We start from the raw sequence: 72089 nt of genomic DNA on the forward strand, positions 1-72089 counted from the left end.
TAATGTTTAATTTGTGATGAGCATCAGCAATATTGTGATGGATGTCGATCAATTCATAAAACAGAAAACATGAACTGAATAATAGATTTGAAAAGTAGATGTAAAATGATAATAATAATAATAATAACACAGATCCTCTAGTCATGAATAATGCAATCATTGTTGTCCATTAACTTTTGATCCTTAAAATAAATTAATATATCCTACAACCAGAATGTATGGCAGTGCGTACACATCAGTGAATCGTATCTTGTAGAAATGTTGACATAGAACTATAGAACTTGTTGATGCAAACTTGGTTGGAAAAGCTTTGCCAAGAAAAAGCTAGTGTCTAGAATAATGACATTGTATGTAGAAACCAGCCATGATCACTTAGTTAATCATTTCAGCCACATTACATTGGAGGTCAACCCATACATGTACTGTATACAATCATTAGAGAGATGACTGAAGTCCAGAAGGTAACTCTTAATTTGAATATAATTTAAACCAACTCTGTGATGAAGTATCCCAAGACAACACTGAGAACCATATTATTGAGTTTAAGATAACATTGAGACTAATTCCTATCTTCAAAGGGGTATACTCATGTATTTTGTCATGGAGGAGAGGAATAATTGAATGCACAGTAATTGGAGGGGTACAGGCCCAAAACAACTCAATCTCATATTCTTCTTGGTGTTCCACAGCAATAACCCCCCCCCCCCCCCCCTCCCCCCTCAAATAAACATTTTGAAAATGTGTATTCACCATGTCTCTGTTGGAATAGAAAAGAAACCGACCCACATAAAGGTGCTGCAATGCAAAGAAAAGCGCTGAATTTCTTTGCTCTCTCTTTGTGCCATTTGAAATGGAAAGCTTTGAATACCAATTGCTTGAACTGGACATATGTGAATCCCTTTTAATCCCACTAATCCTGTCCCCAAGTGTTTCTTTGTCTGTCGGGCAACCACATAGATCTAAGTGAAAGTGTTTCTAATCCAGGCAATGTGGAGAACCGTCTTAGTGAGAGAGCCAGGGGAAGAGGGAACTGCTACGAGGCACAGGGAGGTGAAAGGAAGGTGTCATGGTGGTTGTGGGGCTGTGGAATGGTGGTGGTGGTGGGGCTTGCCTACTCTCAACTACCCCAGGGGAGGGAAGCACCAATCAGCAGAATGAGTGAGGCCCCTTCCGCCAGTGAACAGGGCCCACACTACTTACCCTGCACCAAGGGCCAGGACATTTGCAGAAATTGAGGATTTAGAAAAAAATCCCCCTTATTCAGTGGTAAAGTCCCAGCAGGTTAGCTAAAATGTGCCTCAATTCATTTCTTAAGACCCTCCTCTTTTTCATTATTTACCCCGTACCACACTTTCTCTCTTCCCCGCGGTCTTGCCAGTTCTTCCCAAAACAGACCTGATACCATGTTGTTGGTCAACTTGGAATGGTGACAGAGAATATAATCCCTCCAAGAGTCTGTTTTTTGGACATAACAAGGCTGTTTGAAAAAGCACCATTGTGTGTAGACATATGTTTAACCTGTTCATACAGTTCACACAAGATACTTGAATGTTGTTGAAAAAGTAGTTGAGCTATTTGAAAGTAAATCTGCTAAAAAACAATTGTAAATATAAATAGATACTTGTATTGTGTCCTCATATCATAACAACATACAATGTACCAAACATTAGGAACACCTTCCTAATATTGAGTTGCGCCCCCTTTGTCCTCAGAACAGACTCAATTCGTCAGGGCATGGACTCTACAAGGTGTTTGAATACCTTCCACATAAAGGCTGGCTCATGTTGACACAAATTACTTGTTCTAAATTCATGACAGGCACACATAAAAGTAAACTTTTTCCTGTACATTACATGATTTTGTATACAGTGCATTTCAATCCAACCCAGACTTGCAGGGCAGTTCAGCTTCCTTGACCATGCAGGGCTGACAATGTGGTCCATCAAGAGGTTTATGTCTGTCCACACTTAAACAAGTACAGTCAATTCAGGAAACTGTTGAGTGTGAAAAAACCCAGCAGCATTGCAGTTCTTAATTAACACATTGAAACTAGTGCGCCTGGCACCTACTACCATACCCCATTTAAAAGCACTTACATTTTTGTCATGCTCATTCACCCTCTGAATGGCACACATACACAATCCATGTCTCAATTGTCAAGGCTTAAAAATACTTCTTTAACCTGTCTCCTCCCATTCATATACACTGATTGAAGTGGATTTAACAAGTGACATCAATAAGGGATCATAGCTTTCACCTGGATTCACCTGGTAAGTCTATGTCATTGAAAGAGAAGGTGTTCCTCATATTTTGTACACTCGGTGTACAACACATACACCACATTTGATTTCCAGTGTTGAGGGAGTTTAGATGCTCAGTGTCATCAAAGTCATCATGACCAGAATTGGGATTGACTGTACCTGTTTTAGTGTGTACAGACATAAACTGAGTTGGATTGAAGTGCACTGTATACAAAATCATGTACTGTACAGGAAAAAGTATATTTTTGTGTGTGCCTGTCACGAATTTAGAAGAAGTAATTTGTGTCTATTTCACAATAATCTGTGATAGTAGAGTCCCACAGCGGTCAAACGGAAATGGTTTCAATCAAATCAAATCAAATCAAATGTATGTATATAGCCCTTCGTACATCAGCTGATATCTCACAGTGCTGTACAGAAACCCAGCCTAAAACCCCAAACAGCAAGCAATGCAGGTGTAGAAGCACGGTGGCTAGGAAAAACTCCCTAGAAAGGCCAAAACCTAGGAAGAAACCTAGAGAGGAACCAGGCTATGTGGGGTGGCCAGTCCTCTTCTGGCTGTGCCGGGTGGAGATTATAACAGAACATGGCCAAGATGTTCAAATGTTCATAAATGACAAGCATGGTCCAATAATAATAAGGCAGAACAGTTGAAACTGGAGCAGCAGCACGGTCAGGTGGACTGGGGACAGCAAGGAGTCATCATGTCAGGTAGTCCTGGGGCATGGTCCTAGGGCTCAGGTCCTCCGAGAGAGAGAGAAAGAAAGAGAGAATTAGAGAGAGCATATGTGGGGTTTCAATCGTTTTTCCACCATTCATTTTTCCCATAGGTGATTTAGAAACACTTCAAATAAAGTCTGTGTTTCGTGCAGGCTCACCCTGGTGTTGGAGCCTGAAGACCAGCACAATCCTCCAGCACGATGGCCAACACTGAACAGCCCTGGATTACACCTTTGTGATATTCTATAATAACTGATTCACTGGTTACACAGTGGGTACAGTGAGTAACACAATGGTGCAGTGAGTAACACAATGGTGCAGTGAGTAACATCATGGTGCAGTGAGTAACACCTTGGTGCAGCGAGTAACACAATAGTGCAGTAACACAATGGTGCTGTGAGCAACATCATGGTGCAGTGAGTAACAGCATGGTGCAGTGAGTAACACAATGGTGCAGTGAGTAACATCATGGTGCAGTGAGTAACAGCATGGTGCAGTGAGTAACACAATGGTGCAGTGAGTAACATAATGGTGCAGTGAGTAACATCATGGTGCAGTGAATAACACCAAGGTGCAGTGAGTAACACAATAGTGCAGTAACACAATGCTGCATTAAGTAACATCATGGTGCAGTGAGTAAGACCATGGTGTAGTGAGTAACATCATGGTGCAGTGAGTAACACAATGGTGCAGTGAGTAACATCATGGTGCAGTGAGTAACACAATGGTGCAGTGAGTAACACAATAGTGCAGTAACACAATGGTGCATTAAGTAACATCATGGTGCAGTAACACAATGGTGCAGTGAGTAACACCATGGTGCAGTGAGTAACATCATGGTGCAGTAACACAATGGTGCAGCGAGTGACACCATGGTGCAAAGAGATCTTCTGTTGAATCTGACAATTCATCTTAATGGTTGTACAGTCGTCTCAAATAAAACTGTGAAGGACCTCGGCGTTACTCTGGACCCTGATCTCTCTTTTGAAGAACATATCCAGACAATTTCCAGGACAGCTTTTTTCCATCTACGTAACATTGCAAAAATCAGAAACTTTCTGTCCAAAAATGATGCAGAAAAATTAATCCATGCTTTTGTAACTTCTAGGTTAGACTACTGCAATGCTCTACTTTCCGGCTACCCGGATAAAGCACTAAATAAACTTCAGTTAGTGCTAAATACAGCTGCTAGAATCCTGACTAGAACCCAAAAAATTGATCATATTACTCCAGTGCTAGCTTCCCTACACTGGCTTCCTGTCAAAGCAAGGGCTGATTTCAAGGATTTACTGCTAACCTACAAAGCATTACATGGGCTTGCTCCTACCTATCTCTCTGATTTGGTCCTGCCGTACATACCTACACGTACGCTATGGTCACAAGACGCAGGCCTCCTAATTGTCCCTAGAATTTCTAAGCAAACAGCTGGAGGCAGGGCTTTCTCCTATAGAGCTCAATTTTTATGGAACGGTCTGCCTACCCATGTCAGAGACGCAAACTCGGTCTCAACCTTTAAGTCTTTACTGAAGACTCATCTCTTCAGTGGGTCATATGATTGAGTGTAGTCTGGCCCAGGAGTGGGAAGGTGAACGGAAAGGCTCTGGAGCAACGAACCGCCCTTGCTGTCTCTGCCTGGCCGGTTCCCCTCTTTCCACTGGGATTCTCTGCCTCTAACCCTATTACAGGGGCTGAGTCACTGGCTTACTGGAGCTCTCTCATGCCGTCCCTGGAAGGGGTGCGTCACCTGAGTGGGTTGATTCACTGATGTGGTCATCCTGTCTGGGTTGGCGCCCCCGCTTGGGTTGTGCCATGGCGGAGATCTTTGTGGGCCATACTCGGCCTTGTCTCAGGATGGTAAAGTTGGTGGTTGAAGATATCCCTCTAGTGGTGTGGGGGCTGTGCTTTGGCAAAGTGGGTGGGGTTATATCCTTCCTGTTTGGCCCTGTCCGGGGGTGTCCTGTGTGAATTTAAGTGTGCTTTCTCTAATTCTCTCTTTCTCTCTTTCTTTCTCTCTCTCGGAGGACCTGAGCCCTAGGACCATGCCCCAGGACTACCGGACATGATGACTCCTTGCTGTCCCCAGTCCACCTGGCCATGCTGCTGCTCTGTTTCAACTGTTCTGCCTTATTATTATTCGACCATACTGGTCATTTATGAACATTTGAACATCTTGGCCATGTTCTGTTATAATCTCCACCCGGCACAGCCAGAAGAGGACTGGCCACCCCACATAGCCTGGTTCCTCTCTAGGTTTCTTCCTAGGTTTTGGCCTTTCTAGGGAGTTTTTCCTAGCCACCGTGCTTCTACACCTGCATTGCTTGCTGTTTGGGGTTTTAGGCTGTGTTTCTGTACAGCACTTTGAGATATCAGCTGATTTACGAAGGGCTATATAAATACATTTGATTTGAGTAACATCCTGGTGCAGTGACTAACATCCTGGTGCAGTGAGTAACATCATGGTGCAGTGAGTAACACCATGGTGCAGTGAGTAACATCCTGATGCAGTGAGTAACATCATGGTGCAGTAACACAATGGTGCAGCGAGTAGCATCATGGTGCAGTAACACAATGGTGCAGTGAGTAACATCATGGTGCAGTATCACAATGGTGCATTAAGTAACAGCATGGTGCAGTAACACAATGGTGCAGCGAGTAACATCATGGTGCAGTAACACAATGGTGCATTAAGTAAAATCATGGTGCAGTAACACAATGGTGCATTAAGTAACATTATGGTGCAGTAACACAATGGTGCAGCGAGTAACATCATGGTGCAGTAACACAATTTGCATTAAGTAACATCATGGTGCAGTAACACAATGGTGCAGTGAGTAACATCATGGTGCAGTAACACAATGGTGCAGCGAGGAACATCATGGTGCAGTGACACAATGGTGCGTTAAGTAACCTCATGGTGCAGTAACACAATGGTGCAGTGAGTAACATCATGGTGCAGCGAGTAACACCATGTTGCAGTGAGTAACATCCTGATGCAGTGAGTAACATCATGGTGCAGTAACACAATGGTGCAGCGAGTAGCATCATGGTGCAGTAACACAATGGTGCAGTGAGTAACATCATGGTGCAGTATCACAATGGTGCATTAAGTAACAGCATGGTGCAGTAACACAATGGTGCAGCGAGTAACATCATGGTGCAGTAACACAATGGTGCATTAAGTAAAATCATGGTGCAGTAACACAATGGTGCATTAAGTAACATTATGGTGCAGTAACACAATGGTGCAGCGAGTAACATCATGGTGCAGTAACACAATGGTGCAGTGAGTAACATCATGGTGCAGCGAGTAACACCATGTTGCAGTGAGTAACATCATGGTGCAGTAACACAATGGTGCAGTGAGTAACACCATGGTGCAGTGAGTAAGACCATGATGCAGTGAGTAACATCATGGTGCAGTAACACAATTTGCATTAAGTAACATCATGGTGCAGTAACACAATGGTGCAGCGAGTAACACCATGGTGCAGTGAGTAACATCATGGTGCAGTAACACAATGGTGCAGCGAGTGACACCATGGTGCAGTGAGTAACATCCTGGTGCAGTGAGTAACATCCTGGTGCAGTGAGTAACATCATGGTGCAGTGAGTAACACCATGGTGCAGTGAGTAACATCCTGATGCAGTGAGTAACATCATGGTGCAGTAACTCAATGGTGCAGTGAGTAACATCATGGTGCAGTAACACAATGGTGCAGCGAGGAACATCATGGTGCAGTGACACAATGGTGCATTAAGTAACCTCATGGTGCAGTAACACAATGGTGCAGTGAGTAACATCATGGTGCAGCGAGTAACACCATGTTGCAGTGAGTAACATCATGGTGGAAGTAACACAATGGTGCAGCGAGGAACATCATGGTGCAGTGACACAATGGTGCGTTAAGTAACCTCATGGTGCAGTAACACAATGGTGCAGTGAGTAACATCATGGTGCAGCGAGTAACACCATGTTGCAGTGAGTAACATCATGGTGGAAGTAACACAATGGTGCAGCGATGAACATCATAGTGCAGTGACACAATGGTGCGTTAAGTAACATCATGGTGCAGTAACACAATGGTGCAGTGAGTAACACAATGGTGCAGCGAGTAACATCCTGGTGCAGTGAGTAACATCATGGTGCAGTGAGTAACATCATGGTTCAGCGAGTAACACCATGTTGCAGTGAGTAACACCATGTTGCAGTGAGTAACATCCTGGTGCAGTGAGTAACACCATGGTGCAGTGAGTGACACCATGGTGCAGCGAGTTACACTATGGTGCAGTGACAAAAATATGTTTCTTTGAGTCTTTGCGATTCTTTGGGCCGTACTGTTGTTTAACATTATCTTGTGCAGTAACACAATGGTGCAGTGAGTAACATCATGGTGCAGTGAGTAACACCATGGTGCAGTGAGTAACACCATGTTGCAGTGAGTAACACCATGTTGCAGTGAGTAACATCCTGGTGCAGTGAGTAACGCCATGGTGCAGTGAGTAACATCATGGTGCAGTAACACAATGGTGCAGCGAGGAACATCATGGTGCAGTGACACAATGGTGCAGCGAGTAACATCCTGGTGCAGTAACACAATGGTGCAGCGAGTAACATCCTGGTGCAGTGAGTAACACCATGTTGCAGTGAGTAACATCCTGGTGCAGTGAGTAACACCATGGTGCAGTGAGTAACATCATGGTGCAGTAACACAATGGTGCAGTGAGTAACATCATGGTGCAGCGAGTTACACTATGGTGCAGTGAGTAACACCATGTTGCAGTGAGTAACACCATGGTGCAGCAAGGACCACCATGGTGCAGCGAGTTACACTATGGTGCAGTGAGTAACATCATGGTGCAGTAACACAATGGTGCAGTGAGTAACATCATGTTGCAGTGAGTAACATCATGGTGCAGCAAGGACCACCATGGTGCAGTGAGTAACATCATGGTGCAGCAAGGACCACCATGGTGCAGCGAGTGACACCATGGTGCAGCGAGTGACACCATGGTGCAGCAAGTTACACTATGGTGCAGTGACAAAAATATGTTTCTTTGAGTCTTTGCGATTCTTTGGGCCGTACTGTTGTTGTACATCCAAAAAAATACTTTAATTATCTTGTGTTCATTAAGTTTTGCTATTAGGTTTCATCAGTCAGAACAGACACCTGATCATCAGCTTTTAATGAAAGTCTTTGTAAACAGTTTTTGCATACATTTTGTAACCATTGGAATATGAGTATATTCAGATTGAGACAGTAACTGCATTCTGAACTTATAATACACACATGGCCAGGATTTGGGTTGCGTTCAGGAGTGTGCAACGTACCGAACATTGCAGATAGAAATTCCACGAATACTATATCTGAACGGCCTAACTTTGTAACATTCCTGAACAGACCCTTGGTCCCCTGGTCTCAGCACATGCAACATAAGTAATTGAAAAGGACTATTTCAGCAGAAACACAATATATACTGAACCAAAATATAAACGCAACATGTAAAGTGTTGGTCCCATGTTTTCTGAGCTGAAATAAAAGATGCCAGAAATGCTCCATATGCACAAAAAGTGTATTTCTCTCACATTTTGTGCACAAATTTGTTTACATCTCTGTTAGTGAGCATTTCTCCTTTGCCAAGGTAATCCATCCACCTGACAGGTGTGGCAAATCAAGAAGCTGATTAAACAGCATGCAGGGGACAATAAAAGGCCACTCTATAATGTGCAGTTTTGTCACACAACAATGCTACAGATGTCTCAAGTTTTAAGGGAGCGTGCAATTGACATGCTGACTGCAGGAATGTCCACCAGAGCTGTTGCCAGAGAATTTTATGTTAATTTCTCTACCATAAGCAACCTTCCAACGTTGTTTTAGAGAATTTGGCAGTACGTCCGACCAGCCACAAAACCACAGACCATGTGTAACCATGCCAGCCCCGAACCTCCACATCCAGGTTCTTCACCTGCGGGATCGTCTGACACCAGCCACCCTGACAGATGATGAAATTGTGGGTTTGCCCACCTAAAGAATTTCTGCACAAACTGGCAGAAACCGTCTCAGGGAAGATAATCTGTGTGCTCTTCGTCCTCAACAGGGTCTTGACCTGACTGCAGTTCGACTTCGTAACTGACTTCAGTGGGAAAATGCTCACCTTCGATGACCACTAGCACAATTCATGGAAGCTGAAAATATCCCAGTTCTTCCATGGTCTGCATAGTCACCATGTCACCTATTGAACACGTTTTTGGATGCTCTGGATCGATGTTTACGATAGCATGTTCCAGTTCCCACAAATATCCAGAACTTCGCACAGCCATTAAAGAGGCATGGGACAACATTCCACAATCAACAGCCTGATCAACTCTATGTGAATGAGATGTGTCAGGTTGCATGAGGCAAATAGTGGTCACACCAGATAAGGACTGGTTTGCTAATCCACGGTCCTACTTTTTTTGAAAGGTATCTGTGACCAACAGATGCATATCTGAATTCCCATTCATGTGAAATCCATAGATTAAGTCCTAACTTATTTATTTTTATTGACTGATTTCCTTATATGAACTGTAACTCAGTAAAATCTTTGAAATTGTTGCATGTTGCGTTTATATTTTTGTTGAGTGTAATTAGCAGCACAACAAACCACAGCTTTCAGCCGCTCCAGGGTGGCCAGCACAGCCCAGTAATGGCCCAATAACCCACCAGGGCCCAACAGTAGTAAAGTGTGAATTAGCAATAGTCAGCATGTTGGGCTCCCGAGTGGCGCAGCAGTCTAAGGCACGGCATCTCAGTGCGAGAGGCGACACCACAGTCCCTGGTTTGAATCAAGGCTGTATTACATCCGGCCGTGATTGGGAGTCTCATAGGGCGGCACGCAATTGGCACAGCGTTGTCCGGGGTAGGCTGTCATTCTAATTAAGAATTTGTTCTTAACTGACTTGCCTAGTTAAATAAAAAAATGTAAAGCTAGTGGCAGTCAGACAGAAGGAGTTCCCTGGTTTGATGAGAAACAACGTGCCACTATAAGTCTGAGAGAGGAATCAAGGTCAGAGGTCGTCTTGGAGGCCGTCAATGTTGTGCTGAATGTTGAAGGAGTTGGTTTGATAATGTTGTTGCACAAGACAAAAGGAATTTAATCACCATACATTTCAGTTTTCGTCTGTTAATAAGAAAGTTGCCATTTAGATATTATACTTCAAGGAGTTACCGCTCTTTTCTCTAGACTAGAGCCTTAGTAAAGTTGAGTCCATTGGGCTACTCTCCACTGTAAAACTATGAAACATGTAACACATTTATAATCTTAACATCAGTGTTTAAAACTTAAACATTAGGCATTTTGATTTGCCAAGTGTTCTCATGTTAAACACGGGCATTTAAAATGCAAGATTAAACATGATAGTCAGCTTTTTCCAGTCAGTTTCCAACCAGGAGAACACCTACAGGGCTTTCAGATAGTATACAGTACATACCCCTTGACTTATTCCACAATTTGTTGTGTTAAAGCCTGAATTCAATTTTATTTTTACTCTGACCCATCTACACACAATACCCCATAATGACAAGTGAAAATATTTGTCAAAACTTTGGCAAATTTATTGAAAATGAAATACATAAATATCTCATTTATAAAAGTATTCACACCCCAGTCAATACTTTGTAGAAGCACCTTTGGCAGCGATTACAGCTGTGGGTCTGACATTACTCATCCATCTATTTATATATTCTTAATTCCATTCCTTTACTTAGATTTGTATTTATTGTGTATATGTTGTGGAATTGTTAGATATTACTTGTTAGATATTACTGCACTGTCAGAGCTAGAAACACAAGCATTTCGCTACACCCGCAATAAAATCTGCTAAACATGTGTATGTGACCAATAAAATTTGATTTGAGATTTGATTTGATCTCTCACATTCACTCGAAAGGCTTGATGGGAAATTGCCAAATACAGCTTTACACCCTACAGTGTTAAAAACAACATCTCCAGTGTTTAGTGTTTAAAACTTAAACACTTTGTGCTGAATAAACGTGTTCATGTGTTTAAAAAGTGTTGCAACAAATAAACATGCTCTGGTGTTTACAGTCTAAACACTGTGACATGTTTTCATCAAAACTCGAAATGCCTTAACGTGTTTAAAGTGTTACAGAAAAGTGCTTAGTTATGTGTTCAGATGCTAAACACTTGGTTTTACAGTGTACAAATGGAGGATCTTAATATGAGTCAGATTGCTACAGCAAGAAAATAATCCTGCAGCAACAATCCTGCAGCAACAGGAAATGGGAATTATACGATGTGGATTATAATGAATATACATTTTTGTAGGGGTTGATAAGGGAAAATCATGTCTGAAATTGTGGAAAAAAAGTGGAAGTGGAAATTACAAACTTCAGAAGTTTAAAATCTTTCCCATTGCAGGAAAGTTCTCCAGCAGCAGTGTGGTCAAATTAAGATCCTATGTCTGTACATAAAAATGCAGAGAAAACATAACAAAATAAATGGAATGTATTACTTAAAAGACTTTGCCAATCCAGATATCACGAGGTTTGCTGAGTGAAATAAGATATATCAACCACACTTTATGTTCCTTGATTCTGTATTCTGTTAACTGACAAGTAGACAAACCTTCAAATTAGAAATATTTCACTAACTTATTTAGGGTTCTAATTTGGGTTCTAATTAATATTTGAAGGGTTGTTTTGTTCAGAGAACACATTCACATTAATTAGGCACAACAAAAAACAAAAATGTCACCGCTAAATATGTACCTTCATGTTCTTTGTTGAATTAAAATGTTCAGAAACAAAAATCACTCTTAAGCTGTTTGAGGCATTCCGTGTTATTTAGTTCACAAAGCTATAACTCATTTTTTCAATCAAAACTCCCTACCCATTACCACTGTTTAAAGCCGTTGCAATATTGAAGCAAGCACTTGATCTAGTTGAAAACACTTTGAACTATCAAGCAAGTCATGTCTTGATGTATAGGACTGCATTTTAAGCTCTGAAAAATTATCTTGTAAATGCATTGAGGACGCATATAGTATGTCAACTGTTTTTTCATCTCAATCTTTTCCATCCATTGACAGGATGGGAATTCATATAAAAAATGTAAGCTATGACCTGTTGATTTTGGAAGGATACGATGATAGTGGCATTACGGGTAGAGATGTGAGGTCAATGGTATTAGGAGGAAGATGCACTGTTTTCAAACACCCTCAAAACCTCCCTTAAAGTGGCTGAGTGCTTGTATGCCTGCTCTCAAGCAGCCAGATGGCCCACATGCCCTGGTTTAGCATTAGCATGGCTCTGTTTGTCTGGCAGGTAGAACGCAAGTACCACCGTTAGCATGCTCACTAGAGACTTGGACAACATTGCTGTGGAGGCCCCTCAATGCCTTCTTTTAACCGTCCCTTTCACTGAGGACAATTGTTAATCTCCCATGGCCTCTTTTCAGGCTCAGTTTCAGCCTGGCAGACCCTATTCTGCTTTTTATGCTACTTTGTGTCTGGTTCGCCCCCTTCCTATGGGTGCACATGACCAGCAAATTAAGGTTTGCATTGGGGCTCCCCAAGAAGGGAGTAGGAGAGAACAGATTAATATGTAAACTTGGCAGATAAGCTGAACAGAGGAGAGCTGCATTGTGATAGAGAGGGGTTACATGTAAGGAGAATAGGGACTGGCCTTGCTTTTACCCACTAACAGGGGCTGGTGAAAAGCCCACTGGTCATTGTCTGAGCAATCTGAGAGGGGTTGTTTAATTAATTACACATTCGTACATATCGGCAAAGTGTGAGGTAAGGATTTGAAAATGCAGATGTGTGTGGAGAATAGGGAGGGGTTCTCGTCCCCACCCATAATAATGAACAGCATGGTGGCCCTGCTTGTTCCTCGTCAGCAATAAAATGACCAGGTCCTACAGAATTCTCCTTGTACCGTCTTGATGAACACCTAGCACCATGTGTTGCCTATACTCCTGCCACAGAGCGTAAGGTTCAATAGGTCTGAAGACAGCCCAGATAAGTTTACTAGTTTACTAATAACACATTGGGTAAACATAGTCTTTTTCAGCTAAGAGATCCCCATCAGGAATGGTCTAAAGTTTACAGCTGGACAAGAACTTCTTCCTCCCTGTCATCATTAATATCTGTCTCAGACCACTAGAACACCCATTGTCGACAGTCTGGGAGGGGACACACTTTACAACAGTTGTTCACTGAGGAATGTTTTCTTTAATAACTTTTTGTCATTCTTGTGCAAAATAATGTCACAATTCAGATTTGACCAAATAGGAAATGTCAGTGTTGTCAAATAGAGAGTACACGGTGACCCTTTGAATAATAAACCCCTTTAGGACATGGTTTCCCTCTGAGGAAGTTCACTAAACTTTAAGAGCAGTTTATGCAAACATTCACCATTCTTTTCCAGAATGGGTAAGTATTTTGTGGCCATGAAGATTATGTCAAAAACAAATGAACAAGTTACCCCTGTCACGCCCTGGCCTTAGTATTCTGTGTTTCCTGTCTTTGTGTTTACTGCACCAGATAGCTCTGTTTCGGGTTTTCACATTTCTTGTTTTGTAGTTGTGTTCATGTTTGAGTTTTCCTATTAAAACCATGGACACTTACCACGCCGCATATTGGTCCTCCGATCCTTCTCGCCTCTCTTCTTCAGACGAAGAGGAGGAAAACCGTGACAGAATCACCCACCAACCAAGGACCAAGCAGCGTGGTAACGGGCAGCAGCAGCAGCGGCCGAAGAATCAAGACTCTTGGACATGTTTGGAAATCCTCGACGGGAAAGGACCCTGGGCAAAACCAGGAAAATATCGCCGCCCCAAAGAAGAGCTGGAGGCAGCAAAGACGGAGAGGCGCTGGTATGAGGAGGCAGCACGGCGGCGCGGATGGAAGCCCGAGAGTCAGCCCCAAAAATGTATTGGTGGGGGGCACAGGGAGAGTGGGGGGTCACTCCTGAACTAACGGGATGTTAGCCTTGGGGTTCACTCCTGAACTAATGGGATGTTAGCCCTGGGGGTCACTCCTGAACAAACGGGATGTTGGTGGCTCCTCACCCTTTGCCCTCATGTCTTTTTCTTTCTTTTTATTGCACTGTTAGAGGAATTAAATTCCTTTATGTTTTAATTAACCAATTCAATTAAACACTCTGCCCACTCCTAAGAATTTGTAAGACACTTATTTTCATAAAATGGACAGAGACCAGTCTCAATATCAATCTGTAGCATTTATTCTCGAGAGTACTGAACATGATACAATTTACAACTGGTCATAAACTGAAAATTACGTCATTAGGTTTCAAACTTTCCTGTCCCTCCTCCACTCCAGTACAATGGCAGTATAGTTCTCAAGCCTTCCTACATCGATCCCCACCAGTATAGATAATTTATGACCAGGCCAAGGCCTCTCTGTGTAGATAAGCATTTTAGCCAGTCTGACGATAAGTTTATTCATTTCTACCAAGGAACAGACAGTCTTTGTTCTAATTCTTGATTATAATTAATTAATTAATATAATTACACACATTATATTCAGATTAAAAGAAAATTCATACATCTATACAGTAACATAATAGTATTCTGATTAGTCAGTCCTGATTGAAATGTATACATAATTAGTCATTACTGATAAAAAATCCCTTAACATGCACCCAATCACAAGACTCACAGGCGGGATGTCTCGACCAACCACAACACTCACAGGCAAGATGTATCGAACAACCACAAGACTCACAGGTGGGATGTCTAGACCAATCACAAGACTCACAGTAGCAAGAGAAAGGGCTGTGGCAGAACAAGAAAATAAATGCAAAGCCTTCCTGTAAACACTGAAAGTCAAATCTCATGGTACAGCACATAAAAGGGAAATTGTCTTAAAACTGTCTCAATAACGAAGAATTCATGAGTGCTAGTTTCCCTTCTATGGATAGTTATAGTGTGAACGTGTCGTCTAGTCAGGATGATACCCCTAAAGCTGATAGAGATTTTGGGGAAAGTTATGGGATGTGTCTTAAAAAGAGCATGTGACCTTTGCCTCCTGCCTGTCAATCATTCATATTAAGAGGATGGGTGGGTACCCTCCTCACTAACCTGATGAGTATTAGCTGGCCTCATGTAGTCAGTAGAACTATTAAAGCCTCACATGAAACAGAGCACAGCTCTCATTCTCCCCGCTGGGAGCCTGGACCAGGCCCATCACTGAGACAACACACCTCGTTAGCACGCTCTTGGCCGCTACTCCTCTAGGTACCAGTGTGGCCTCCAGCTCACTTCACAGGGCCCAGTTCAAATGTCAACTACTATTGAGGTAATTAAGACACGAGTAACAATAATCATTTGGTGGGTGCCTATATTTGTCCTATTTCACACATGTACAAGTATGTAGTAATTGGAAATATGTTTTTGCATATCCCACTCTACCAGAGACACCCTCAGAAAGTGGGGTCACAGCCATTATCAACAGCAACACTGGAGCAATTAGGGCTAAGTGCCTTGCTCAAGGGCACACTGATAGATTTTCCACCTTGTCAAAATAGGGATTCAAACTAGCAACCTTTGTGTTACTGACCCAAAGCTCTAACTGCTAGACTGCCTGCCGCACAGACAGGAGGTGGTCCCAACTTGAGCCAGCATGTCTGTAGCAGAGAGATAGATTAGATGCTTTAGACCAATCACAGGGACTCCTCACACCAATCACTAAGTTGTAGTTGGATTAAAAAAAATATATACATATATTACATTTACATATATTATCTATAGAAAATAAGCTATTATCTTGTGCTAGATAGAATACAACAATTGGGAAGAGATTACATTTGTAAATACATGCCGCACTATCCCAAATGTTCTATGGGCTATTTCCAACATAATTCGTTTCTCTATTTTATTTGCCATTAAATTGCATTATTTTAGTACAGTACTTCCTTATAATTTCCATACCATTTCAGTACACTCTTTAGATTCTCAAATTCATCTGCCACAGAGTGAGACATTCCTGGCAGGAGTAAATAGTTTGAATAGGCTTCTGGATACCCAGACTCCTTTTCAGATGGTCCACATAAAATATAGTACATCAATAAGACAGAGGCAAATTCAGCCACATTCATTCATGGTTGTGGTTGTTTGAATCTTAGCCCATAAATGAATAGCTAATAGGCCTGTGATAGGAGCTGCAGCAATTTTGGGTATTAGTTTCATCATTTGTCGCCGGTACTTGTCAAAGCAGAATTGTCCTCTCCGTGTAAGGAGAATTTTTCAAAGAAACATATCATTTGCATATATAAATGATCACTCTGAGAGTATCTTTAAAGTGAGTGAGTGTGTGTGTGCTTGAGCAGGTGTGTGTGTGTGTGTGTGTCGGGGGGGGGGGGGGGGGTGTCCATGTCCCAAAATTATGGCGCATACGGGTTAGAAGAGAAAATGAGGAATAGCCCAGATCTTTCTTTTCAGTGACGGTGTGGGCAATGAGAGAAGGAGAATGATTTGGGGATATTATGAGCTATTGTAGCCTGCCCAGGCAATGGAAAGGAGTATGGGACATGTCTGCCTGAGCCTGTGTTTTTGTGCTCCTCCTGGGCCTCTCTGTTTTGTCAGCACATCAGCTTATGGACAAAGTTAATTGTGTTGGTTGTGAGGACACCTGTCACACTAGCCTCATCTCCATACTAATGTGGACAGAATGCTTTGCCGATGGCTGGGAATCTTGTGCATCTATTCAACATCTGACTCCTAAAGATATATACAGTGCCTTCAGACTTTTCCACATTTTGTTGTGTAACAGCCTGAATTTAAAATGGATTAATTTGAGATTGTGTGTCACTGGCCTACACACAATACCCCATAATGTCAAAGTGGAATTACGTTTAATTTCACAAACTAATAAAATATGAAAAGCTGAAATGTCTTGAGTCAACAAGTATTCAACTTTGTTAGGGCAAGCCTAAATGAGTTCAGGAGTAAAAATGTGCTTAACAAGTCACATAACAAGTTGTATGGATTCACTGTGGGCAATAATAGTATTTAACATGATTTTTAACTTACTACCTCATATCTGTACCCCACACATACAATTATATGTAAGATCCCTCAGTCGAGCAGTGAATTTCAAACACAGATTCAACCACAAAGACCAGGGAGGTGATCCAAAGCCTCGTAAAGAAGGGCACCTATTAGTAGATGGATTCAAATAAAAAAAACAGACATTGAATATCCCTTTGAGCATGTTGAAGTTATTAATTACACTTTGGACGGTGTATCAATACAACCAGTCACTACAAAGATACAGTAAAAATAATGTCTTATTTACACACACTACCATTCAAAATGTTGAGGTCACATAGAAATGTCCTTGTTTTTGAAAGAAAAGCACAATTTGTGTCCATTAAAGTAACATCAAATTGAGCAGAAATACAGTGTAGACATTGTTAACGTTGTAAATGACTATTGTAGCTGGAAACAGCATTTTTTTTTTGTGGAAGATCTGATACAACGCTGTGTACTAACACAGCATGCCATTGGAACACAGAAGTGAAGGTTGCTAATAATGGGCCTCCGTACGCATATGTAGCTATTCCATAACAAATCTGCCGTTTCCAGCTACAATGGTCATTTACACCATTAACAATATCTACACTGTGTTTCTGATATTTTAATGGACCCAAAATGTTATTTCTTTCAAAAACAAGGACATTTCTAAGTGAGTAGAGTCCACCTGTGGTAAATTCAATTGATTGGACATGATTTGGAAAGGAACACACCTGTCTATTTAAGGTCCCACAGTTGAGAGTGCATGTCAGAGCAAAAACCAAGAAATTGTCCGTAGAGCTCCGAGACAGGATTTTGTAGAGGCACATATCTGGGGAAGGGTACCAAAACATTTCTGCAGTGTTGAAGATCCCCAAGTACACAGTGGCATCCATCCTTCTTAAATGTAAGAAGTTTGGAACCACCAAGTCTCTTCCTAGAGCTGGCCGCCTGAACAAACATGATAAACAAGATTCTCTGGTCTGATGAAACCAAGATTGGAAACCTGGCACCAACCCTACGGTGAAGCAAAGATAATCGGAGCAAAGGACAGAGAGATCCTTGATGAAAACCTGTCCCTGAGTGGCCCAGCCAGAGCCCGGACTTGAAACCAATCGAATATCTCTGGAGAGACCTGAAAATAGCTGTGCAGCAAAGCTCCCCATCCAACCTGACAAAGCTTGAGAGGATTTTAGAGAATGGGAAAAACTCCCCTAATACAGGTGAGCCAAGCTTGTAACGTCATACCCAAGAAGACTGGCTGTGATCGCTGCCAAAGGTACTTCAACAAACTACTGAGTAAAGGGTCTGAATACTTTTGTAAATGTGATATTTCACTTTTTATTTTGAATACATTTGCTAAAATAAAATAAAAAACATTTTTGCTTTGTCAATGGGGAATTATGTGTATATTACTATGTGTATATAATTATGTGTATACTGATGAGGGGGAAAAAACAATTTAATAAACGTTGGAATAAGGCTGTAATGTAATGAAATGTGGAAAAAGTCAAGGGGTCTGAATACTTTCCCGACGGCACTGTATATGCCATACAGGCTACACACTTTTTCTTCTGTGGGCATTGCATATACTCAATTGTTAATCCCCATGTTGCGTATCAAAGTACTGTAGTGGAGGTAGGAGGTATATACAATATCACTTTTTTTTATTTTTGTATTTTTATTGAATATCAGAAGCATACAATATATGTGCAGTGAAGCCGCTCAAAAACCACACCACACCAGTCATCCAACAGACTCCCATTCAGAGCGACGCACAGAAGCATCCAGGGTCAATGCCTTGCTCAAGGGCACGTTGACAGATCCACCAGGCCAAAAAATGTAAACCCAAACCCTCCAAGATCCCCCCCCCCCCCCCCCCCACAGTTCCCCAATAGCTGTCCCTCAACCATTCGAGACCCCTCCCACAGTCCACCCCCCAGAATAAAAAATGTAACCAAAAAATACACATAATTCCATTCCCCACCCACAATGCACCAACAACCAAGAAAATGAACTAAAGAGAAAAAAGAAAAAGACAGAAGAAAACAGCAAACAATGCAAAAAAATATATACAGTTGAAGTTGGAAGTTTACATACACTTATGTTGGAGCCATTAAGACTTGTTTATCAACCACTCCACAAATTTCTTGTTGACAAACTATAATTTTGGCAAGTCGGTTAGGACATCAACCTTGTGGGTGACACAAGTAATTTTTCAAACAATTGTTTACAGACAGATTATTTCACCTATAATTCACTGCATCACAATTCCAGTTGGTCAGAAGTTTACATACACTAAATTGACTGTGCCTTTAAATAGCTTGGAAAAATCCAGAAAATTATGTCATGGCTTTAGAAGCTTCTGATAGGCTAATTGACATCATTTGAATCAATTGGAGGGTGCACCTATGGATGTATTTCATAGCCTACCTTCATACCAAATCATGGGAAAATCAAAAGAAATCAGCCAAGACCTCAGAAAACAAATTGTAGACCTCCACCAAGTCTGGTTCATCCTTCGGAACAATTTCCAAACGCCTGAAGGTACCATGTTAATCTGTATAAACAATAGTACGCAAGTATAAACACCATGTGACCACGCAGCCGTCATACTGCTCAGGAAGGAGACGCATTCTGTCTCCTAGAGATGAACACACTTTGGTGCGAAAAGTGCAACTCAATCCCAGAACAACAGCAAAGGACCTTCTGAAGATGCTGGAGGAATCAGGTACAAAGTATCTATATCCACAGTAAAACGAGCCCTATATCGACATAACCTGAAAGGCCGCTCAGCAAGGAAGAAGCCACTGCTCCAAAACCGCCATAATAAAGACAGACTACGGTTTGCATATGGGGACAAAGATCATACTTTTTGGAGAAATGTCCTCTGGTCTGATGAAACAAAAATAGACCTGTTTGGCCATAATGACCATTGTTATGTTGCGAGGAAAAAGTGGGAGGCTTGCAAGCTGAAGAACACTATCCAAACCATGAAGCATGGGGGTGGCAGCATCATGTTGTGGGGGTGCTTTGCTGCAGGAGGGACTGGTGTACTTCACAAAATAGATGGCATCATGAGGCAGGAACATTATATGGATATATTGAAGCAACATCTCAAAACATCAGTCAGGAAGTTGAAGCTTGGTTGCAAATGGGTCTTCCAAATGGACAATTACCCCAAGCATACTTCCAAAGTTGTAACAAAATGCCTTAAGAACAACAAAGTCAAGGTATTGGAATCAGCCATCACAAAGCCCTGACCTCAATCCTATAGAAAATGTGTGGGCAGAACTGAAAAACCGTGTGCGAGCAAGGAGGCCTACAAACCTGATTCAGTTACAACAGCTCTGTCAGGAGGAATGGGCCAAAATTCACCCATCTTATTGTGGGAAGCTTGTGGAAGGCTACCAGAAACATTTGACCCAAGTTAAACAATTTGAGAGGCAATGCTACCAAATACTAATTGAGTGTATGTAAACTTCTGTCCCACTGGGAATGTGATGAAAGAAATAAAAGCTGAAATAAATAATTCTCTCTACAATTATTCTGACATTTCACATCCTTAAAATAAATTGGTAACCTAAGACAGGTTTTGAATGAGAGTATATGCACGTGTACAAACACCTGCACGGCACCAGCCTCAGGCATACCAGCATTAGTTGTGAAAACACTGCCCCTCCGTGTCATTCAAATGTAATTTTTATTATGTTTTATTTAGACTTCATTTTTTTTCTTTAATCTTTGACCATCATTCTATCTCCCCCACCGCAACTCCACTCCCATTTGTCTCCAATTCCACATCCCAACCCTCAGCTCCCCTCAGCCTATCCCATCTATCTCTGGTGCCCACCCTCTTCGGATTTCAACTCAACAGATATCTTTCAACTATTCTGTGATGTTTAACGTACAATTTCAATCTATCTCATCGAATAGAATCCACAGATTGCGAGTTGAAGATAAATACTTTTACTAAGAGTATTAGTATATTAGTAATTGACTGACCCGGTCTCTACAGATCTCCTAACAGTACTATTTCTAGGGTCAATTTTAGATCAATGCTATGCATTTTCAGCCATTCCTGAACCTGACACCACACAAATCACTGGACATTCTCCAAACACACGACAGGGCCAACATCCCCGTTATTTGCAAGAGGAAGAGACGCCGGTACAGAAGACACAGAGCGGGATGCCTCGTGAGGACCCGCAGAAGGTGTGTGGGAAAGCTGTCGTTGAAGTCAATATTACTCGCCAACGTGCAATCACTGGACAATAAATTATACAAGGTACGACTTTGGCCGGAGACTTTAACGCAGGGAAAATTAAACCAGTTCTACCAAATATCTATCAACATTTTAAATGTGCAACCAGAGGGAAAAACATTCTAGATAATCTGTACTCCACACACAGAGACGCGTACAAAGCTCTCCCTCGCCCTCCATTTAGTAAATCCGACCACAACTCTATCCTCCTGATTCCTGCTTACAAGCAAAAATGAAAGCAGGAAGCACCAGTGACTCGGCCTATAAAAAAGTGGTCAGATGAGCAGATGCTAAACTACAGAACTGTTTTGCTGTCACAGACTGGAACATGTTCCGGGATTCCTCCGATGGCATTGCGGAGTACACCACATCAGTCACTGGCTTCATCAAAAAGTGCATCGAGGACATCGTCCCCACAGTGACTGTACGTACATACTCCAACCAGAAGCCATGGATTACAGGCAACATTCGCACTGAGCTAAAGGGTAGAGCTACCGCTTTCAAGGTGCGGAACTCTATCCGGAAGCTTACAAGAAATCCTGCTATGCCCTGCGACCAACCATCAAACAGCCAAAGCGTCAATACAGGGCTAAGATTGAATCATACTACACCGGCTCCGACGCTCGACTTATGTGCCTGGGCTTGCAAACCATTACAGACTACAAAGGGAAGCACAGCCGCGAGCTGCCCAATGACACGAGCCTACCAGACAAGCTAAATCACTTCTATGCTCGCATCGAGGCAAACAACACTGAGGCATGCATGAGAGCATCAGCTGTTCCGGATGACTGTGTGATCACGCTCTCCTTAGCCAACGTGTGTAAGACCTTTAAACAGGTCAACAAGGCTGTGGGGCTAGACAAGTTACCCGGACGTGTGCTCCAGACATGTGCTGACCAACTGGCAGGTGTCTTCACTGACATTTTCAACATGTCCCTGATTGAGTCTGTAATACCAACATGTTTCAAACAGACCACCATAGTCCCTGTGCCCAAGAACACAAAGGCAACCTTCCCAAATGACTACAGACCCGTAGCACTCACGTCCACAGCCATGAAGTGCTTTGAAAGGCTGGTAATGGCTCACATCAACACCACTATCCCAGAAACCCTAGACCCACTCTAATTTGCATACCGCCTAAACAGATCCACAGATGATGCAATCTCTATTGCACTCCACACTGCCCTTTCCCATCGGGACAAAAGGAACACTTATGTGAGAATGCTATTAATTGATTACAGCTTAGCATTCAACACTATAGTACCCTCAAAGCTCATCACTAAGTTAAGGACCCTGGGACTAAACACCTCCCTCTGCAACTGGATCCTGGACTTCCTGACGGGCACCACCCAGGTGGTGAGGGTAGGTAGCAACACATCTGCCATGCTGATCCTCAACACTGGAGCCCCCCAGGGGTGCGTGCTCAGTCCCATCCTGTACTCCCTGTTCACCCACGACTGCATGGCCAGGCACAACTCAAACACCATCATTAAGTTTGCAGATGACACAACAGTGGTAGGCCTGATCACCGACAATGACGAGACAGCCTGTAGGGAGGAGGTCAGAGACATGGCCGGGTGGTGCCAGAATAACAACCTATCCCTCAACATAACCAAGACTAAGGAGATGATTGTGGACTACAGGAAAAGGAGGACCGAGCACGCCCCGATTCTCATCGACGGGGCTGTAGTGGAGCAGGTTGAGAGCTTCAAGTTCCTTGGTGTCCACATCACTAACAAACTAGAATGGTCCAAACACACCAAGACAGTCGTGAAGAGGGCACGACAAAGCCTATTCCCCCTCAGGAAACTAAAAAGATTTGGCATGGATCCTGAGATCCTCAAAAGGATTTATACAGCTGCACCATCGAGAGCATTTAACTGGTTGCATTACTGCCTGGTATGGCATCCCTGCCTGCATTACTGCCTGGTACGACAGTTACATTACTGCCTGGTACGGCATCACTGCCTGGTATGGCATCACTGCCTGTTACGGCCTTGTGCTCGGCCTCTGACCACAAGGCACTACATATTGTAGTGCGTACTGCCCAGTACATCACTAGGGCTAAGGTTCCTGCCACCCAGGACCTCTACACCAGGCGGTGTCAGAGGAAGGCCCTAACAATTGTCAAAGACCCCAGTCACCCCAGTCATAAACTGTTCTCTCTACTATCACATGGCAAGCGGTACCGGAGTGCCAAGTCTAGGACAAAAAGGCTTCTCAACAGTTTTTACGCCCAAGCTATAAGACTCCTGAACAGGTAAATGGCTACCGGGACTATCTGCATTGTGTGACCCCCCCCCCAACCCCACTGATCCAGGGACATCTATTCTTACCCTAATCCTCACCATAACCATGAATTACCAAATGATGGGGATGACCCTGGATAAGGGATCAGGGCACCACTCGTGGTCATGGAAACCCTAGTTAGCCTAATCATCCTCAGTCTAATCTCAGTATTAGGCTAACCAAGGAAGCACCTCACTCCCCAAATTCCTTTAATAGATGGCCTGACGTACGTCTCTCTGGACAGGGCACCTAGCTGTGTGGACCACACTGGGTTGCCAGAGGAAGGAGGGGGTAGTGGTTGAGTAGAGGCATATGGCCACAGCCCTGTCCCCTACTGACTGCTTGTCTCTGGGTAAGCCTCCGCTCTGCCTTAGCCCGTCCCTCTCCCAGATACACTCACTCCCGGACCGCGTCAACGCCTGGAAGATTGCAGCAGAGACATCCCTCTCCATCTGCACCTAAAGACATGCATGCCCCGACAATGAGGTGACTGAGTCACCGCCAGAACAGAAGCAGAGGGGCTGATGCGGAAGGAAGGATGCTGTGTGTGGGTTGGGAGGGTGGGACACATTAACAAGCTGTAATCTCAACTGCCTTATCCATAATGCATTGTCTGGGCCAACTTACATGGTGTTATATGGTGTTACATGGTATGTTACCTGGTGTTACCTGGTGTTACATGATGTTGGACCATTTGTGAAGAGAAGATAATCCATCATATTACTTTATTAGCTTTTCTCCCTCTCCCTCTCCTTCTCCCTCTCCTTCTCCCTTTCCTTCTCCCTTTCCCTCTCCTTCTCCCTCTCCTCCCTCTCCTCCCATTCCCTCTCCTCCTTCTCCCTCCCTCCCTCCCTCCCTCCCTCCCTCCCTCCCTCCCTCCCTCCCTCCCTCCCTCCCTCCCTCCCTCACTCTTCCCCTTCTCCCCCCACTCCTTCTCTTTTTCTCTTCTCCCTCTCCATTCCTCTCTCTCCTTCTCCCTCCCCCTCTCCTCCCTCTCTCTCCCTGTTCTTTTTTGTTTGTTTGCCTCTTTTATCATGGTTATTGTGCCAATCGTTACTGGCCCCTTAAAAACTACAAACAGCTTAATTGCTGGGCTGTAAAAAATGTGCATGTTTGTGACAGCCAAGAGTTTGGGATTAGTGTTAAAATGTGGCATCAAGCACATTTACACTATTTCCCCCTGAATATATTCCCAACTGAATAACAAGAACCTGGACCTGTTTCAGGTTAAGGATCTGTTAAGGTCGAACATGGCTTTGCCACCTTGTGATACGTGCCTGGACTACTGAACAGTCTCATTTTCAGACCAGTCTTCAAAACAACAACAGAAAACAACAAACACTAATCATGAATACTGTCATGATGAATACTGTATGATGAAATCCATAGCTGAAAAAGGCTGAATTTCTGTGTTGAGGACTGACCAAATAAATAGCTGAGGATCATTTGTTTATAACAGTAAGTATATTGACAAAGGAAACCCCTACTGGTTCAAAATGTAATTCAAGGAAATTGTTTTCTCTGTTCAGATAGCATTTTGAGAATGTTGAATTGGAGCATAATCTACATAATCTGCAGAAGAAAGACTGAAATTGAAGTTAAAGTTGTTAATTTGAGTAAATCAATTAACTGAATTAAAGAATTCGGATCTCATTAGCAATAACTAACAAAGCTGAAAAAGCCACATTTATAAAAAAATGATGTAATCATTTTTTTACGTAGTTAATGTGGCACTTTATAGAGGTACTGTTTATATTTTTAAGCAACATATCAAACACAAATGTTTTGAAAACATTAGAAGCATTTTTCAACTCCTGAAATAAAAATGTGTATTTTATTCTTATAGTGCAAATTAAGAAAATAAAGAGCACAGAATCTATTATCAGTGAACATGTGTTTGTATTTCTAATTTTCTATAAATTACACTTTTAAAGAGAACAAAAAATCGGATCATTTTTCATGACAAAGATGGTTTGCAACATTTCCAGTCTTGATGCACTTGTCAAAGAAATGTAAAAATATGAAAATGTTGTGTTTTTCCTATTGGTTGCTACAGTCACACACTACAGTGTACAGCCCCTGCCTCACCTCTACAGCATGTCTCTGCTAATGCTCCCAGTCAGAAATACTAATCCTGGTAATCACTGCAGATGAGAGGGATAGATGGGATGGTGAAGGAGCGCTGCTGCCATGTGTGTGATGGGAGGGCAGGGAGGGAGAGGAAGATCAACAGTGTCCTAAACCTATCAAAGTGCCAGTTTGTTTAATTGTTGGCACATCAACCGTGCAGACGAGAGCATCCACCTTCCTCCCTAACGCACTCATTACCATCACCCCAACTCTGTCCATAATACATCAGACTCCTCAACACCCTGACAACGAAACAGCAAACTGCCCTAAAAAAGTAGATTAAAATTGTAATCATATACGTGGGTTTTTTAGCATGCACACCATACTGTACCATTAGTTTCACAAATAAGTAATAATTTGCTAATGACAACATTATGTTGAGTCAGTTTAGGGGCAATTCAAGTGAGTGATATTTACATATGCCTAATGAATCACAGTGTGTGGCAGCTTGAGGAAGTCTAATGAATATTCATCCAGGCATTCTCAACCGCCGCCGCAGTTTATAAACTGATTTATGGTTGATTTGCCCTTTTAAAAAATGAACATGTGCGCATCTCCCACAAGGAGGGAATGAACAATAAAGGCTGATTATAAAAATGTTTTAGTGGTAAACTGCCGGTGAGGAGAGCAGAGGCTTATTTTTATAGACTTCCCCAGCTTTCATAAAGAGCACGCCTTTGCGTCTTTGTGAAAAGTAAGGGACCAATCTGCCCACCTCCTTTCGGACTCAAGATGGCAATGGTGCCAATGGTATGGCAATGATTTGCCCTGTAATTTCCATGCTTGGCAGTTAGGTTGTAACCCCTCAGGTGGAGATTCAATAGGCAATCAGTACATCACACAACCTCCATGGTTTATCATGCTAATACAACTGTCAGTTTAGCAGGTGCTACGCCACATGATAAAGAGCCAGGCAAGAAAATACAATAGGCTGTAGGATGTTCATAAATATAATTTTATGGTTATGTTATTTGTGTGGGCAAAATGCATTTACTGCACTTTAAAACTCTAAATGTCAAACAATGTGATCATAAGAGCACACCCGGCCATTCGGTTTCTGTTTATGATACAACACTTTTTTCTTCCCAGTGCTTACAGTAGACAAAAGGCACTTTCGATTTGTTTCACGAAGTTCACAAATTTAGCATGATAGAGTGCTGAGTGTTACTTTGGTCCTGTTTACTGTAGCAGGTGATCCAATAAAGTCAAACATTTGCTGTGTATGACTGTGGTTACATTTCTCATTGGTAAAGTCCATTGGCGATTAGCAGGATCCCTTGAGAAAGGCAGCAGCCGAAATGTCAGGGCTGGCTAAATATTGAATACAATAAATGTAAAACACTTTGCAAGAACAAAGTTGTATATTTTTCGTGTTCACCCTATCTCCACATTAAAGTTTCATTGACCAAACCATACAATTAGAATTCTTGACTTATTCTATGTAACAAACCCTCATTGTATTAATCCATATGTCCTCTTTTTGTCTTGGCGTGAATAAACCATGGATTAAAACACAGCAGTAATCAACCTTAACAATAAGATTGTAGTTATTAAGCAGCTATATGTGGAATAAGGCAACCACATGATAGTGAGGGAACCCATCAGCATTGGAATTTAAGACATGCCTATACAACTAATTCTAGTTGATGATGTTGGGAACTAGTTTTGAGTGAGGTATGTTGGCACCATTTGTGTTTTGCACTTTTATGGAGTATTTTCAGAGTATGGAGCTTCTGCTTTTGGATGATAGGACACCTTTAGTTCTGTGACATTCTCATCATGGAACATGTCTGCCCCCTTGTGTTGCTTTTTCCTGAATTATTTGTACAGCTTTGTCCAATAGATGGCACTGCTGCTTGATATCTAAAGACAATGAACCAGCTAGCTAGACTGTGATGACTCAAGCTTTTTTTCCCCTTTATTTAACTAGGCAAGTCAGTTAAGAACAAATTATTTTTCACAATGACAGCCTACCAGGGAACAGTGGGATAACTGCCTTGTTCAGGGGCAGAACAACAGATGTTTACCTTGTCAACTCAATGTTCTACACTGCACAGAGGGAGTTGCTATCTGGTAGAGGACCAGCTCTTTCCTGACTTCCTTCCTCTACAGTGGCTGCAAATGGCCTTCATCAGACTGCATTACACCAGAGGGGGAGCCCCTAAATAGTCTTTATATACAATGCAGGTAAAGTATGATGCTCTGTGTAGCTGAGGGTTATGCTGCTGCAAATAGCTGTCTATGTTGAGTAGACATGAGGTTATGGGTAATTACACATATCCTTTATATGGATTAGATGTGTTAATAAACTCAAATGAATTGTGGGTAAGCCCCATCACCCTAGAAGTATTATTTTAGATGAATCAGTAATCTCCATGTAAGTTTGCTTGCAAATCGTTTAAGTGCATGCTGTATAGGTGTAATTATGTGACTACAGTATGCTTTGCCTTCCTACACTGTAATTACCCCGCACCTCTCCAAAAACCTGGATATGTAAGTATGTGTGTCTTTCGGAGTGTTGGGTTAAAAGTGGAAGTAAAATTTCGGTTGGACCTTATGTGCAATTGACCAATAAAGTTATTTAAATCTTAATCTTATTTACTGTAGGCCTACCCACATGTAACAAACATGTAGTTATTTTTGAGAGGTCAGAGAGGCGGACCAGCAGCCATTCTAACCAAATGGACAATACATTCCATTCCATTCTAATCCATTTCATTAAATTCTATTCAATTCCATTCCATTTCATTCTATTCCATTCTATTCTATTCATGGCAATGCATAGGATTGTGGAAATACATTTCTCCCATAACAAGACTAGGGTATGTAGGCCAACGTCTACATTTTTATTGTGAATCTGAGTCAGGATTTAGGTCAGAATTATGACTTATCTCATTCCAATGTAATAATTTTTTCTAGGGCTCGCTGTCTCGTAAAAAAATGACACTCCCTCTTTGTGCTCACTGACGCGCCTCCATTGTGCACAGTAGGTGGGACCATGCATTTCAGTGCGCTATTCGTCACCAACACGATCCAGAGAACGTAGCATAATGGCGCTTTGCTCAGACACCCCCTATGTTTTGTGAGATGTAACTGCGTCCGAAGGCTGTGAGAGATAAGTGGAAAGTCCCTAACACTGGGAATCCCCTTTGTCTGCCTGGGCTTTTCCGCAGTCTGCATGAAATACATTAAGTTGGAGGACGTGATCTATGCTTTGACATAAAGAGTAAACATACCAACATATAATTGATTGTGAAGAAGGCTGAATGGCGCTGTTTGGACTGCTGCGGTTACCCTGATTGAAGTGGCAGAAGACTACCAGGAGCATCCTTAGGGCTTTGTTGGTGGTCTTATTGTACAGGTAATATGCATTCATATTCTATATGTTTCTCTATCAATAATTGGAACTCACTTTCGTTTTAGCGTTTGAAATCTATATACTATACGTCGTTGCATTGTTGTGTTTCTGGGGAGACAGACCGAGGTTGCGCACGTCGGTGGGCGCCATTGTTTACGAAGACGTCACCCTCAAGCAATTAAATATGGAATTAATAGTTCATGTTACATTTTAACTATGTTTATGACAATACTCGCGATGCAATGTTACAATGTTTCAAACGTTGCTGTCAGAGGAATGGACTAAGTAATTTGAACGTCAGTCAGCAGGCTCCTGTTACTGTCTTTTGTGTCAACTGCAGCGCTCATGATTCCCCGTGCTCTGACCAAAGTCTGCCAATATCGAAAGAGCTACACTCTCCTTATTACATAGATATTTAGAGGTTATTCTACAATTACATTATGCGCCTTCAAGGTAGGCTATACTGTAATTGATGAAGGATGCTTGAATAGTTTTGTCACTGTACACGGTGCATAAAATATACAGTGTATACATCTTATTTTATCACATTGTAGTTGGGCACCTCTTCAATAAGATCATAAGAGCCTATTGTTATGTTATAAGTAATGCCTGACTGACAAGTTCCTGTTTCAATGGTCCTCCAATTTGACAAATGGAAAGAACTGTAAGGGTTTTAAGTAGTTCCATTCTTATGCATCAATCATTGCCAGTATTATCGAAGCATTACTTTTCTGTGATGGTGGTTGTGAGTGGGCCTTATTATTATTTTTAACTAGCCTCTGCCTACAGCTGTCCTTTGGCTTAGGGTCTGAAAAATCACCATCAGCTTGTAGAGGGTGCCTCTGTCCCATTGGGGCAACAGAGGTTGTGGGGGAATTCTAACTTGGAAAAGAACACAAAAGCTGTCTTGTTTGTCTTTAGTCATGACCCCCACTTTGTCTAGTATTAGAAGTGGGCCATATAGTCCAGAGATCAGAACCACATGCTGCCAATGAAACCAACCAACAACTGTTTTCCTACTCTTCAGTTCTGCATTGGTACACGTTACATCTGGTGAACACCATGTCCCAGGGACAGAATTTCCTGCCCAAGTTCCTCTTTGTGAGTAACCTGCTGAAAGCGGTCAAGATCCGGGAGCGGGTGCCCAACGATGTAGTGAAGCCGGCGGGCAGTGAAAGCCTGATGCACCACCTGCGGGGCATGCACCGGTACACACTGGAAATGATCAGCATGAGCCAGTTCCCTCAGGCCTTCCAACAGGTCATTCAGGCAGCCATCTTGGACAGGGCCATGCAGAGCTCCCTAGAGCAGGAGAAGAAGCTCAACTGGTGCCACGAGGTCAAGAAAATGGTACCACTGAGGACCAATGGTAATGTATTAGTTTGGTTTGGGTGCCTGTTCCCCTTGTTGGTCATTCTAGTAGGAAGGTAGGAGGTATTTGTGAAAAGAGGGGGGGGTTGTGTCACTTTTAGAATTTCCATTATTAGCTCTTGATTTGACTGGTACCTAACATGACTCTGCAGATTTACAGTACATTATTTGTAGATCATAACATCTAGGGTACTTATGTGGGACATCCCAAAGCAGAAATTCTATGATGTCATACTGATAATTTCCCCTCCATTGTTCTAAAGACCATGTTGACCGAGTTAATTCTGTTGACATTCAAACTCTGTAATGATTTGTTTCTGTCTGCTTTGCAGTGGAGGTTTGGGTATACCCCTTCTCTCAATAAGTAGCTAAGTGAGTTGGACCTTTATTCACAAATCATACAGCAAATAACCCCACTTGTCTTGACTCACACGTGGGTTAGTGACCATGTCAGTCATGTAATTTCATTGAATCATTGCAAAGATGGAATGTTATTGTCAGGTGGATATATAACCAGGTTATTGGGTTTATTGTCTTATTGAGGGTAATATCTTAACACCTGGCATCTTGAACCTTTGCCATTTTAATGCTGTCACACCATAGTAGCAGTACATGAAACGTGAATCAAAGGCTAATGTATTTTCCCTATATGTTGAAACTAAAGTATTTCCAGTAAAATTATAGTGATAAGAGAAGTTTGTCTTCCTGTAAATCTGATCCAGAAAGACCCTTGACATGATACATATTTCCTTTCTATTGAGTGAGTGGAATTTCCTCATATAAGTCTCTGGAGGGCCCACCCATGCCTACATTTGGAAAATATAGAAGTCTTTGGAGGGCCCAGACAGGCCTTGATTTAGAAAATATAGAAGTCTTTGGAGGGCCCAGACAGGCCTTGATTTAGAAAATATAGAAGTCTCTGGAGGGCTCAGCCAGACCTTGATTTGGGAAATTATAGTATAGAGTAGTTTTTCCTATGAATGACATAGCAGCTATGACTTTCAGACTGAGGAGGACCACTCTGTCTGTTGCTGGCTGGCTGGCTGCTGACTCACTGTAATGAATCCATTGCGTAAGGTGACTGGTGAATAAGGACAGGACAGGAGAGGTAGAGGACTAGGGGAGGACAGGACAGGACCAGAGAGGTAGAGGAGTACTGTACCGGAGAGGTAGAGGAGGACAGGAGAGATAGAGGAGGACAGGAGAGGTAGAGGAGGACAGGAGAGGTAGAGGAGGACAGGAGAGGTAGAGGAGGACAGGAGAGGTAGAGGAGGACAGGAGAGGTAGAGGATGGGAACCTTGTGCTGGGGACAATAAAATATGCAGTTTTGTCACACAACGCAATGCCACAGATGTCTTAAGTTTTGAGTGTGCAATTAGCATGTTGACTGCAGGAATGTCCACCAGAGCTGTTGTCAGAGAATTATATGTTAATTTCTCTGTCATAACCCACCTAAAGTTGTTTTAGAGGATTTGGCATTACGTCCAACCGGCCTCAAAACAACCGCAAACCACGTGTATGGTGTTGTGTGGGTGAGCAGTTTGCTGTTGTGAACAGAGTGCCCCATAGTGACGGTGGGGTTATGGTATGGACAGGCATAAGCTACGGTAAACTTAGACGATTTAATTTTATTGTGGTAAATTGACGAGATCCTGAAGCCCATTGTTGTGCTATTCATCCACGACCATCACCTCATGATTCAGCGTATTACATAGTTATAATCGCAATGTACATATTACATAGTTATAATACATATTACAGAGTTGTAATAGTAATATACTTATTATATAGTTATAATACCTATTACATAGTTATAATATTAATGCACATATTACATAGTTATAGTAGTAATATACATATTACATAGTTATAGTAGTAATATACATATTACATAGTTATAATACCTATTACATAGTTATAATAGTAATGTACATATTATATAGTTATAATACCTATTACATAGTTATAGTAGTAATATACATATTACATAGTTATAGTAGTAATATACATATTACATAGTTATAATACCTATTACATAGTTATAATAGTAATGTACATATTACATAGTTATAGTAGTAATATACATATTACATAGTTATAGTAGTAATATACATATTACGTAGTTATAATACCTATTACATAGTTATAATAGTAATGTACATATTATATAGTTATAATACCTATTACATAGTTATAATAGTAATGTACATATTACATAGTTATAGTAGTAATATACATATTACATAGTTATAATTCCTATTACATAGTTATAATAGTAATGTACATATTACATAGTTATAATAGTAATGTACATATTACATAGTTATAGTAGTAATATACATATTACATAGTTATAGTAGTAATATACATATTACATAGTTATAGTAGTAATATACATATTACATAGTTATAATAGTAATGTACATATTACATAGTTATAGTAGTAATATACATATTACATAGTTATAGTAGTAATATACATATTACATAGTTATAATAGTAATGTACATATTACATAGTTATAATACCTATTACATAGTTATAATTCCTATTACATAGTTATAATAGTAATGTACATATTACATAGTTATAATAGTAATGTACATATTACATAGTTATAGTAGTAATATACATATTACATAGTTATAATAGTAATGTACATATTACATAGTTATAGTAGTAATGTACATATTACATAGTTATAATAGTAATGTACATATTACGTAGTTATAGTAGTAATATACATATTACATAGTTATAATAGTAATGTACATATTACATAGTTATAGTAGTAATATACATATTACATAGTTATAATACCTATTACATAGTTATAATAGTAATGTACATATTACATAGTTATAGTAGTAATATACATATTACATAGTTATAGTAGTAATATACATATTATATAGTTATAGTAGTAATATACATATTACATAGTTATAATAGTAACGTACATATTACATAGTTATAATAGTAACGTACATATTACATAGTTATAATACCTATTACATAGTTATAATAGTAATGTACATATTACATAGTTATAGTAGTAATATACATATTACATAGTTATAATACCTATTACATAGTTATAATAGTAATGTACATATTACATAGTTATAGTAGTAATATACATATTACATAGTTATAGTAGTAATATACATATTACATAGTTATAATACCTATTACATAGTTATAATAGTAATGTACATATTACATAGTTATAGTAGTAATATACATATTACATAGTTATAGTAGTAATATACATATTACATAGTTATAATAGTAATGTACATATTACATAGTTATAGTAGTAATATACATATTACATAGTTATAATACCTATTACATAGTTATAATAGTAATGTACATATTACATAGTTATAGTAGTAATATACATATTACATAGTTATAGTAGTAATATACATATTATATAGTTATAGTAGTAATGTACATATTACATAGTTATAGTAGTAATATACATATTACATAGTTATAGTAGTAATATACATATTATATAGTTATAGTAGTAATATACATATTACATAGTTATAATACCTATTACATAGTTATAATAGTAATGTACATATTACATAGTTATAGTAGTAATATACATATTACATAGTTATAATAGTAACGTACATATTACATAGTTATAATACCTATTACATAGTTATAATAGTAATGTACATATTACATAGTTATAGTAGTAATATACATATTACATAGTTATAATAGTAACGTACATATTACATAGTTATAGTAGTAATATACATATTATATAGTTATAGTAGTAATATACATATTACATAGTTATAATACCTATTACATAGTTATAATAGTAATGTACATATTACATAGTTATAGTAGTAATATACATATTACATAGTTATAATAGTAACGTACATATTACATAGTTATAATACCTATTACATAGTTATAATAGTAATGTACATATTACATAGTTATAGTAGTAATATACATATTACATAGTTATAATAGTAACGTACATATTACATAGTTATAGTAGTAATATACATATTACATAGTTATAGTAGTAATATACATATTACATAGTTATAATAGTAACGTACATATTACATAGTTATAGTAGTAATATACATATTACATAGTTATAGTAGTAATATACATATTACATAGTTATAATAGTAACGTACATATTACATAGTTATAATAGTAACGTACATATTACATAGTTATAATACCTATGACATAGTTATGATAGGTATTATAACTATGTAATATGTATATTACTATGACATAGTTATGATAGTAATATACATATTACATAGTTATAATACCTATGACATAGTTATAGTAGTAATGTACATATTACATAGTTATAATACCTATTACATGGTTATAATACCTATTACATAGTTATAACACCTATTACATAGTTATAATAGTAATGTACATATTACATAGTTATAATACCTATGACATAGTTATAGTAGTAATGTACATATTACATAGTTATAATAGTAATGTACATATTACATAGTTATAATACCTATGACATAGTTATAGTAGTAATGTACATATTACATAGTTATAATACCTATTACAGAGCTATAATAGTAATATACCTATTACATAGTTATAATACCTATTACATGGTTATAATACCTATTACATAGTTATAACACCTATTACATAGTTATAATAGTAATGTACATATTACATAGTTATAATAGTAATGTACTAGTAATGTACATATTACATAGGTGTAGTAGTAATATACATAATACATAGGTATAATACCTATTACATAGTTATAATAGCAATATACATATTAGTTATAATACCATTGCATAGTTATAGTAGTAATATACATATAACATAGTTGTAAAAGTAATGTAGATATTACATAGTTGTAATAGTATTGTAGATATTACATAGTTGTAATAGTAATGTAGATATTACATAGTTGTAATACCTATTACATAGTTATAATAGTAATGTAGATATTACATAGTTGTAATAGTAATGTAGATATTACATAGTTGTAATAGTAATGTAGATATTACATAGTTGTAATAGTAATGTAGCTATTACATAGTTGTAATACCTATTACATAGTTATAATAGTAACGTACAATTACAGTCATAATACCAACTACAGAGTTATAATAGTAATGTACATATTATAGTTATAATACCTATTACATAGTTGTAATAGTGATATATATAACATAGTTGTAAAAGTAATGTAGATATTACATAGTTATAATAGCTAATACATAGTTAATAATAGTAATGTACATATTACATAGTTATAATAGCTATTACATAGTTATAATAGTAATTTACCTATTACATAGTTATAATACATTTTGCATATACCACAAATACCTTATTGCCTTATCACTATTATAAACTGGTTACCAACGTAATTAGACCAGTAAATTGTACTTTTTTGTCATACCCATGGAATACGGTCTGATATACCATGGCTTTCAGCCAATCAACATTCAGGACTTACATATTACATAGTTATAATAGTAATGCACATATTACAAGGGTATGATAGTGATACACATTACAAAGGTATAATATTTGAGGGCATACAGTATGTAAAAACAGTGTTGCACTTATCGCAACACAGTCTCCACCTCTACTGGTGTATTCGACACGCTGTCCACCTCTACTGGTGTATTCGACACGCTGTCCATCTCTACTGGTGTATTCGACACGCTGTCCACCTCTACTGGTGTATTCGACACGCTGTCCACCTCTACTGGTGTATTCGACACGCTGTCCACCTCTACTGGTGTATTCGACACGCTGTCCACCTCTACTGGTGTATTCGACACGCTGTCCACCTCTACTGGTGTATTCCACACGCTGTCCATCTCTACTGGTGTATTCGACACGCTGTCCATCTCTACTGGTGTATTCGACACGCTGTCCATCTCCACTGGTGTATTCGACACGCTGTCCACCTCTACTGGTGTATTCGACACGCTGTCCACCTCTACTGGTGTATTCGACACGCTGTCCACCTCTACTGGTGTATTCGACACGCTGTCCACCTCTACTGGTGTATTCGACACGCTGTCCACCTCTACTGGTGTATTCGACACGCTGTCCACCTCTACTGGTGTATTCGACACGCTGTCCACCTCTACTGGTGTATTCGACACGCTGTCCACCTCTACTGGTGTATTCGACACGCTGTCCACCTCTACTGGTGTATTCGACACGCTGTCCACCTCTACTGGTGTATTCGACACGCTGTCCACCTCTACTGGTGTATTCGACACGCTGTCCACCTCTACTGGTGTATTCGACACGCTGTCCACCTCTACTGGTGTATTCGACACGCTGTCCACCTCTACTGGTGTATTCGACACGCTGTCCACCTCTACTGGTGTATTCGACACGCTGTCCATCTCTACTGGTGTATTCGACACGCTGTCCACCTCTACTGGTGTATTCGACACGCTGTCCACCTCTACTGGTGTATTCGACACGCTGTCCACCTCTACTGGTGTATTCGACATGGCGGAAGACAAAAAGAGGAAGGCCGAAGGTATTCAGTGTCGGAACTCAGAACTTCTTCTTTTAGGTAAAGAAATATGCGGGTGTAAAATATGAGATCTCTATTGGTTGTTGGTGAAGCTCGTGAATAGAAAACATTCCAGCCGAGCCAAGCACCGCCCCTCTGGAAAGTCCAGGGCAACATGTCTCGGATGTCTCTGGAGTAGCTGACAAGGGGAAGAAAGAGTCAAATGGCAGCTTCACGGCACTTAGTCACAGAGAACCACAATCAGGGAAATTCCTCTCTTTGGTGTGGCAGGCAGCAGGGTATTTCAAATGCTTTAGGCCCATTTTGTTACAATGACAAAAAGACCCCACCGCCCTGCAGTAAGAGTCAGACGGTTTGTCTCCCAGATGGTTTATCATTGATTTCTTAAACTAGGAATTAAACCTGCAAATGCAACTTTACCTGATTTACTCCTTTTGCCCATCTGGCACCCTCTCCAGTCATCACTGAAGGCTGTTTTTTCATTATCTTATTTAGTTTAGGTTGTTTTAGTGTTAACGTGCCAAGGGAGCAAACTACAGTTAGAGTTTAAAACAATACTGTATGTGTCATTGGCCTAGTGGCCCAGTCTGTTTTAGCCATGTTGTATGGCATGAAGACAACCATAGAAGACAACACATGGAAAGCGACGAAAGTACATCACACAAACCAACAGTGCTGATATTCTGTGACATCATTTCCACTGTAAGGTGATGAATGGTGGTCAGATATAACAAACCAACAGTGCTGATAGTCTATGATATCAAACTTTCTCAGGCCGTTTTATATTTCCTCTGTAAGGTGATGAATGGTGGTCAGATATAACGGATGCCTGAAGAGCGCTGCGAGAGCTGCTCTGGAAATCCCCTCTCCTTTTCCTCCTTTTTCTCAGAGCGATACAGGTCTTTGTCGGCGATGGATAGTTTTGCTGTTAATAACTCGCAGTCTTACCTGTGGTGATGGGAAGTTTGTATTTCACAAACACAGAATCATAGTAAAGAGTTGTATTAGTAACGGAACTGTTGATAAACTTACCCTCCACTCTACATGCCTGGATCAAACCAGATGGAACTTTCCAAAGTTTGAATGCGTGAACATAATAAATTCTCAACAACAAAAGAGTGATCAAATTAAGAGCCTACACTTGAATGTAATATCTACCCCCATATGTCATGGCTTTGTGTGTGTTGCAGGAGATGGGAACTGTCTTCTCCATGCTGCCTCTCAGTACATGCTGGGGGTGCAGGACACAGACCTGGTCCTGAGGAAGGCCCTGCACAGTGTGCTCAAGGAGAACGAAACAGGCAACTTTAGAGCCCGTTTCCAGACAGAGCTACTGCAGTCTCAGGAGTTCACCCAGACTGGCCTGCGTTACAGCACCATGGTGAGGAACGAAGGCCCCCTCTACGACCAGGATTGTGTTTGAATAACATACCTCCTCTACGACCAGGATGGTGTTACTATAGCAGACCTCCTCTACGACCAGGATGGTGTTACTATAGCAGACCTCAGGTCTGTCAGTAGTATCACCCAGGTCTGTCAGTAGTATCACCCAGGTCTGTTAGTAGTATCACCCAGGTCTGTTAGTAGTATCACCCAGGTCTGTTAGTAGTATCACCCAGGTCTGTTACTAGTATCACCCAGGTCTGTTACTAGTATCACCCAGGTCTGTTACTAGTATCACCCAGGTATGTTACTAGTATCACCCAGGTCTGTTAGTAGTGTCACCCATGTCTGTTAGTAGTGTCACCCAGGTCTGTTAGTAGTATCACCCAGGTCTGGTACTAGTATCACCCAGGTATGTTAGTAGAATCACCTGTTAGTAGTATCACTCAGGTCTGTTAGTAGTATCACCCAGGTCTGTAAGTAGTTTCACCCAGGTCTGTCATACCCAGGTCATACCTGTATCACCCAGGTATGTTAGTAGAATCACCCAGGTATGTTAGTAGAATCACCCAGGTCTGTTAGTAGTATCACCCAGGTCTGTTAGTAGTATCACCCAGGTCTGTTAGTAGTATCACCCAGGTCTGTTAGTAGTATCACCCAGGTCTGTTACTAGTATCACCCAGGTCTGTTACTAGTATCACCCAGGTCTGTTACTAGTATCACCCAGGTCTGTTAGTAGTATCACCTGTTGGTAGTTTCAACCAGGTATGTTAGTAGTATCACCGAGGTCTGTTAGTAGTATCACCTGTTGGTAGTATCACCAAGGGTGGTTAGTAGTATCACCCAGGTCTGTTAGTAGTATCACCCAGGTCTGTTAGTAGTATCACCCAGGTCTGTTAGTAGTATCACCCAGGTCTGTTACTAGTATCACCCAGGTCTGTTACTAGTATCACCCAGGTCTGTTACTAGTATCACCCAGGTCTGTTACTAGTATCACCCAGGTCTGTTAGTAGTGTCACCCATGTCTGTTAGTAGTGTCACCCAGGTCTGTTACTAGTATCACCCAGGTCTGTTACTAGTATCACCCAGGTCTGTTAGTAGTATCACCTGTTGGTAGTTTCAACCAGGTATGTTGGTAGTTTCAACCAGGTATGTTAGTAGTATCACCCAGGTCTGTTAGTAGTATCACCTGTTGGTAGTATCACCAAGGGTGGTTAGTAGTATCACCCAGGTCTGTTAGTAGTATCAATTGTTAGTATGATCATGATGTTTATAGCAGCTAAATTGGTTGTAATTTATTATTCTTCTGTCAGAATTGGGAGGAGGAATGGGAGAAGATCATCAAGATGGCCTCGCCTGTGTCCAGCCGCAATGGGCTGCAGTTTGACTCCCTGGAGGACATGCACATCTTTATCCTCTCCAACATCCTCCGCAGGCCCATCATCGTCATTGCAGGTACAGCCTTCCTCAATGAACCCTCTCATCACTCAGTTCATCAGAGGTTCAAACGCAGACGTATATGCAGTTTCTGTAGGTCTTTCTGTAGATTTGTCTACTACAGCAGTATAATCAGTCAGTGTGCTGTCTTTTTGTAGGTCTGTCTACTATAGCAGTAGAAGTAGTCAGTGTGCTGTGTCTGTAGGTTTGCCTACTACAGCAGTAGAAGCAGTCAGTGTGCTGTATTGTGTTCAGTGACTAACTCATGGCTGTATCCTTACAGACCAGGTGCTGCGCAGCATGAGGTCCTGCTCCTCCTTCTCTCCCCTCAACGTGGGGGGCATCTACCTTCCTCTGCACTGGCCTCCAAGGGAGTGCTACAAGTACCCCATAGTGCTCGGCTACGACTCCCAGCACTTTGCCCCCCTCATCACCATCAAAGACAGTGGCCCAGGTGTGAACAGTAACCGTTGTTGATAGATTACTGTGTTGAGAAGTGCTTGTAGGATGAGGGGGAATGTGACCTATCTTCCACATCTTACTAAATTGGGTCATTTATTGTGCTGTTTTGGTGTACGGTGTCATTGTGTCCCAGAAAGGTGCTAGCTATATACTACTTCCTGTATATCATCATTATGACTGTGTGCCCCAGAGATCCGAGCAGTGCCGCTGATCAACCCGGGCCGCGGGGGCTTCGAGGAGCTCAATGTGCACTTCTTGATGGAGAAAGAGCAGACGCAGAAGGAGAGGCTTCTGAAGGACTACCTAATGCTGATGGAGATCCCTGTCATTGGACTGGGCTACGATACCACACGCATCATCAACGCTGCCAGGTGGGTGGGACGCTAGAGCCATGGAGAACGGTAGAGAAAAGGATGTAAAGCACTGTTTAAAAAGCACAATACAAATATGTTTTTAAAAAGTCTTTGTGGTATAGTAGTGCTTTATTTATTGGGGTGGGTCAAGTTGAGAACCAATTGTCATTATTGACAACTTGGCAGCCTGGCCAAGAGGTGTATAATTATCCTATCAGTAGTATTGAGTGTGTTGCGTGCTGCCTTTCCCAGGCTGGATGAAGGGAACCTGCCTGAGGACATGAACCTGATGGAGGACTACCTCCAGTTGGTCAACCACGAGTACAAGCGCTGGCAGGAGGACAAGGACCAACTGTGGGCCCCCCACCCCCATAGACCACCCCCCTTCTCCGTGTCTCAGCTGTCCCTCATCGAGATCCGATGTGCCACACCACGGTGCACCTTCTACGTCTCAGTGGACACCCAGCCACACTGCCACGAGTGCTTTGAGAAACGCCAGGGCCAGCCTAACGGGAGGATAGAGGCTGCCTCTACGAAAGGCGGAAATCAGGCTTGTGAGCCGGGGTGTAGTAGTAGAGTACGGCCCAGCCCCTCTGGCTGCCTGGCGGTGTTATCCAGCCCGCTCTCCATCGCTCCACCGCGCTCGGCGTCCTGCTGTTACAGCGAAACCCACGCCATGAAGTGCAAGATGCCTGGCTGCGTTTTCACCCGCAGCAAGGAGCACAATGGTCTGTGTGAACGCTGCTTTAACAGCCAGCAGAATGCACCAGGAAGGTGCGGCATGTGCCACCAGGAGGCCTTCAGGATATTTAACGGACTGTGCCCCCCTTGCTTCCAGAGTACTGGCACAGAGCGGCGCGAGGAGCCCCAGCCGCCGGCAGCAGCGTCCTCTTCTGGGTCGTCATGGACCAAGCCCCCGTCCAAGGAATCTGAGTGCTCGGGCCGACCCTGTAAAAGGTTGGGATGCCAGTTCTTTGGTACTCAACAGAAGCGTGGATTCTGCACCATCTGCTATGTGGACTATCAGACCAACCACCGTAAGTCTAACCAGATGCTTGTTCTTAGTCATTTTAACAGGAAATGCTTTTCTTTTCATGTCCCAGCAAAATATATAGAAGGAATCAGGCCACATCAAAAGCCACAGCTGTCATGTCTTATCTTGGTCTACTTATGTCAGTATACTTAGAAACAACATGAAACTAACTCGATGTTTACACCAGACAGAACTGGAAAAGCTGCAAATTTACCTGAATCTCAAGAATAGTTGATATTGTGTGTGGTCATATGTTAGTTTGACATGTGGTTTATCTGGGTTTATCTCCTCCAGTTGCGACCCTTCCTGCTCCAATCCAGACTCGCCACGCGTCGGAGGCAGGCTTCCAGAATGCTTCGCGCTGTCAGGGCCTGGGGTGTGGGGCCATGGGCAATGCCATGCTGGAGGGCTACTGTAACAAGTGCTTCTTTAACGAGCAGAGCTCCAGGTTCAACCAGAATGCTACCAGGGCTCCCGGTGCCCACTCCCCTCCGCTGGTCATGGTGAGTGTCTCCCTCCCTCACACAGGGCCCAGTGGCTGTACACCACATCTTGAATTGCAAATAATTTTTACAGTTTCAGAGTGTAGAATGATTTGTTTCCTCTTTGTTTTTCTCTATCTGCAGCGGACTGCTAAACCAGAACAAGACAAACCCAGAAAGACCCAGACCCAGGCCACGTGCAGGTGGAATGGCTGCAGTAACTTCTCCCACGGCTGCACAGACCCGTGTCCAGAGTGCCGGGCCACACGAGGGCAGAGAGAGAGCCGCAGGGAGAGGGCAGGGGCACCTAAGGAGACGATGAAGCAGAGCTGTAAAGCCCAAGGCTGTGACCACTATGCCAACATAGAGAAGCAAGGCTTCTGTAACGAATGTGACCACTTTAAGCAGGTCTACAGGGGGTGAGCCCAAAGGTTTGGGGAAGATTAAAATGGTCGTGCCACCATGCTAGTCAAAGCATCTCTGAAACTAGTGAATCTAAGGCCAGACGCCCGTTTTAACATGTGCTCATGAAGAGAAAAGAGCAGGGGCAGTCGAAATGGCAGGCAGAATACCTCTTGTTGCAATTATTATTATCCCACGTGTACAGGATGAAAGGTGAGGTATACGTGTCAGACAACGGACAACGTGTACAGTATCATGCTGTACTACTGATTGTATCTTGAAAAAGCGCAATACGTAAGCTGCTTAATAATATGGGCAAGCAATTCTCTATCAAGCAGCTAGTCACCGACACAATGTGATAAATTGCAGCTTTTGTTTAAGAACCTCATCGACCAAAATTCTGACAACTGCAAAGTTGTGCCAAAGCCATCACGACCACTAACAAAATGAGAGTTTGGTCAGTAGAAATGTGGTTTAAACAGAATTAGGTACAGTCAAAACTGTTCCATACCTAGACAGCTAATGTACAGTATCTGAGTGATTGTGAGTGGGCAGTACCCTTAAGTACTGAATGGTGCTACTCGAACAGAAGTCAAACGTAGAGGTTATGTTACATGACAGAGAAAAACGGTAGTTAAAACTCAATAATATTCAACCTCAATACATATGCTGTTGTGCTCTTGTTTTCAACCTCTCCCACTGCCACATAGATGTCTGCTGGCAGTACATATGCTGTTGTGTTCTTGTTTTCAACCTCTCCCACCACCACATAGATGTCTACAGGCAGTACATATGCTGTTGTGTTCTTGTTTTCAACCTCTCCCACCACCACATAGATGTCTACAGGCAGTACATATGCTGTTGTGTTCTTGTTTTCAACCTCTCCCACCACCACATAGATGTCTGCTGGCAGTACATATGTCGTTGTCGACCACTTTTTGGATCTCTACTGTAGAAGTCCAAGTTAGCGCTTGCCCTGAGAGTTGTACCATGTTACAGTGTGTTCTATATGTGGTAATGCTGGGCAATTACCTTCACACAGACTCCTAGTTAATGAGTTACTTATAGATGAGAGCAGAGTTCAGTTGATCTCGTCCAAGGGGATTGCCAGTGAGGAAAGGAGTGTGTGTTTGGAGGTAAGGAAGGAGAACATAAAGGCAGGAGAAATCCCTGTACAGCTCAACACCCCATTCAGAGGAGGGAGAACATAAATCCAGGAGAAATCCCCGTAGAGCTCAACACCTCATTCAGAGGATGGAGGGAGGGAGAACGTTAACAAACACCTGTGGGGAAAAACAGCAACACAGCCCTTAGCTTGGTTCATACCTTGTAGCTGTGGCATGGCTGGACCCCAGGAAGAGTAGCTGCTGCTTTGGCTGCAGCTGATGGGGATCCATAATAAATACAAATACAAGCCTGCAGTAAAATACCTCACCACCCATAGAACTTGGCCTGCAGTATAGTACCTCTTTATCGTAGGGGCTCTGCTGAAATCTGCTCTGCTCACACGATGCCTCACTCTACTACTCTGTTTGATATAAAACTGACATGCCTGTGTTTTCTTCTTTTAAACCTATATATTTGAACTGACGTTTCCTTCCTGCCCAAAAACGTGCCATCGTCTTCAAAGCATTGATTTGACCTCTTAACTAACGCATCGTTGAAGTCTGTTCAATATGCATATGCGACATCTGTTAAATATGCATATCTGACGCCTGCAAAAAAATGTATTTTGTTGATTAGACTTATGGCAGCATAGATATAGATCTGCGCTTTAAGCAGATGATACACATAATATATTACAAGGGTAATTAGTTGTCAGTACATGCTCTTTGGTTATGGGTCTGAACCCCGTTCAGACCACTACATACTACACAATACTTAATAAGCTGCTCTGGTACTTTCCTTGACATGCATAGGGACGACATTCCAATGTTACACATAAACATGCAAAGTTGTAACAAAACATGCAAAAGTTGTGAGACATTTTTGTGTAACCTGTCAATAATAGGGTATTGTATGAAAAGCTTTGTTTTGTAAGTATTTATTAATATCAAATAATATCTGTACTGTGCGTTTCAATACTTATTTATATGTCCTGAAATGAATTATTTTTATTAAGAAAACCTGACATTGTCTTGTTGCTTATTTCAACTGTGTGTGTGTGTTTGCACGTAGGTGCGTCAAATTCTATAGAACATACACTACATGACCAAAAGTATGTGGACACCTACTCGTGGAACATCTAAGTTGGTCCCCCCATTTTCTGCTATAAGAGCCTCCACTCTTCTGGGAAGGCTTTCCACAAGAGCATTAGTGAGGTTGGGAAATGGATGTTGGGCGATTAGGCTGGCTCGCAGTCTGCGTTCCAATGCTTCCCAAATCTGTTCTCTGGGGTTGAAGTCAGGGCTCTGTGCAGGCCAGTCAAGTTCTTCCACATTGATCTCGATAAACCATTTCTGTATGGACCTCGCTTTGTGTACAGGGACATTGTCATGCTGAAACAGGAAAGGGCCTTCCCTAAACTGTTGCCACAAAGTTGGAAGCACAGAATTGTCTAGAATGTCATTGTATGCTGTGTCGTTAAGATTTCCCTTCACTGGAACTAAGGGGCCTAGCCCGAACCATGAAAAACAGTCCGACACCATTATTCCTCCACCAAAATATACAGTTGGCACTATGTATTGGGGCAGGTACCGTTCTCCTGGCGTCCGCCAAACCCAGATTCGTCCACCGGACTGCCAGACAGTGAAGCGCGATTTATCCCTCCAGAGAACATGTTTACACTGCTCCAGCGTCCAATAGTGGTGAGCTTTACACCGCTCAAGCCGACACTTGGCATTGTGCATGGGGATCTTAGGCTTGTGTGCGTCTACTCGGCCATGGAAACCCATTTCATTAAGCTCCCAACGAACAGTTGTTGTGCTAACGTTGCTTCTAGAGGCGATTTGGAACTCGGTAGTGAATGTTGCAACCGAGGACAGACGATTTTTACGCACCTCGTGCTTCAGCACTCGGCCGTCTCGTTCTGTGAGCTTGTGTGGCCTACCACTTTGCGGCTGAGCCGTTGTTGCTCCTAGACATTTCCACTTCCCAATAACATCTCTAGCATTTTATACACCTCTCAGCAACGGGTGTGGCTGAAATGGCCAAATCCACTAATTTGAAGGGAGGGGTGTCCACATACAATTGTGTTTATATTTAGTGTATTTCTACATATCCCCACATTTCACACTTATGTATATGACTGTATGTTGCTCAATGGTTAGTTGTAAAAAATGACATTCTGTGTTTTCTGTTTGCATAGTGATTTTAGCACTAGATGTGTGGGGTATTTTCCAGTGGGGACATACAGTATGGGACTGTGCCGAAGTGAAGTTAAACACCACCACACTGACTCTCTTAATTTAGCTAAACCATCCACATTACATGTTGGTTCTCTCGCACACATACAGTACCAGTCAAAAGTTTGGACACACCTACTCATTCAAGGGTTTTTCTTTATTTTTACTATTTTCTACATTGTAGAATAATAGTGAAGACAGCAAAACTATAAAATAGTATGTCATAACCAAAAAAGTGTTAAACACATCAAAATATATTTTTGATTTTAGATTCTTCAAAGCCTTGATGACAGCTTTGGGCACTCTTGGCATTTCTACCAGCTTCATGAGGAATGCTTTTCCAACATTCTTGAAGGAGTTCTCACATATGCTGAGCACTTGTTGGCTGCTTTTCCTTCACTCTGCGGTCCAACTCATCCCAAACATCTCAATTGGGTTGAGGTCAGATGACTGTGGAGGCCATGTCATCTGATGCAGCACCCCATCACTCTTCTTCTTGGTCAAACAGCCCTTACACAGCCTGGAGGTGTGTTGGGTCATTGTCCTGTTAAAAACAAATTATAGACTCACAAAGCGCAAACCAGATGGGAAGGCGTATCGCTGCAGAATGCTGTGGTAGCCATGCTGGTTAAGTGTGCCTTGAATTCTAAATAAATCACTGACAGTTTCACCATCAAAGCACCCCCACACCTTCACAACTCCTCCTCCATGCTTGACGGTGGGAACCACACATGCGGAGATCATCTGTTCATCTACTCTGTGTCTCACAAAGAACTAAAAATAACCAAAAATCTCACATTTGGACTCATCAGACCAAAGGACAGATTTCATTCAGTCTAATGTCCATTGCTCGTGTTTCTTGGCACAAGCAAGTCTCTTCTTGTTATTGTGTCCTTTAAGTAGTGGTTTCTTTGCAGCAATTCGACCATGAAGGCCTAATTCACACAGTCTACAGTCGTAGCCAAACGTTGCTGTCTGGAAGCTTCAAAAGGAGGGTGGTGCTTGGAATCATTGTTCTTCCTCTGTCAACCATGGTTACCTGCAAGGAAACACGTGCCGTCATCATTGCTTTGCACAAAAAGGGCTTCACAGGCAAGGATATTGCTGCCAGTAAGATTGCACCAATATCCACCATTTATTGGATCATCAAGAACTTGAAGGAGAGTGGTTCAATTGTTGTGAAGAAAGCTTCAGGATGCCCAAGAAAGTCCAGCAAGCTCCAGGACTGTCTCCTAACGTTGATTCAGCTGCGGAATCGGGGCACCACCCGTACAGAGCTTGCTCAGGAATGGCAACAGGCAGGTGTGAGTGCATCTGAAGACTTTTGGAGGATGGCTTGGTGTCAAGAAGGGCAGCAAAGAAGCCACTTCTCTCCAGGAAAAACACCAGGGACAGACTGATATTCTGCAAAAGGTACAGGGATTGGACTGCTGAGGACTGGGGTAAAGTCATTTTCTCTGATGAATCCCCTTTCCAATTGTTTGGGACATCCGGTAAAAAGCTTGTCCGGAGAAGACAAGGTGAGCTCTATCATCAGTCCTGTGTCATGCAAACAGTAAAGCATCCTGAGACCATTCATGTGTGGGGTTGCTTCTCGGCCAAGGGAGTGGGCTCACACACAATTTTGCCTAAGAACACAGCCATGAATAAAGAATGGTACCAACACATTCTCCGAGAGCAACTTCTCCCAACCATCCAGGAACAGATTGGTGACGAACAATGCCTTTTCCAGCATGATGGAGCACCTTGCCATAAGGCAAAAGTGATAACTAAGTGGCTCGGGGAACAAAACATTGATATTTTGGGTCCATGGCCAGGAAACTCCCCAGACCTTAATCCCATTGAAAACTTGTGGTCAAATCTCAAGAGGCGGGTGGACAAAAAAACAAACACAAATTCCGACAAATTCCAAGCATTGATTATGCAAGAATGGGCTGCCATCAGCCAGGATGTTGCCCAGAAGGTCATTTGCAGCAAATTCCGACAAATCTGCCAGGGCAGATTGCAGAGGTCTTGAAAAAGAAGGGTCAACACTGCAAATATTGACTCTTTGCATCAACTTCATGTAATTGTCAATAAAAGCTTTTGACACTTATGAAATGCTTGTAATTATACTTCAGTATTCCATAGTAACATCTGACAAAAATATCTAAAGACACTAAAGCAGCAAACTTTGTGGACATTAATATTTGTGTCATTCTCAAAACTTTTGGCCACGACTGTACTCTGAACGGTTGATGTTGAGATGTGTCTGTTACGTGAACACTGAAGCACTTATTTGGGCTGTAATTTCTGAGGCTGGTAACTCTAGCGAACTTATCCTCTGCAGCTGAGGTAACTCTAGGTCTTCCTTTCCTGTGGCGTTCCTCATGAGAGCCAGTTTCATCATAGCGCTTGATGGTTTTTGCGACTGCACTTGAAGAAACTTCCAAAGTGCTGGAAATGTTCCAGATTGACTGACCTTCATGTCTTAAAGTAACGATGGACTGTCGTTTCTCTTTGCTTATTTGAGCTGTTCTTGCCATAATATGGACTTTACCGAATAGGGCTATCTTCTGTATATCACAACCTACCTTGTCACAACAAAACTTATTGGCTCAAATGCATTAAGAAGGAAAGAAATTCAACAAATTAACTTTTAACAATGTGCACCTGTTAATTGAAATGTATTCCAGGTGACTACCTCATGAAGCTGGTTGAGAGAATGGCAAGAATGTGCAAAGCTGTCATCAAGGCAAAGGGTGGCTACTTGGAAGAATCTCATATAAAATATATTTTGCTTTGTTTTAACACTTTTTTGGTTACTACATGATTCCATATGTGTTATTTCATAGTTATGATGTCTTCACTATTATACAATATAGAAAATAGTAAAAATAAGGAAAACCCTTTGAATGAGTAGGTGTGTCCAAACTTTTGACTGGTACTGTATATCTTTTTTTCACTTTGTCAGGTAGTTTTTTTCACTCTTTCTAACAATGTAATTCTGAAAGTAAACCCACACCGCTGTACCTCTTAAGGCCTTGGTTCATAGTGCTTGAAAAAGAGTCAACCCCCTTACTCAGAATCCTCACAGTTGAGTCACAGCAGAAAGGAAAGTCTTCATAAGAAGCTAATGCTGCTGAGGGAAGGGCTATTTGTTGTTGGGCAGAGGTGACATTTCAGGAGTGAGTGGGAGGGAGGAAAAGTGTTAGCGTGGTTCAGCCTACCGCCATTAACATGTCATCTGAAAATAACTTTGCATGCAAAGTGGGTGGCTGTGTTATCACCTGGCAGTTACCATGTTGTTGCACATGGTCAATGGTTAGAACATGTGTTTATGTTAAGCCTATGTGAAATTGTTATAGCTCAGAATTTCAGTTTCAATTCAGGAAGTTGAGCTGCAAGCTCTGTTTTGCAATAGGAAGTGGGTGTATCCGCGTTAGTAACCAATGCTGACCCTGTTATCTAAAAGCAAGAAAAACAAGTTGATCATGGTAGCAATACCCAACAGATCATTTCACAACTATTCATTTAGACACAGGTTATGTACACCTTGCCTATGGGGACACGAACCGACACAGGTTATGTACACCTTGCCTATGGGGTGACGAACCGACACAGGTTATGTACACCTTGCCTATGGGGTGACGAACCGACCCAGGTTATGTACACCTTGCCTATGGGGTGACGAACCGACCCAGGTTATGTACACCTTGCCTATGGGGTGACGAACCGACCCAGGTTATGTACACCTTGCCTATGGGGTGACTAACCGACACAGGCTATGTACACCTTGCCTATGGGGTGAATAACCGTAAGTACCTGCTGAAAATGAGACACAGGGAGTTTCATTTTGCATCATGATCATGTATGAGTCTGAGGTACAGGATGACTCATAAGGTGTCTGCTAGCAGACCAGATGACACCCCTCTGGTACACCAGAAAGTTTAAAGTAAGTCAGCAGTTATCAGAGATGTACTTGTGGCCACGATGTCTTAGTTACATAAAGGCTGATGATAAACTAAAGCTAACTAAGGCGGAGTGTCTGATGAAAATGGAACAGACTGATTGTAAAGAATGAAAAACAAACCAGATCCTGTGTGCTTGAATGTGGTCTTGCTGTAATGTTTGTATGTTCTGCATATAGGGTTTGGGTTGGGCTGACAAAAGCAAAAAGTTACGCTTATATCACCGATTTCACAATAAAATCACAGAAAGATTTGACGCTCCTCATAAATAAAAAACACATTTATTTCACCAAGTTTTTTACATAAACCCCAAAGAGCAATAAAATCAGCAGTCAGGCTACTTAAAATACCCATCCTGTGAATATCTTATTTATGCACCTTTATTTATCTAGGCAAGTCAGTTAAGAACACATTCTTATTTTCAGTGATGGCCTAGGAACAGTGGGTTAACTGCCTGTTCAGGGGCAGAACAACAGATTTTTACCTTTTCAGCTCGGGGATTTGATCTTGCAACCTTTCGGTTACTAGTCCAACACTCTAAACACTAGGCTACCTGCCACCCCCAAAATGATCAAATTTGATCATATCAAATTTCTAATTCGTACCCAAATAATGTTGTTGACTCGTCCTGTACTCGTATTTGTGGCCAAAGCATAAACTGGAGAAAAAACACTTAAAAAAACCCACCTCAAACTTTCAAAAAGACGTCAAAAAGACGTTTAAAAAATGCTTGCTATTTCCTCTTAGAGGAAGATGTTATGATCGTTATGCACCCAAACCATTCTGTTGTTGGGGTACGCCCACACAATTCCAAAACAGGAAATAATTTACCTTTCGCTAACCGGTGCGCCTGGTACTTACTACCATATCCCTTTCAAAGGCACTTAAATCTTCTGCCTTGCCCATTCACCCTCTGAATGGTGCACACACACGCATTCAATTGTCTCAAAGCTTAACAAACTTTCTTTAACCTGTCCCCTCTCCTTCATCTAAACTGACTGAAGTGGATTTAACAACATCAATAAGGTATCATAGCTTTCACCTGGTCAGTCTATGTCATGGAAAGAGTAGGTGTTCTTAATGTTTTATACACTTAGTGTAAATGGTTTGAATGGATAAATAATTGAACTGTGCAACAGGTGTACTTGCTTCTGTGATTCCTGAAATGTAGAACCTAACCTGTTGATGGATAATTTTTTAAATCTGAAATTATACTATTGTTTCATTGTTTGCTAGCTCAGCTGGTTAGCTATGTTATGAATACAACTCCCATCTGTTGTGACATCAGGACAAGATTCTGTATGTAAATCCAACACACTCCATTAAGTATGATCTGTTAAATTTTGTATGGGATGTATTTATTTGTGGATGTCCATCACCCATTTCGTATTTATTTTACAACTGCGACCTGGCCAAGATAAAGCGAAGCAGTGTGACACAAACAACAACGCAGAGTTACACATGGAATAAACAAACATGCAGTCAATAATACAATAGAAAAAGTCTATATACATTGTGTGCCAATGAGGTAGGATAAGGGAGGTAAGGCAATAAATAGGCCATAGTGGCGAAATAATTACAATATAGCAAATAAACACTGGAGTGATAGATGAGTGTGCAAGTAGAGATACTGGGGTGCAAAGGAGCAAAATAAATACAAAAATTACAGTATGGGGGATGAGGTAGTTGGATGGGCTATTTACAGATGGGCCGTGTACAGGTGCAGTGATCTGTGAGCTGGTGCTTAAAGTTAGTGAGGGAGATATGAGTCTCCAGCTTCAGTGATTTTTGCAGTTCGTTCCAGTCATTGGCAGCAGAGAACTGGATGGAAAGGCGGCCAAAGTAGGAATTGGCTTTGGGGGTGACCAGTGAGATATACCTGCTGGAGAGCGTGCTACGGGTGGGTGTTGCTCTGGTGACCAGTGAGCTGAGATAGGGCGGGGCTTTACCTAGCAGAGACTTATAGATGACCTGGAGCAAGTGGGTTTGGTGACGAATATGAAGTGAGGGCCAGCCAACGAGAGCATACAGGTCGCAGTGGTGGGTAGTATATGGGGATTTGGTGACAAAACAGACAGCACTGTGATAGACTGCATACAATTTACTGAGTAGGGTGTTGGAGGCTATTTTGTAAATGACATCGCCGAAGTCAAGGATCGGCAGGATAGTCCGTTTTACGAGGGCATGTTTGGCAGCATGAGTGAAGGATGCTTTGTTGCGAAATAGGAAGCCGATTCTAGATTTAATTTAGGATTGGAGATGCTTAATGTGAGTCTGGAGGGAGAGTTTACAGTCTAAACAGACACCTAGATATTTGTAGTTGTCCATGTATTCTAAGTCAGAACCGTCCAGAGTAGTGATGCTGGACGGGCGGGCAGGTGCGGGCAGTGATCGGTTGAAGAGCATGCAATTAGTTTTACTTGCATTTAAGAGCAGTTGGAGGCCATGGAAGGAGAGTTGTATGGCATTGAAGCTTGTCTGGAGGTTAGTTAACACAGTCTCCAAAGAAGGGAATTGTATACAGAATTGTGTCTTCTGCATAGAGGTGGATCAGAGAATCACCAGCAGCAAGAGCGACATCATTGATGTATACAGAGAAGAGAGTACGCCCGAGAATTGAATCCTGTGGCTCCCCCATAGAGAATGCCAGAGGTCCGGACAACAGGCCCTCCAATTTGACACACTGAACTCTATCAGAGAAGTAGTTGGTGAACCAGACGAGGCAGTCATTTGAGAAACCATGGCTGTTGAGTCTTCCGATAAGAATGTGGTGATTGACAGAGTCGAAAGCCTTGGCCAGGTCGATGAATACAGCTGCACAGTATTGTCTCTTATCGATGGCGGTTATGATATCGTTTAAGACCTTGAGCGTGGCTAAGGTGCACCCATGACCAGCTCGGAAACCAGATTGCATAGCGGAGAAAGTACGGTGGGATTCAAAATGGTCGGTGATCTGTTTGTTAACTTGGCAGAATAGATATAGGTCTGTAGGTCTGTAGTAGTTTGGGTCTAGAATGTCTCCCCCTTTGAAAAGGTGGATGACCGCGGCAGCTTTCCAATCTTTGGGGATCTCAGACAATACGAAAGAGAGGTTGAACAGGCTAGCAATAGGGGTTGCAATTATTTTGGCTGATAATTGTGGAAAGAGAGAGTGCAGATTGTCTAGCCTGGCTGATTTGTAGGAGTCCAGATTTTGCAGCTCTTTCAGAACATCAGTTATCTGGATTTGGGTGAAGGACAAATGGGGAGGCTTGGGGAAGTTGCTGTGGGAGTGCAGCACTGTTGAACGGGTTAGGGGTCTAGCCTCAGCCGCAGTGGGCAGCTGGGAGGAGGTGCTCTTATTCTCCATGGACTTTAGAGTGTCCCAGAACTTTTTGGAGTTTGTGCTACAGGATGCAAATTTCTGTTTGAAAAAGCTAGCCTTTGTTTTCCTAACTGCCTGCCTGGTTCCTACCTGAAAAGTTGCATAACGCGGGGGCTATTCAATGCTAATGCAGTACGCCACAGGATGTTTTTGTGCTGGTCAAGGGCAGTCAGGTCTGGAGTGAATCAAGGGCTATATCTGTTCCTGGTTCTACATTTTTTGAATGGGGCATGCTTATTTAAGATGGTGAGGAAAGCACTTTTAAAGAATAACCAGGCATCCTCTACTATCGGAATGAGGTCAATATCCTTCCAGGATACCCGGGCCAGGTCAATTAGAAAGGCCTGCTCGCTGAAGTGTTTTAGGGAGCGTTTGACAGTGATGAGGGGTGGTCGTTTGACCGCAGACCCATTACGGACGCAGGCAATGAGGCAGTGATCGCTGAGATCCTGGTTGAAGACAGCAGAGGTGTATTTAGAGGGCAGGTTGGATAGGATGATATCTATGAGGGTGCCCGTGTTTACATATTTGGGGTTGTACCTTGTAGGATCATTGATCATTTGTGTGAGATTGAAGGCATCAGGCTTAGATTGTAGGATGGCTGGGGTGTTAAGCGGGTCCCAGTTTAGGTCACCTAACAGCAAGAGCTCTGAAGATAGACCTCTGCAGGCTTTCTCTGCAGTAGATTGCTACTCCGCCCCCTTTGGAAGTTCTATCTTGTCAGAAAATGTTATAGTTAGTGTTAAATTTCAGGGTTTTTGGTGGTCTTCCTAAACCAGGATTCAGACACGGCTAGAACCGGGGTTGGCAGAGTGTGCTAAAGCAGTGAATAAAACAAATTCAGGGAGGAGGCTTCTAATGTTAACATGTATGAAACCAAGGCTTTTACGGTTACAGTAGTTAACAAATGAGAGTGCCTGGGGAGTTTGGGAGTGGATCTAGGCACTGCAGGGCCTGGATTAACCTTTACATCACCAGAGGAACAGAGGAGGAGTAGGATAAGGGTACGGCTAAAGGCTATAAGAACTGGTCGTCCAGTGTATTCGGAACAGAGAGTTTCTGGGCACGGTAGAATAGATTCATGGCATAATGTACAGAATATTGTAAATATGTAGAAAATGACAGAAAACAGAGTTTTAGTTATATAGTAAGCATAATCAAACTGTGTTTGTGAACTGTACTAAAAGAATAGCCTATTTTTACTTATGTTATGTTAAGATGTGAATACAGTGGAGGTAAACCTATGCATTGAGTGACGATGAGAGAGATATTGTCTCTAGAAACATAATTTAAACCAGGTGAGGTCACCGCATGTGTGGGAGGTGGAACTGAAGGGTTAGCTAAGGCATATTGAGCAGGGCTAGAGGCTCTACAGTGATATAAGGCAATAATAACTAACCAAAACAGTAATGGACAAGGCATATTGACATTAGGGAGAGGCATGCGTAGCCGAGTGATCATTGGGTCTAATGAGTAGCTCGGGGAGCTGGAGACATGGCGATTCAGACAGCTAGCGGACCGGGGATAGCAGGCTAGCAGAAGGGCCTTAGAGGGACGTCGCGACGGAAGAAGTCAGTTGTAGTCGTCCATCAGTCATGATGGATCAGCAGGGCTCCGTGGAGTAAAAGGGCCCAGGCCAATTGGCAAAATAGGTATAGTAGCCCCAAAAAATTGGCAGATGGACTTCTTCAGCTAACAGCCTAGTGTGCTCTAGACAGCTAGTGTGCCACGGCTAGCAGGCTAGCAGATGGGCATTCAGGGGACATCGCGACGGGGGAGCCAGTTAAAAAAAAACCTTGGGCGGATTACGTCGGTAGTCCAGTCGTGATGGATCGGCGGGGCTCCGTATTAGCAATAAATGGTGTCCGGGCCAAATGGCAAAATAGGTATTGTAGCCCACACAGTGGCTAGCCACACTACAAACATCATTTTACCAGGTCCCCATGAAGCGATTGTAATGACAGTCCACCAAAACATACCCAAAAGTTTCCTGATTAGCAAGGGGTAGTCTGTGTTTAATTTCATTGTGTATTAGAAACACTGTTTGAGATCATTGGGGGGAGATTTCACCAGTGGTTGAATTTCGAAATGGGCTTCCAGGGAAAATGTTGTCTGAGGTTGCAACACTAACCAATGGGGGCGAGGCTTAGTGAAAGGTCAATTATCCTTTTTTGGAAGGAAAACTATTTCACTCATATTGTAATTAGGTCATCATTACAATGGCTTTATAGACATCTGGAAACACTGGACAGTTGTTTTTAAGGGCCAGTCTCTCTCCTTTAGTCCAAAAATATACTGTAATAAGGGTCCTGAGTAGGTGTTGACTGGGGAGCATTATAAAGGAACCTATCATCAGAATAAATTGTTAGGAACCTACAGTCCACACCATATACATTTATGTATATACTCCAGCATTTTGGATTTGAGATCACTCTTTCATATTAGGTGTCACCTTTTATTTGTGGGGATTTTCATACATATCTGTTTTACAGTTTAGAAATGAAAGCTCTTTATGTATCTAGTCCCCCATTTGAAGAAATCATAAATATTTGGACAAATTCACTTATGGTGTATTAAAGTAGTCCAAACCTTAGTATTTGGCCCCATATTCCTTGCACACAATGACTACATCAAGATTGTGACTCTACAAACTTGTTGGATGCATTTGCAGTTTGTTTTGGTTGTTGTTTTGGATTATGTTTGGACGTTTTTAGTCAGCTTTTTGCAGACAGTCATGTTCTTCTGATAAAATTCAATTTATATTTGCAATTTTGACACTATTGTATAGTTTTGATAAATGCATTGTTTTTAGAAGGCAACTAGATTTTGAAAATGCATTTACTGTTTTGCAGAAGGCCACAGAGTTTAGTGTTTTGTGTGCACTGTTTTGAAAATCAACAACATTGTTCCAAAAAATGTATGAATGATTGAGAAAAACTGTAACTGAAGTCTTCCATGATAAGAAAAAAGCTTTAACAAGAGAAAAACATGAATCCCTAAAATGGGGGTCTAAGTAATTAGGTCACATGCCATTGGGTTATTGGGTCACAGGAGCATCATGCCCATTGGCAATAGTTTTAGTTGCATCCTAAAGACAATACTAAAACACTTCAGTAAAAAATATAAAAGTTAACATATGTGGGTCAGCCCGTTGATTCTTATCGGAGCTGACATTTTCTACGAGCCAAATCGAAAGCTTCTCATATGTAAACGAGGCACGAGAAAAGAAGTGGGGAACAGGTGTGATTTGCATGTTGGTTTAAATGTGAGTCCATCTTCAGATTAAAACAGTTAGCTGACTAATTCTCTGCACATGAACTGCTGGATGGATCCCGTAAATCTGAACTAACTCTCTCAGCAAAACATATGCATCTTCACCTCAGGGGGTTGTCCCCAGTGAAAGAACGTTTCTGAAAAGGCCTCTGTAGCACTAGACCCAGACCCTTTGAAGACACTCAAAGTGCACCATGCCTCTGAGTCTGCCTAAGTCCCTGAGAAGAGGTTACAGACATGGGTAGGAGGCTGGCCTGGACGAGGTTGGGGTAAAGGCCTATATCAGATTTTGTTCACTGTTAGTTATTTGTCCAAATATAAAATCAATCTGTTTTTATGTCACTATTCAACACAAAGAAATGGCTACAGTGCAGGTTAGACGAGACTGTCATGTTATCACCTACAGTATCTATCACCTTTTGAGCTCATTTAATACACAGCAGCTGTGAGTTTATACTACTCATTTATAGATGTTAGATATGTTCAATCTGGTAGGTATTTCAACTTCACAAGTGAAAGGAGAACCAGGCATTGTGCCAAATCAATGTTTTATTATGGGGTCACTTATAATCATAATTAGCAATCTTATGAGACCTCTTCAACTTCCTCTCTAGATGAAATTCCACTTTGTCTCTTCATATAGATTATGTCAAACTGAAGTCTAGGGATTTACCCACCTGGGATTATTTTGATTGTTCTGGGTAGTTCCACCAATTAGGTACATTTTGAGTAGTGTAAAAACTTTTGATTCACCTAATTGTAATATTCTGTCACATAGAGCAGATGTTCAACTTAATAAAAACATGTTTTCCCATCTCAAGAGGTTCAATTAAAAAAATACTACTGTAAGTCTCTATTAAATGCCAAATAAAGTAACAGCGTTGATCATAACAGGGTTGATCGTAACAGGGTTAAACGTAACAGCGTTGATCGTAACAGGGTTGATCGTAACAGGGTTTTCATCTTAAATAAACCAGACATTCTCTTCTGAAGCTTGTTTTGTGCAACAGGAAGTGGTAATTCACTAAACAATTCAAATTGTTAAAACATTTCTAGCCTGGCTATCTATGGGTAACAGGGTTGTCATGGTACTGTATGCTCGACCCACTAAGTTTTCCGCCACAAAACACCAGAAAATGTCCAAAAAGAGTAGGACCAGCTCACCTGCTTTTACACCAGGATTTGACTATTAGATGTTCAATGTTTCTTTTGAAAAAAATATTTCTTTAAATGAATACTTTAACCATATTAAAACAAAATAACTAGGGCTTTACAATGATGGTGAAAACGTGGAGAAATGTTAAGGCTAAGTGTGTTATCAAAATGCAGAATTTTGGTACTTCAGCAAATTTGTATTTATATTAAGAAGCAGATTTATAGCATTTTCCATGTGGTCTATATTAAAGGGCACTTCATTTAATATAACAGGCTTTAAAACGTTACATATTTGGAGCACGATTACTATTTAAAATATCAAAGGGACGCAAAAGGAAGTGAATTTATTTCCCAGTTTAAGTGTCTCATCTGGGGAGTTTACAGACATGACATGAGAGCATTATCTGATAACCATTGCATATGATTTACACAAGTATGTTACATCAAATAATCCATTATTCTGTTTGGTTCCAGAGTGAATTACTTTTCAATAATATTTTTTTATGTGGAATTCAAGTCTAGACATTATGTCTAGACAGTAAAAGAGCATCACAACCCAACTGATAAACCCTTTGAAGGAAGAAACTAAACAAATGCTTCTGAGAGATTTTCCTTGTGTAGACATATCATATTTTACCAAGTTGGTGATGCTGCCATCGTGTGGCTCGTTCTGTCAATCCCATCTAGAATACCTTTTTTATTTAACCTTTATGCAAGTCAGTTAAGAACAAATTCTCATTTACAATGACGGCCTACCAAAAGTCGAAAGGCCTCCTGTGGGGAAGGGGCCTGGGATTAAGAATAAAAATATGGGAGAAAATACACATCACGACAAGGGAGACACCACAACACGACATAAAGAGAGACCTAGGACAACAGCATAGCATGGCAGCAACACATGACAACACAACATGGTAAAAACACCACATGACAACATGGTTGCAGCACAACATGGTAGCAGCACAAAACATGGTACAAACATTATTGGGCACAGACAATAGCACAATGGCAAGAAGGTAGAGACAACAATGCATCACACGAAGCCACAACTGTCAGTAAGAGTGTAAGAGTGTCCATGACTGAGTATTTTAATTTAATTTATTTAACGAGGCAAGTCAGTTAAGAACAAATTCTCATTTACAATGACAGCCTACCCTGGCAAAACCAGGACAACGATGGGCCAATTGTGTTCCTCCCAATGGGACTCCAAATCACAGCCGGTTGTGATTCAGCCTAGAATCAAACCAGGGTCTGTAGTGATGCCTCCAGCACTAAGATGCAGTGCCTTAGACCGCTGTGCCACTCGGGAGCCCTAAATTGAATGAAGAGATGGAGATAAAACTGTCCAATTTGAGTGTTTTTCGCAGCTCGTTCCAGTCGCTAGATGCAGCGAACTGAAAAAAGGAGCGACCCAGGGATATGTGTGCTTTGGGGACCTTTAACAGAATGTGACTGGCAGAACGGGTGTTGTAGGTGGAGGAAGAGGGCTGCAGTAGGTATCTCAGATAGGGGGAGTGAGGCCTAAGAGGGTTATATAAATAAGCATCAACCAGTGGGTCTTGTGACGGGTACAGTATACAGAGATGATCCGTTTACAGAGGAGGATAGAGTGCAGTGATGAGCATTGGTGGCATATCTGATGCCGAATGGGAAATCTAGCCACTCGAGAGCACCCTTACCGCCGATCTACAGTGGCGAGAACAAGTATTTGATACACTGCCAATTTTGCAGGTTTTCCTACTTACAAAGCATGTAGAGGTCTGTCAGTTTAATCATAGGTACACTTCAACTGTGAGAGACGGAATCTAAAAACCAAAATCCAGAAAATCACATTGTATGATTTTTAAGTAATTCATTTGCAAACAGTATTATTTCCCAATAAATACTGACCTCTGGTGGTTATTGTTCAGAGTCACATTTAAAAAGGTGGAAGAATTATACTTCAAATCAAATTGTGTTAGTCAAATGTGCCGGTGTAGACCTTACAGTGACATGCTTACTTACGAGCCCCTAACCAACAATGCAGTATTGAAAATGGATAAGAATAAGAAATAAAAGTAACAAGTAATTAAAGAGCAGCATTAAAATAACAGTAGCGAAATGTACGAAATAACGAAGTGAAATGTCTGAATAATGGTAGAGAGAATGATTTATTTATTTATTATTTAATCTTTATTTAACTAGGCAAGTCAGTTAAGAACAAATTCTTATTTACAATGATGGCCTGGAACATAGGGCTAGGCCCCTTTTTTCTCCACTTCCTGTCTGAATGACTTGCCCAAAGTAAACTGCCTGTAGCTCAGAACCTGAAGCCAGGAAGCCAGGATATGCATATAATTGGTACCATTGGAAAGAAAACACTTTGAAGTTTGTAGAAATGTTAAAATAATGTAGGCGAACATAACACAATAGATATGGTAGGAGAAAATCCAAAGACAAACTAACCAGATTTTTGTTGTTGAGAGAGACCATCCTTTTAGAAAGGCAAGTAAAGGCAAGTAAAAGTAAATAGCTCCCTGGATGCAATTCCTATGGCTTCCACAGGGTGTCAGCAGTCTATGTTGAAGGTTTCAGGCTTGTAACTTCAAAAACTAATAAGAAATATCAGTTTTAGCAGAAGGACACAGTCTTGGAAACTCGTGTTTGCGCGCGCCCTGAAGAAATTAAGCACCTGCGAAAATCGGTTTCCTATTGAACATACTTCTTTCCGTAAGAAATATTATAGTTTGATTGCATTTTAGAGTATCAGAGGAGTTAATAGAAACGTATTTTGACTTGTTTTAACAAAGTTTAGGGGTAGATTTTCGGATTCCTTTCTCTGCATGTTGAACGAGTGGATTACTCAAATCGATGGCGCCAGCTAAAAATACTTTTTGGGATATAAAGAAGGATTTTATCTAACAATACGACACTACATGTTATACCTGGGACCCTTTGGATGACAAATCAGAGGAAGATTTTCAAAAAAAGATTAAAAAAAAGTGAATATTTAATCGTTATTTGTGAATGTATGAAACCTGTGCCGGTTGAAAAATATTTTGATATGGGGCACCGTCCCCATACAATCGCATGGCATGTTTTCGCTGTAATAGCTACTGTAAATCGGACAGTACAGTTAGATTAACAAGAATTAAAGTTTTCAGCTGATAAATGTTTCAAATCCATATTATTTATCATTATTTATTTGAATTGCGTGCCCTCCAGTTTCACCGGAAGTTGTCCCGCTAACTGGACCGCTAGCCCTAAGACGTTTTAACTGAGATTGCATCATCATCAAATTGGAGTGGGTCTAGGCTTTCGAGGATGATGGTGTTGATGTGAGTCATGACCAGCCTTTCATAGCACTTCATAGCTACAGACATGAGTGCTACGGGTCGGTAGTCATTTAGGCAGGTTACCATAGTGTTCTTGAACACAAGCACTATGGTAGTCTGCTTAAAACATGTTGGTATTACAGACTCGGGCAGGGAGAGGTTGAAAATGTCAGTGAAGACACTTGCCAGTTGGTCAGCGCATGCTCGCAGTACACCTCCTGGTAATCCGTCTGGCCCTGCGGCCTTGTGAATGTTGACCTGTTTAAAGGTCTTACTCACATCGGCTGTGGAGAGCGTGATCACACAGTCTTCCGTAACAGCTGGTGGTATCATGCAAGTTTCAGTGTTATTTGCCTCAAAGTTAGCATAGAAGTAGTTTAGCTCGTCTGGTAGGCTCGTGTCACTGGGTAGCTCTCAGGTGTGCTTCCAGTTGCGGTCTGTAATGGTTTGCAAGCCCTGCCACATCTGACGAGCGCCAGAGCCGGTGTAGTACGATTCGATCTTAGTCCTGTATTGACGCTTTGCCTGATTGATGTTTCGTCGGAGGGCATTATTTGATCGCCTATGAATTCTCAGAATTCAATTCTCTATACCAGTCTGCTGTTCCCACATGCTTCAAGAGGGCCACCATTGTTCCTGTTCCCAAGAAAGCTAAGGTAACTGAGCTAAACGACTACCGCCCCGTAGCACTCACTTCCGTCATCATGAAGTGCTTTGAGAGACTAGTCAAGGACCATATCACCTCCACCCTACCTGACACCCTAGACCCACTCCAATTTGCTTACCGCCCAAATAGGTCCACAGACGATGCAATCTCAACCACACTGCACACCGCCCTAACCCATCTGGACAAGAGGAATACCTATGTGAGAATGCTGTTCATTGACTACAGCTCGGCATTCAACACCATAGTACCCTCCAAGCTCGTCATCAAGCTCGAGACCCTGGGTCTCGACCCCGCCCTGTGCAACTGGGTACTGGACTTCCTGAAGGGCCGCCCCCAGGTGGTGAGGATAGGCAACAAAATCTCCTCCCCGCTGATCCTCAACACTGGCTATCATCCAGAAGGCGAGGTCAGTACAGGTGCATCAAAGCTGGGACCGAGAGACTGAAAAACAGCTTCTATCTCAAGGCCATCAGACTGTTAAACAGCCACCACTAACATTGAGTGGCTGCTGCCAACACACTGACACAACTCCAGCCACTTTAATAATGGGAATTGATGGGAAATGATGTAAATATATCACTAGCCACTTTAAACAATGCTACCTTATATAATGTTACTTACCCTACATTATTCATCTCATATGCATACGTATATACTGTACTCTATATCATCGACTGTATCCTTATGTAATACATGTATCACTAGCCACTTTAACTATGCCACTTTGTTTACATACTCATCTCATATGTATATACTGTACTCGATACCATCTACTGTATCTTGCCTATGCTGCTCTGTACCATCACTCATTCATATATCCTTATGCACATATTCTTTATCCCCTTACACTGTGTACAAGACAGTAGTTTTGGAATTGTTAGTTAGATTACTTGTTGGTTATTACTGCATTGTCGGAACTAGAAGCACAAGCATTTCGCTACACTCGCATTAACATCTGCTAACCATGTGTATGTGACAAATAAAATTTGATTTGATTTGATTTGATTTGATTTGATTTGAAGGCAGGCCTCCCTCTGGTCCCTTTTTCTCTGCCTCCTCTTCACGCAAATTACGGGGATCTGGGCCTGTTCCTGAGAAAGCAGGATATCATTTGCTTCGGGCTCATCAGACTCGTTAAAGGAAAAAAAGGATTCTGCCAGTCAGTGGTGAGTAATCGCAGTCCTGATGTCCAGAAGTTGTTTCTGTCATAAGAGACGGTAGTGACAACATTATGTACAAAATAAGTAAAAAAATAAGTTATAAACAACGCAAATCAACAAACACAATCGGTTGGGGACACGTAAAACATCTGCCTTCAACTCCAGCGCCATTTTTAACCAGTCATGCTATACTGTTTAGAGGCTGTGTTTACACGGGCAACTCATTCCTGATCTTTAATTCTCATCTTTGGTCTTTTGACCAATCAGAGGCTACATTTACACAGGTAATTCAATTCTTTTCACATTCAGAAGACACTTTTATTGAGAGAAACTTACAGTAGTGAGTACATACCATTTCATTTGTCCATGGGAATCCAACCCACAACCCTGGCTTTGCAAGTGCCATGCTCTGCCACGCTCTGCCAACTGCACCACACAGGACACAGCTCAATTCTGATCTTTTTTTCACATCTTTGGTCTTTTGATCAATCAGATCAGATCTGAAAAAGATTGAATGTGAAAATAACTGACGTGATTGGTCAAAAGACCAATTAGTGGAACAAAGGTCTTGTCCTGCATGCTTTTTAAAATGTTAGACATATGGCTGAAATACTTACCTACAAAGAGGGTGTGCCAATTTCCTGGATTTGTGTGTGTAACGTGAGATCATTAACTCTAAACACTTAACAGTCATCAGAGTTCAGATGATCTCGCACCAGATGTCTTTGTCTGCCTGATGAAGCTCTTGTCAGGGCATGCTGAATAGAAAACAGTTCTCACTGTCTCAAAAAATGTGTCAGTCACACTTAATAAGAACTCCCAAGGTGTGGCGTACTGGGTGTGTATTCAATGATCATCCATTACTCGTGTGTGTTTACACAAAGGTCAGATGGACTCGTGTGATTCCCCCATGGGATACCAACCCACAACCCTGGCTTTGCAAGTGCCATGCTCTGGCATGCTCTACCAACTGAGCCACACGGGACACAGCACAATTCTGATATTTTTTTTCACATTTTTGGTAAGATCACCATGCGCAATGCCAAGCGCCGGCTGGATTGGTGTAAAGCTGGACACAATTGGATTCTGGAGCAGTGGAAAGGCGATCTCTGGAGTGATGAATTACGCTTCACCATCTGGCTATCCGATGTACAAATCTGGGTTTGGCGGATGCCAGGAGAATGCTACCTGCCCCAATGCATAGTGCCAACTGTAAAGTTTGGTGGAAGAGGAATAATGGTCTGGGGCTGTTTTTCATGGTTCGTGCTAGGCCCATTAGTTCCAGTGAAGGGAATCTTAACGCAACAGCATACAATGACATTCTAGATGATTCTGTGGTTCCAACTTTGTGGCAACAGTTTGGGGAAGGCCCTTTCCTGTTTCAGCATGACAATGCCCCTGTGCACAAAGCTAGGTCCATTCAGAAATGGTTTGACGAGATCGGTGTGGAAGAACTTGACTGGCCTGCACAGAGCCCTGGTCTCAACCCCATCAAACACCTTTGGGATAAATTGGAATGCTGACTGTGAGTCAGGCCTAATCGCCCAACATCAGTGCCCAACATCACTAATGCTCTTATGACTGAATGGAAACAAGTCCACACAGCAATGTTCCAATATCAATTCCCAGAAGAGTGGAGGATGTTATAGCAGTAAAGGGAGGACCAACTCCATATTAATGCCAATGGTTTTGGAATGAGATGTTCAACGAGCAGGTGTCCATAGACTTTTGTTTATGTAATGTAGCTTGCTATTGTGTATCAAATGCTTTCTCCTTTGTCCTCAATGGGATTCTCACAGCAGAGGCAAGATAATTACAATCCATCTGAATCAGAGGTGCGGGGGGCTGCCTTAAGATTTTCACCTTGTCAGCTAGAAGATTCAATCTAGCAACCTTTTTGTTACTGGCCCAACACTCTAACCACTAGGCTACATATTATAGGCCTGCTAAAGTGAATATAGGCCTAGACCACCTGTGCTATAGGCAATCCTAAAAGACAGAGACAAAACAATATCCGCCAGAGTTGACCCTTATCAATAAGTGGTTGCCCAGATTTAGATAAAGCACTGTAATTAAAATGAAGTGTGAACATTGTTGACCCATTGTTCACTCATTAGGCTATGGACAGGTTACATGAATATGTTTATATTTTCTAATTTCTTCTTCATAGCCTATATCATAGCTGTCTCTAGGCTATATCTCCCCCTTAAAACTTTCCTCGTCAATTTATGATAGGCTACATTGATTTAGCATTATCCTATATTGTAGACTCGTTTTTGATACACTACCGAAAAAGGCAAGGTTTTTAAAACGTTTTTGGGAAAGGAGAAATTTAATTTGCTTCTGTGTCTGAGTGAGATGCGCTGCGTGCAGCTTTGATTGATGGGTCCTTTCAGGTGGGTGGGTGTGTACGAGTTCACTAATTCTCTATGTCCATTCAGAAAGTTTCCTAAAAAAGCCTGTCTGGACTTCATCTCTTAAATCAGGGTCAGCGTATCTGTGAGGAATAAGGACAGAAGCCAGTTTTGCAATTCCTCTCTTATTAAATGGGGTGCAACTGAATTAAACATAGCCAAGCTCCTTTCATGATTCATCCTATAGAATGAATAGCCTATATCCTAATATTTTAAGTAGCATGTTATTTTTCCTGTAGGATATGATTATCTCTCCTATTTTCTCTCCTATTTTTTTAATTCTGTAACCATAAAAGCCTTGGTTTCATGCGTGTTGACATTAGAAGCCTCCTCCCTAAGTTTGTTTTATTCACTGCTTTAGCACACTCTGCCAACCCGGATGTTGTAGCCGTGTCTGAATCCTGGCTTAGGAAGACCATCAAAAACCCAGAAATGTCCATCCCTAACTACAACATTTTCTGACAAGATAGAACTGCCAAAAGGGGGCGGAGTAGCAATCTACTGCAGAGAAAGCCTGCAGAGCTCTGTCTTACTATCCAGGTCTGTACCCAAACAATTCGAGATTCTACTTTTAAAAATCCACCTTTCCAGAAATAAGTCTCTCACCGTTGCCGCTTGCTATAGACCACCCTCTGCCCCCAGCTGTGCCCTGGACACCATATGTAAATTGGCTGCCCCCCATCTATGTTTAGAGCTTGTGCTGCTAGGTTACCTAAACTGGGACATGCTTAACACCCTTGGTCCATGCCAGACCTGACTGCCCTTGACCAGCACAAAAACATCCTGTGGCATACTGCATTAGCATCGAATAGCCCTTGATATGCAACTTTTCAGGGAAGTTAGGAACCAATATACACAGGCGGTTAGGAAAGCTAAGGCTAGCTTTTTCAAACATAAATTTGCATCCTGTAGCGCAAACTCAAAAAAGTTCTGGGACACTGTAAAGTCCATGGAGGATAGGAGCACCTCCTCCCAGCTGCCCACTGCACTGAGGCCAGGAAACACTGTCACCACTGATAAATCCACTACAATTGAGAATTTCAATAAGCATTTTTTTTACGGCTGGCCATGCTTTCCACCTGGCTACCTCTACCCCGGTCAACTGCCCGACACCCCCTAAAGCAATTCGGCCAAGCCTCCCCAATTTCTCCTTCACCCAAATCCAGATAGCTGATGTTCTGAAAGAGCTGTAAAATCTGGACCCCTACAAATATGCGGGGCTAGACAATCTGCACCCTCTCTTTCTAAAATTATCTGCTGAAATTGTTGCAATCCCTATTACTAGCCTGTTCAACTTTCGTATTGTCTGAGATTCCCAAAGATTGGAAAGCTGCCGCTATCATCCCCCTCTTCAAAGGGGGAGACACTCTAGACCCAATCTGCTATAGATCTATATCTATCCTACCCTGCCTTTCTAAGGCCTTCGAAAGCCAAGTTAACAAACAGATTACCAACCATTTCGAATCCCACCTTCTCCGCTATGCAATCAGGTTTCAGAGCTGGTCATGGGTGCACCTCAGTCACGCTCAAGATCCTAAACGATATCATAACCGCCATCGATAAGAGACATTACTGTGCAGCCGTATTCATCGACCTGGCCAAGGCTTTCGACTCTGTCAATCATCACACTCTTATCGGCAGACTAAACAGCCTTGGTTTCTCAAATGACTGCCTCGCCTGGTTCACCAATTACTTCTCTGATAGAGTTCAGTGTGTCAAATTGGAGGGCTTGTTGTCCGGAAATCTGGCAGTCTCTATGGGGGTGCCACAGGGTTCAGTTCTCGGGACGACTCTCTTCTCTGTATACATCAATGATGTCGCTCTTGCTTCTGGTGATTCTCTGATCCACCTCTATGCAGAAGACACAATCCTGTATACTTCTGGCCCTTCTTTGGACACTGTGTTAACTAACATCCAGACGAGCTCCAATGTCATACAACTCTCCTTCCGTTGCCTCCAACTGCTCTTAAATGCAAGTAAAACTAATTGCATGCTCTTCAACCGATCACTGCCCGCACCTGCCCGCCCGTCCAGCATCACTACTCTGGACGGTTCTGACTTAGAATATGTGGACAACTACAAATACCTAGGTGTCTGGTTAGACTGTAAACTCTCCTTCCAGACTCACGTTAAGCATCTCCAATCTTAAATTAAATCTAGAATCGGCGTCCTATTTCACAAGAAAGCATCCTTCACTCATGCTTCCAAACATACCCTCGTAAAACTGACCATCCTACCGATCCTCGACTTTGGCGATGTCATTTACAAAATAGCCTCCAACACTCTACTCAACAAATTGGATGCAGTCTATCACAATGCCATCCGTTTTGTCACCAAAGCCCCATATGCTACACACCATTACGACCTGTATGCTCTCGTTGGCTGGCCCTCGCTTCATATTCGTCACCAAACCCAGGTCATCTACAGGTCTCTGCTAGGTAAAGCCCCACCTTATCTCTGCTCACTGGTCCCCATAGCAGCACCCACCCGTAGCACGCGCTCCAGCAGGTATATCTCACTCCCAAAGCCAATTCCTACTTTGTCCGCCTTTCCTTCCAGTTCTCTGCTGCCACTGACTGGAACAAACTGCAAAAATGACTGAAGCTGGAGACTCATATCTCCCTCACTAACTTTAAGCACCAGCTGTCAGAGCAGCTCACAGATCACTGCACCTGTACATAGCCCATCTGTAAATAGCCCATCCAACTACCTCATCCCCATACTGTTTTTATTTATTTATTTATCTTGCTCCTTTGCACCCCAGTATCTCTACTTGCACATTCATCTTCTGCACATCAATCACTACAGTGTATAATTGGTATATTGTAATTACTTCGCCACCATGGCTTGTTTATTGCTTTACCTCCCTTATCTTACCTTATTTGCACACACTGTATATAGACTTTTTCTACTGTGTTATTGACTGTATGTTTGTTTATTCCATGTGTTGTTGTATGTGTCAAACTGCTTTGCTTCATTCTTGGCCAGGTCACAGTTGCAAATGAGAACTTGTTCTCAACTAGCCTACCTCGTTAAATAAAGGTGAAATTAAAAAACAATAATAATAATTGCATCCTCTCTAGCCACTTTGAACAGCATATAAGCCTGTAAGAATGGCCCCAGCAGCGTTGATGACATTATGCAAATGTTTTGGAAAAGTGCATTGGACTTGGCGTGAACAAAATTGCTGTGCATCAAGTGGTATCTGTATTTTTTCAGAATTTGGACAAAAAGAGCACAATGCAGTTTGTGAGATAAGGCCTTAAAAATCAAGCCTACTTGATGGTAATAGCGCTCAATGTTGCCCCTAGTGACTGGTTTTGAATGCGTTTCCCGACATCCTCAGGACACGGATAGACATCTAATTTGAAAGTCAGTCTTGAGTGACCTACCTGTGCAAAATGTTTGATTGTGCTATTTTTGTTATTAACACACACACAGGGCCGGTCCTTGCCTTTTTTGGGCCCTGAGTGAGATTTGGTTGGGGGGCCACACACCTTGCGGGCAAAACATTTTTGTTGCTCCCCTTTTGATGGTGGAGAGAATTGTTTTAAGTATATTAAAAAGTACATTTCATCCCATTTTGCCATGAGGTGGAGGGAAAGTATTTGAAGGTTTAAAGCAAGTTTTCTGGAATTCTACACATTTTGCCATGGGGTGGAGAGAACATTTAGCAGTTTTATAACAAATTCCATGCAATTCTACACAGTTTGTCATGAATTATGCCATGTTAATGATATCTGAGTGAGACTATAAAAATCAAATGGGGGCCACGTGCCTTGCAAGTTTAGATACGAATCAAAAAATTGGTAGCTGACATGCTAATTAAGTGACTGTCTGACTGACATAAGAAAAAATCTGCTGATGTACAACCACATTTAGAAAATGTTACCTGTGTTGTGTGTTCTATTGTAACTTAACAGTAAGACTACAACCAAGTTCCATCACCAACACATGCACACACATAGCCATGGAGACACACGCAAACACGGTCTGAAGATATAACTTGACGAAAAAAACAACTCTTTATTGCATAAAAAGACACTGCTGAAAGTTGTATATTCAAAAGGACTAAATAAACCCAAAAGATTAATCACCAGAATATCGATATGACCTTTTCCATTTCAACTGAAATATGACTTGAGTTGAGTCCATAGAATGTCCCCTTCAATGTCAACCACACATTTTGCAATTATGAAAAATGAAGGCATGTCCGAGTTTGACATGACACTACTAGTATTCTATAGCAGACTCATCACCTGATGCTGTTGAAAGACGCTACATTGTCTTCTGCAAGAATTTATAAGTCAAATGCTGAATGTATATCTAAAAGTCTGTGGTTGGGTGCTTCATGTTGGTTACCATTATCAGCACATGGAATGGACATTCAATCTGCAGTGCCGAATATCAGCGTTGTAGCGCGGTTGAAATTTATAGGCGATTGAATCCACAATCTACAGATTGAATCCAGGCCAAATGTGTATTTCTCCTTTATTTGTTTTAGTTTTCACAACAATACAATCCAGCAATACCCATTTATAGGCAAATCAAGAACAATGTCCAGCAATACCCAATCAAGAACACGGTCCAGCAATACCCATTCATAGGCAAATCAAGAACAATGTCCAGCAATACCCATTCATAGGCAAATCAAGAACAATGTCCAGCAATACCCATTCATAGCCAATCAAGAGCATTGTCGTTGGAGTAAGATTAAATGTAAAAAAAGAAAAGAATCTTAAAACACAGCTGTGTGTTGCATAATAATGACTAGAAACAGAATTCTTAAACTAATCGAATAAAAGCAAATCAACACTTGCCTCTTTCCTTGCACCATACACAGTATACATTCATGTTTACATTTTCCCTACTGTACTTACAATTCAGTTTAGCCAGTAAATGACCTGAACCATTAAAATTAGGATTAAAGTGAATACATTTTTTGAAAAGCGACATCTTAAAACATCCAACAACCCTGCAGTCAAATACATTAGCTGTGTGTGTAGGGCATACGCCCTCTAACACAGCTGGTTAGAACACTTGACATTATCCATCAACTCTTGGATGGAGTCCTTACCGTTGATATTAAGTGCACTTCTGTGATTTTGCATTCAGCTAATTTAAGGATAAGGTTATGGCGGTTTATGCACATTTTTTATGTATAATCTGCAATATTGCTTCTGAGTCACTTCAACTACTCTACACAAACATCAAATGTGGAAAAACATTGAAGGTGATAGAAAAAAGGCCACTGGAATAGCCATACCTGGCAATCTCCCGTGGTAACATGTGGACCACTCAAATCAATATGGGGATCAGTATAGGGTCGGAAATAGGGCACATCTATGGGATCCTTCCAACGGAGAGGGCATTCAGCGTTGTTAGAAATGACAAAAGTGACTTCCAATGATATGTCTAAGTGTCAGTGTCCTCTGTGGTGCTTCTGTTCGCCTGGGGCTGCATCTCAATAGTCTAAAGTGGGCTTCCTTTCCTTCATCTGGCTGATATGAAAGAACCTGAGCAGGTGAAAGTAAATTCTTGGTAGGTGACTACTATATTGCTTTCACTGTCCTGTGTTGTTTTCCTCAGTGCAGATGAAGGGAAGGAGATGAAGAGAAGAAGGGAAAAAGAAGATAAAGGGAAGGAGATAAGGAGAAGGGAAGTCACTTCAGACTATTGAGATGTAGCCTGGGGGTGTCCGTGGTTCCTCTAAGCTGAGGTATAGATGTATTTGGTCTTGGCGAGGCCCGTGAGCTCATCCTCGTAGCGAGGCAGGCAGCAGAAGAGGATCCCACAGCCGATGCAGAGGATGGTGGCCCCCCAGCCGAAGCCGTAGGCCCAGGTGTAGTCGTAGCGGCCCTCGAAGATCAGGTCATTGAACCTGACTGGGTAGATGATGAGGGCGATGAACTGAATGACCACTGTGGTGAGAAACAGGCAGAACAGAGATTTGTCAGTGGTGGATCATTCAGGAACAGAGAGGGTCATCAGTGATGGATCATTCCAAACAGGGGAGGAGGCTGACTCTGTGGAACAGTGACACAAGTGGGAGAGTCTACCAAAACTAGCGTGAGGGCGTGTGAACTTAAATCTCTAGGGTTTAGATGTAACAACAAGTTAGAGCATGTGTCATTTAGATTAGAAGGTGGATAATAAAGTGGATGTACTGTGAGGTAAAGTTGATATTTTACACATTCACTGCATGGATGGCGAATCACAAAGTGGGATCAAACAATGGATCACATAGCGATGATTACTACTGTTACTACTTTACATCCACATATACTGGTGATCCAGTCAGAACTAGTTCTAAATACTAATACTTATTTACTACACTCTAAACACTGGGAAAACATTCCCATGAGAGGACGGCAGTTTTATAGTCAGACACCTCTACGATTCCGCTATGTCTGAGACAGTTTCAGGGTAATTCTGAGTGACTGTGTAGTCTCTCTTTCCCCTAGGCATAGGCTGGGCTGTCAGGTTTCACACTAGGGTGGCAGCTGCAGAAGGGGGGGGCATAGGGAGGAGGGGGAGTGTTCCTATTATCTCACTATCAGTGCTGTGACTCAGCCAGATGCAGAACATTCTCTCAGCCCTTCCCTGAACCTCAGAGCAGAGTAGGGACACAAACAACTCCCACTCCCTCTCCTCATTGGCAACGGCTAAAATAAGAAGAATAGCTTTAAGACTCGCCAACTCCACAGTAGCTATGGTTGCCATGCTACTTGAGCCCCCTCGGAACGTGGAGGAGCATAGGAAGCACTAAAGTATGAGAGTAATTGTAGTTTGAGGTTTGGAGCAATACATTGAGGCAAGCCAAATTAACAAAGGAAAGCCAGTTGTTAATATTTCACTACGTCTTCAATAACTAACTTCTCCTCCATTAGCTCAGACACTTGAAGTACA

At 41.7% G+C, this 72089-nt stretch overlaps 2 protein-coding genes across 5 annotated transcripts in view; one reads left to right on the forward strand and one right to left on the reverse strand.

Moving 5' to 3' along the window:
* Nucleotides 1-27664: 27664 nt before the first annotated feature.
* LOC110502983 (tumor necrosis factor alpha-induced protein 3) lies at nt 27665-44665 on the forward strand. Of its 4 annotated transcripts, XM_036960815.1 has the most exons (9): nt 27665-29059; nt 30084-30425; nt 38178-38368; nt 39684-39825; nt 40091-40261; nt 40460-40640; nt 40875-41659; nt 41950-42158; nt 42282-44665. In XM_036960815.1, the coding sequence occupies exons 2-9, from the start codon at nt 30119-30121 to the stop codon at nt 42558-42560; spliced, it is 2265 nt and encodes a 754-aa protein (XP_036816710.1). In that variant the 5' UTR covers nt 27665-29059; nt 30084-30118; the 3' UTR covers nt 42561-44665. The 4 variants fall into 4 exon arrangements, 3 of the variants coding, with proteins under 3 accessions (XP_036816710.1, XP_036816711.1, XP_036816709.1); XM_036960816.1 differs by lacking the exon at nt 30084-30425 and having other exon boundaries at nt 27666-29059; XR_005039270.1 differs by lacking the exons at nt 27665-29059; nt 30084-30425 and having other exon boundaries at nt 37693-38368; nt 42282-42629; nt 42681-44665.
* Nucleotides 44666-69182: 24517 nt separating this feature from the next.
* The window catches only part of LOC110502984 (p53 apoptosis effector related to PMP-22), a 13070-nt gene continuing 10163 nt past the window's right edge, over nt 69183-72089 (reverse strand). Inside the window, exon 3 of the mRNA XM_021581346.2 lies at nt 69183-71101. Within this exon, the coding sequence (XP_021437021.1) occupies nt 70890-71101 (212 nt within the window). The 3' untranslated portion in view covers nt 69183-70889. The remainder of the gene's footprint in view (nt 71102-72089) is intronic.

This window comes from Oncorhynchus mykiss, chromosome 23, assembly GCF_013265735.2.
Source record: "Oncorhynchus mykiss isolate Arlee chromosome 23, USDA_OmykA_1.1, whole genome shotgun sequence".
Classification (NCBI taxonomy): domain Eukaryota; kingdom Metazoa; phylum Chordata; class Actinopteri; order Salmoniformes; family Salmonidae; genus Oncorhynchus; species Oncorhynchus mykiss.

Excerpts from the sequence above, each read along its gene's own strand:
- LOC110502983 (XM_036960814.1), top strand. The coding sequence starts at position 37,793 with ATGGTGGTCAGATATAACGGATGCCTGAAGAGCGCTGCGAGAGCTGCT. Across the intron at positions 38,369-39,683 it reads GCCTGCGTTACAGCACCATG|AATTGGGAGGAGGAATGGGA; the intron begins GTGAGGAACGAA and ends TTCTTCTGTCAG. Across the intron at positions 40,262-40,459 it reads CATCAAAGACAGTGGCCCAG|AGATCCGAGCAGTGCCGCTG; the intron begins GTGTGAACAGTA and ends TGTGTGCCCCAG.